Source organism: Centropristis striata, chromosome 14 (assembly GCF_030273125.1).
Source record: "Centropristis striata isolate RG_2023a ecotype Rhode Island chromosome 14, C.striata_1.0, whole genome shotgun sequence".
Taxonomy (NCBI): domain Eukaryota; kingdom Metazoa; phylum Chordata; class Actinopteri; order Perciformes; family Serranidae; genus Centropristis; species Centropristis striata.
The window spans coordinates 5,103,759-5,175,847 of NC_081530.1; the positions used below are offsets into that span (position 1 = coordinate 5,103,759).

The window sequence follows — 72,089 nt, forward strand, 5'->3', positions numbered from 1 at the left end:
TGAGATATTTTTTCTGTGTCCAGCCTCATTTGCATTTGGATCTTTCTCAATTTGAGAAAAACATATAAATAAATGCTCCTTATGATCTATTAGTAATGTTGCTAGGCTAATTTAGACTCAGTTTTAGTCTGTTTTATCTTTCTTGTCAGGCTCAAAGTAAGGTTTGTGGCTTCATTCCAAAAATTTTCGGAAATTTGGCCGACAATGGCTCTTTTGTTAGTAAAGGTTGCCGACCCCTGGTCTGAGATAACTGACATTTTGAAATTCCTAATCGTCCCCAAATGCAGCACTCAACATTAATGCTTTTCTGCTTGCTCGGGGAAAGTAAACTTACTTCAAGCAAGTGGAACGTCTCATGCAGTTGTCCAACTGGGCAAATAAAAAATAAATGTATATTCTGTATTTATAATCTGAATAATAATAATGATAATAAATAATAAAAAAATAGAATAATAATTTAAAAAAATGACTGGTACCTTAATGTAGTGGCATTAAAAGTAAAATATTTCCCTGTGAGATGTAGTGGAGTAGATGCATAAAGTAGCAGAAAAGTAAGGAAGTACTCAAGTAAAGTACAACTACCTCAAAATTATACTTAAGTACAGTACTTGAACAAATGTACTGTACATACATTCCACCACTGCTAATCAGAGATCACGTTTCTGATCTGGAACAATGTGCGCAATTGCCTACATTTTCTATTTTGGACAAGTAAGTTTGGCTTCGAGGCAGTAAAACATCTGACTGAAAACGCTTCATGTGGAACCCTGATAACAAAGCTGCTGACAGACAAATGTTCAAAAGTGCCGCCTCACTTTACCTTAACTGTTGAATCTTTTTACATCTTTATTTTCGCAAAAAATCGTGGAGAGTATCAATAACAGTATCAATATGTACACTACTGGTCAAAAGTTTTAGAACACACCAACTTTTCCAGAATTTAATTGAAAATTATGCAGTTTAATGTCTCAGTGTACTCTGAAATGAATGCACATTTGCAACATTTAAAATTCTTGATTGAGCATGATAGTGTTTTGAAAGTAAAAAAAAGATTCAAAATCACATTTTATGTTGGACTAAAGGACTAAAAAAAGACACAAAATGACCAAAAAAATGACACAAAATGACTAAAAAAGACACCAAAAGACAAAAAATGACTAAAAAAAGACACAAAATTACCAAAAAAAGACACAAAATGACTTACAAAGACATGAAAAGAATTCAAAAATGGACAAAATAGCCCAAGACTCCATAGAGTTAAGTTGTTAACCCATTTCTTGTTCCCTGAAAAAGGCCTACTTGTATAATTCTGAAATGTACATGATTTTTCAGTTTTGGTTAAGCTTACCTTTTTTATTTACCTCTGGCAGTTCACCACTTACCTTCGTACCCTTTCAAGCTGTTCATTGGACTTGAACTGCTCGAATTTCAATAAAAAACTGCAAAAATTGGGGTGTTCTAAAACTTTTGACCGGTAGTGTATGTTATTGATAAGCAGCATCAGTATCAATAACACCCTGACGATACCCATCTCAAGTCGCCGCACATTTGAACAAGTAACATAAAACAGGCAAGTCAAAGCTCATTGTCCACTTTAAAGAGTTCGGTGTAAACTTCAGCATAATACTGGACTTCTTAATGAATGACTTGTTGCTGACAGGATTGTTGGCATTAAATATCCATGGAGCAAAACTAATCCCACTGTCCTGTTGGAGCCAGACCCTCACCGACCTGAACAAACAGGGTCCAACTCAGCCAGTCAGACTTCATTAGAGCCAAATGACTGTTCAGATTGTATGCAGCTCACACTAGTTCCTAAGTAGCTTTAGTCCCAGCTCAAATTTGCTTTTCCTGTAAGCACATCATCTCTTTTTCTTCTGTTGCCAAAGCATCTTTCTCCTCTTCATGATCATGGTGTGCAGCTTCTCCAGACCTTCCTGTAATCCCTCACCAATGATAGCACAAGCAGGCTGGAGGTGCCAGGGAGTGGGGGTGCTGAGCTCCCCTAGAGCCAACATGCTCTCCATCTCAGCCAGGCTGACGGAGTTCCTCAGGTCCTGTTTGTTAGCCACCACCAGAACCGGCACTCCCTGGTTCTCCGCCAGCCGCGTGATCTTGTGCAGTTCCGTCTTGGCCTCCTCGATCCGCTCCACGTCCACCGAGTCCACCACGAACACGATGCCGTCGGCGCATCGAGTGTAAGAACGCCACAGAGGGCGGAGCTTCTCCTGACCGCCCACGTCCCAGAAGTGGAAGGACACTGTCCGTCTGCTACCTGCCAGTGACACTTTGATCTTCTCGTTGTTAAAACCCTTCGTCGGGACGGTGTTCACAAACTCATTGAAGCGCAGGCGGTACAAAACGGTGGTCTTTCCTGCGCTGTCCAGTCCTAGAATGACGATGTGGAGAGCCTGGAAGGACGGCAGGCAGGAGAAGAGGGAGTGATGGTCTGATAATCTGTTCCCCATCTTGGTAGAGCGGGAGAAGTCGGCGCCAAATATTCACCAGGCTGCTATATTCACATGGACTGCAGCAGGAGCCTGGGGGGTCAACACAGCATGCATATATTAAGTCAGAGCACACAAACAGCCAACAAGGGAATATAGCCCCTCTCCTCTCCATCAGAGTATTATACTGGCAGTGAGAGATGAATGAGGATGGATTAACAGTTCTACAATGTCATTTAGCAAACACTTTCATACAAAGCTAATACATACACACTAGGGCTGGGCGTTATGGACCAAAAGTCATATCCCAACATATTTAGGCCGATATACGATATATATCCTGATATTTTTATTGCAAAATGAGAGCAAATGTTCAGTCAAAGCCAAATATGACATGTCACAAGTAGTTTTATTATTATTATTATTAGGGCCTCGGGGCAATCGCACCGAGCACTGGTCCCATACAGCAATAGCTGTAGGGAAAAAGAAATTACATGCAGACCACTACAACGTCTGCAACTCCATAAAACACTTACTTTTCATAAGGTATGCACGCCATCGAGCACATACACATTGAACATTGATATTCACTGGAAACTATTCGAATATTTTTGGAAAGTTGAACCTTGTAGCACATTCCTAAAGATAGGTAGGCTAAATAGACTTACAGATGAGATGAGTCAGGGTGGAAATCCAGAGTGAATTGTGTTACTGACCAGGTGTAGGCCTATCACACAATGGGGCGGAGCTCCCCTAAAAGGGGGCGGAGCTCCCCTAAATGGCGTCCGATTGGAAACAGTGCAATGCTGCAACACGTCCTATGATGATATTTTGGAAAAATTTATTCAAAAATCTTCAAAATCGAGGAAGCACACCTTCGTGCCATGTGCAAGCCGTATACGAAATCTGAGGTCAGTGAGATATGCCCTAGACACACACACACACACACACACACACACACACACACACAGATAGATAGATAGATATATCGCCCAGCCCTGATACACACTAAATCATACACTCATTTCTTTTGAGTGTGTGAATCAGTAAACAAGGCAATGAAGGCTTTTGAATGTTAGTGATATCCCAGATTGAACTGTCCGTCCAGTCTTCAGTGATGGGGACAGACAGGAGGCTCTTTTAACCAAACAGCAGACGGACATGGAGGTATGGTCACCTAACATATATATTTAAAAAAAAAATGCTCTTATTCTTTTCTCTTCTTCTCCCTCTTTAACATATAGCACTCCTTTAGCGATGACAGTTAGCTCTTAAAGTTCTGTACTTACTTGATTCCTATGGTCTATGTCTAGTACCTTCAGGTTGAATGCACTTATTGTAAGTCGTTTTGGACAAAAGCGTCTGCTAAATGACATGTAATGTAATGTAATGTAATATATGGGTCAGTGACAAATAAGGGTTGGCAAGATGTGAAATGGTGTAACCACAAAAAAATGAAATAAATATGAAATACTTAATCCACCTACATTGTATTTAAGTGGACTTATACATATAACTACTTCATTCTAAAAAAAATAAAAATAACCATAAAATGATTTTTTAGTATTTCTATATTTACACATTTCATCAATATTGAGCAGAACATATTCTAAAACAACCTTTTTTTTCTAAAGTTTTGACAAATTATATACAATCTGTTACATACCATAGTGTTGCAATGTAAACGTGGATTGTATTTTTTCCTCATTTTATTTCACATTCATTCATTCATTGACCCATATATATAATATATATATATATATATATAATATATATAATATGCTTAGAGAGGTGTTGCTCGGCAACATATACTGACTCCTCTCATCAGCCGATGACAGGGAGGATTTCAATGTAAAAATCCTGTCAATTCTTAAAACACTGCTAATCAGAAAACACATGAATCGAAAGATATAATTCAACACCTGTAGCAACACACAACGAAGCTGTAATAAATTCGGCATGCATGTGGTCTGCATTACAACTGGTTACCAGCTACACCTTCCGCCTAACCCAATGCATACTGGTACAGTTAACTTATAGCAAGACTCAGTTGTTTCTCACAGAAAGTGGACATTTTATTATAATTCCCAGCTGATCGGTGCACTAGATTAGACCTGTGACCAGGATTCATTCTGCTCATGTAAAACACGACAGGTGAAGCTAGCTTTACAGCTGAAAAAAGTCAAATCCGCTTTAATTCGGGAGATTTTTGAACGGAGCCTGGTATGAAACATTACTTTTCTCTGTTGTGTGCTTTACCACAGCAGGCTCCACTTGACTGTGGCTATGATGCCAACAAGTTAGTGTTGAGAGAAATCATAAAAGTTAAATTGGCTTTATTGGGACTGGTGTGGCTAACATCCAGGCCTGCACATTTACATTTACATGTCACGTTAATGGGGTGTGCATCAACGTTAGATGACACATAACACACAGCATAGAGGAAGGCTAGCAGCATTGTTAAAATATTTGACTCATTTATGAAAAAATAACTGTAGTTGCCTGTGACGTTAAATGCGATTTTGACAGCAGTTATTACGGTGTGTTGTGAACTAAACAGCACAATTTATAGTGTTTCTACAGCCAACTTACCTCCACAACCAATGTAGCGTTAGTCCGACAGAAACTCAGAGTATGTCCTCATAATGTATGTTGTCGGGTCGTGTTCTCAGCACGTCCTCAGAGCCGCTGGAGCTCTCTCTGCCCAAAGACGGTCTCTCTGTTCATTCATCAGCGGCGCAAAGTCACACGCACGAAACAACACGGCTTCCGCAAAGGCTTTTCAAAATAAAGTCCCTCATGAGGAACCTGCTTTCTAATACCGTCTAATCCAGTAGTTCTCAACCTTTTTTGAGTCGCGACCTCCAATTTAACATGCATGTTGTCCGTGACCCACCGCTCACTGAACAGAATCTCACACGCACAGTTCAGATCACCCAAAAAAGAAACAAAATGACCAAAAAGAGGAAACAAAATGACCAAAAAAGACACAAATTGACCACAAAATGATCAAGAAAAGACACAAAATGACCTAAAAAGACTCAAAATGACCAAAAAAAGACACAAATTGACTACAAAATGATAAAAAAAAGACACAAAATGACCAAAAAAGACACAAAATGACCAAAAAAGACACACAATGACCAAAAAAAGAAACAAAATGATCAAAAAAAGACACAAAATGACCTAAAAAGACACAAAATGACCAAAAAAAGACATTAAGTGACCAAAAAGACTAAAACACATTAACACACGCTGACTTCCAAAATGATTTGGCGATCCCCAGAAATCATCTCGCGACCCCAAGGTTGAGAATAGCTGCTCTAACCCTTATTTGAACTTCAAACAGTGGTGGAATGTAACTAAGTACATTTACTCAAGTACTGTACTGAAGTACAATTCTGCCCTACAAAGCAAAAAGGCAGTAACTGCATTTTTGGTCAAAACTGAGTTATTAGCCTATCATTTTCATGACATTCAAGGCATCCTTTGTTATGTGACAAAACATCTTATCTCAAATGTGTGACGTTTTGGAGAAAAATGGTAGTCGTTTGTACAGTAACTGCAAAAAGATATCCAAAATAAAAATATTTCGAGAAAAAAGTTGCAAATTTACTAGATTAAATTAGCAGATCTGCACTTATTTGAAACTTTTATTGCGAAGGACTGATAGCAAGATTTCCGGTCTCATTCTGCCTGATACGAGACGACTTGATCTCCTGATCTGCTGTGAACAACGCCTGCTGCGCTCACACGCGCACGTAACAGCCAACTAAATACACGCTCGTGGTGTGCGTGAACGAGTATTTTCTGGCACTCAGACAGAGGAAACCTCCCCAAACACACCGGATGGATGGAGGCCATAAGCATGTTATTTTAGATGGATTGTTCCAATACCGTTTTCTGTTACACATATAGGCCAGACCTGGTCTGACATGTCTTGGTCATGACTACTTGACATTAACCAAGACAATATTGTCTTTGTTATGCCGATTGACATGATTGAAGACAACATAAACATGTCATAACAGGCCTAATTATTAACCTATTTAAATGAATGTATTATCAGCAGTGGTGGAAGAAGTATTGGTAACGCTTTATATTAAGGTCCGGTAACACTTTACAATAACCATCATGTATAAACGGTAAACAGATAGTTTATTAATGTTTAATCATCATTTATAAACTGTTTCTAGACCATTTAGAATGGTAAATACATAATTTATTAATGTTTATCAACTTAATCATGTATAAATGGCAAATAGATGTATATTTATTTATAAACATGTCTATTAATGTACGTTTATAGTTACTTTACCATTAACAAACAATTACATTATAATTAATTGTTTGTAAATAGTTTTAGTTGCACCCATTTTAATATTTTTAACTCCATATTAAGTATGTTAATGATTTTGAAATGATTCATATACCTTTAATAAATTGGTTGAAAACATTTAACGATTAAATATGTAAAGCACTTTGTAAATGGTTAATAATTGCTTTATAAACCATCTATAAACATTATTTAGTTGGTTATTGTAAAGTGTTACCTAAGGTCCTTGTAATAACCATTAATTAACAAGTAATAAGGCCCTTGTAAGTCCTTACAATATGCTTATTAACATTACTGTGTGTTTATAAGCCTATATAAGTGTTAATAATGGCATTATGATACAGCTAATAGCAGGCTATAAGAGATGTATAATAAGAATACGAATTAATAAAAGCCTCATGAGTATCTTATAATTCTTCATAATAGCATTACAAACACCCATAACCCACCCATTATGTCTTTGCCATGCCTTTATTAATCTTTTGTTTGCTTATTGATATTAAAATATACTTTTTTGCTCATCTTTTATAAGTTAACTATGCACTTGTTAACAGTTAACTATGACCCACTCAGGTTGTTTTATATATTCTAATATATAATATTATAATAATAATATAATTAAAAAATATATATTATTAGAATATATGTATGTATTCATGCATTTATGTAAGCAATGTTTTAATTTAGTAAAGATAGAGTTCATTTTAACTACTTAATATACTGTTATGTTGTTTAATAAAATAAAAAAAAGTTGAATCATTTTAAATTGATCATGTTTTTCATGTTAAATCTCGACCTGAAAAGTAATTAAAGCTGTCAGCTAAATGTAGTGGAGTAAAAAGTGCAATATTTTGTAGTGGAGTAGAAATATAAAGTTACATAAAATGGAAATACTCAAGTAAAGTACAAGTACCTCAACATTGTAATTAAGTACAATACTTTTTGTTATTTAAGTTTTTATTCAATTTCTTATAGGTCAAACATCATACTAAAGATTTCAAACTTTCACACAAACAAATCGACCATATTAAACAAAAATACATAAAATAATTTTAAAAAATGCATATACATGCAAATACACATACATACCCAAATCCCAGCCCATAAACAGTGCAGCAGCACATTTCCCAACACTAAACACTATGTTCGCAAAATTAGTATATGATAACATATATACACGCATATATACACACACACACACACACACACACATACATGCAAGTCGTCCTCCCCTTATATGTTGTAGGCACCTATTCCCCTTTTATATGATTCAGAAAATGACCCCAGACCTGGTTAAATTTCCCTTTGTTATCATTCAACCTTGCTATCATCAAGTACAATACTTGAGTAAATGTACTTAGTTACATTCCACTACTGACTATCAGTATTTTAAACTGTCATAAGTGGCTGGGGCCTGTTAGATAACAGGAAGTTAAACAGGTCCTTTTGTTGTGCTATGCTTGAAGTCACAGTGATAGATGATTTAACCTGTTAACTCCTCCTCAGCTGGGATTGGACCATAGATTGTATATAAATAGGATTGGACCTGTCCATTTGCACAAGCTAAATGTTAATGATAGTGCAGCGGTCCATGCTGCCCTCTGCTGGTTTAAACACTTCAAATCTCAGTCCGTCATTCACATTCATGAACAGGACAGCACACACAAAATCCTGCCAGTAAACACATCTGTGTTAAGTTTTTGTCATAATAAAAGTAGGCTAGCTACTTTCATGAAATCATTTGGTGACAATATGTATTCAAAATAACATATTTGTTTAACTTGATGAATGTATAACTAGGCTATTTTTTGTGTTTATTTTTTCTTTGAGAAATCTGAGACCTGTTCTGTGTCTTTTTTTTTTTTCTTCCAGAGAAAATAAAATAAAGAAAGAAAAGACTCGTATTGGACATGTCCCTCTTTAGGTTTTTCATGCGTTATCAGAAATCCTTCATCATCGAATTGAGCCCAATCCATTGTCTGGTATTTTTGGCCTTGCTCCAGATTTGAACGTAAAGCTATGCTCAACTTTCTGGCTCTTGCTTCTTTACTAGCTCGATGAGCTATTATACTGAAGAGAGAGACATGATATCCTGCATGAATCCAGAGGAGATTAGATACACTATTCAGGGATCGGATGACAAATTCTCCAAAATATGGCACCCCTACTTGAGAAACCCTAAACAATAGCCCCCCCTCCTTTCCCCCATATTTTAAAAATTGTATTACTATTATTATTATTATTATTATTATTATTATTATTATTATTTTATTATTTATTTATCTTTATTTCATTTATTTATTTATTCCATGTTTTCTTCCATGAATTTCATCCTTTGGGTTGTTACTCTTACAATTTGTTGCCAGTGGCTGTATATGTATGTGTATGTTCGGAGGTTTTGGCAGTTGGTTGTGTTGTGTCATGGGTGGATGTTGTACAAAAAAATTCTTCCTGTACAGTCATTGTCTTATACATGCTTTGTCATCAATAAAAAGACCATTAAAAGAAGAGAAAGAAGGCTTTCTTTCTTTCTTTCTTTCTTTCTTTCTTCAATAAGGCTTTATTGGCACAAAAGTTAAAAAAAACAAAAAAACAATATAGATACATTTCATAAAATATATGTGTGAGACAAATCAATGACATATACAATTCATTAAGTAAAAATAGTAAATAAAGACAACAACAATATATCAATGTGTCAGATGCAATATTGTGTAGTAGAGGAGTGAATGTCTACTTATATATATATATATATATATATATATAATAGAGATGCAACACAAAGTGTTTTACATAAAAAAAAAGGAGAAAGTAATAATAATAAAACATAGAAACAACAGCATGATAAAATAAAAAATAAAATAACAATAACACTAAGATGCATGAGCAGAAATATATATATATATATATATATATATAGACACACACACACACACACACACACACACACACACACACACACACAGAGTTGAGAAGGAGCCCGTGGTGGTGTTCACGCGCCTGTGCTCCTCTTTCCACTTCCTTACAGCAGCGGTCATGTGACATCTCTCCACTGATCCTGCTGCTGGACACTCACTGAGCCTGTGGAGCTGCTCTGACTCTAAGGTAAGACCACTCTGACTGTTCTGTCTCCTTACTGAAACACAACAGTAACATTTACCACTCTGCTGCTGCAGCCGAACTGTTCTCTCTCCTTCTAACGGACACAGGGACAACTTGTAGTCGGGTCATACTCTCAAAACCAATATAATACGGCTAACTCGCTTTTAATGGCGAACTAAATTAAATAAGATGACACATTTCTGGTTTGTCTGTTTAAGCCTTCAACATTAAAGGCGGTGGTAGGCTCATTTTCAGATTGATACGTTTATTCTAGGGCTCTAGTGTAGAATGTTTACATGCTTCAATGTTGCAAAACACGGATTTTGTCCATCGCTGCAGCACTTGCAGGCTTTATTTTCCTCCACTCTTCAGTTTGTGGTAAACTGTTTTATGGCGCATTCACGTGCTTCTCAGATGGTTCCCTTTTTCTGATTTAGGAGGTGTTTTTTTCCACTGAAATGTGTTCATGAGGTGTAAAGGGACAGTTCACCACACATCAAGAACATGTCATCCTTTTACTAGCAGTTAGTGGGGGAAGTAACTAAGTACATTTACTCAAGTACTGTATTTAAGTACAATTTTGAGATACTTGTACTTTACTTGAGTATTTCTTGATATTTTAATATCAATTTGATTTTTACATCAATTTAAATGATTAAAACTTTTATAAATTAAACCACATAAAAGTATGTGTATTGAGTATTGTTTAATTATTCTAGACGTTTGTTTATTTTGATAATATTTTGGGTTTGCTAGTTAATTGCTTTAGTTTAATCATCATTATTGTTTAGCATATTTAGTTTACATATTATATTTTGTGTTTTATGGAATTTGGGTTGGCAGCAGGAGCCATGTTTCTTTGTTCTTTTTGTTTGCTTGCTCGCAATGGATAAAATAATAAACCTTTTGGAACTAATAATCATGCATGGACATCACCTTCTTTGCTGCGTACACCACACGCTCATGGTGCATCAGTGGCATTTTGATTAAGTTTGTTTTAAGTTTAATTTTGTAATTTTTTTTTCGGACAACATTGCCACTACACAGTGTTTTCTGCTCAGAGTACTGTAAGCTTTGGAATGACTCAATGATGAGACAGATAAAAAGTTACACAATAGAAACAATAGTCTTTATTTCAGGTCCTTCACTCACACAAACGGTGACAGCTAAATGAGTAGAAATCAGATATCTAATGGTGAAAATCAGATTAGGGATTGGCCGATAGATGATGTCATCATCATCAGTGGATATAGCTCCTGTAGTGGGTTTTGGGCCCATATGATGTGAGTAGTTTCACTGTGGACATCAATTTGGCAGACATCGCCCAACCCTAAATCAGATATTGCAGCCTGTTTTTTTTTAAACAACTGAGGTTATTAGAATGTTGCTTTGAGTCATAATTTGGATACACCGATACTGTGTACACTTCCTCACCAAATGTAAAAAATATGAACTAATTAGAGAAACATATTTCCAAAAATTTTAATCCGTCAAAAAAGTTTTTTTTAAATGGTCAGATGAGGAAAAACACACACTGAGAGACAGCGAGTGACACACAGCTGTTGTTTGTTTTGTTTTTATTTTTATTTTTTCTTCTTCTTTGCTGGGACAGTTAGACAGTTAGATTGTATGAATGATATATTGATTGTAATTCAATGATTGTAAATATTGCTTTCTTTTATTGTTATTAGTTTTTCTTTTCTTTTAAAATGAATAATAGAATTATAATAATTTATTGTAAATATTGCTTTCAATATTCCTTACTGTTATCTTTTTTTCTGATGCTTGCTTTGGCAATATATACAATGTTACGTCATGCCAATAAAGCCAATTGAATTGAATTGAATTGAATTCAATCCAATACTGTGATGAGTACTCGCGATACTGACAAACTGTACTTAAGTACAATACTCTTACAGCCTACTCTTAATTTACAGCCTACCCCTGCCTACATATTGGAAAACTACACGGATCAACATACTTGTTACCTTCCGATATTGTTTCACCAGCCAAGCATCTGTGTGATCTTTGCATTTATTATTTAACAAGAGCACTGTTGTTGTAAATAATTTGCCAAATTTACCAGAAAACTTGGTTTAAAGTCTCATTTCATGTTTTGGGAGATGTTAAAGACGTAATATGCAGGAATTGTTTCTTATTGTTTGTAAACACAAAATGCAAACTTGGCCCATCCTCTCCTAAAAGCAATGAACTTTCTACACTTGTTTTTTTTTTTTGCCATGCCATGCAAAATGTAAGGAAAACAGACAATCCAGGCAGTGGGGGTCTCTGCAGATACCAATACTGGGCTTCAATTCTACTGGGTCAGAAGTGATGATTGATGTTGTTTTTAAGGAAAGTCCTGCATAGCTTACCATTAAGTATTCCTGTGATGAAGGCAGAAGTAAACAGGGGAATGTCATACATCATACCGTTTTATCACAAACTGATTTTCATGTTCTTTTGAAAGAAACAATGTCTGTGGCGAAGCTGGAGGAGTTTCGCGAACGGATTCATAAAGAACTGGACAACACAGTGGATTTCTGGCTCAAATATTCTCATGACACTCTACATGGGTACTGCAGTTACACTTGAATGCTTTTGATATGAAAATTTTGCCTGCTAATGGCTTTTTAAAGTACTTCTAGGGCTGGGCAATTAAACGCTAATTAGTGTGACATAATAAAAATATAGAAAATATGTTCAGTAAATATTTAATGTAATGAAACCACCCATTCACCTAAAGAGGGAAGTTTCAGAATCAAGCTACAGTCAACACAGTCGAATAATAATAAATTCCAAGTAGGGGTGCACCCATTGCGATTTTCTGGCCGATCACCGATTTTTAAAAAGCCTGACCTGCCGATTCCGATTTTGGCCGATACCGATTTTTTTATAAGTCACAATATACACCTTCAATGTTTGAATCTTATTATATTGAAAAACAATAACACAGCAGTATTTTTCTTTAACAAATATAGGAAATCACAATGTTTGAGGTAGTTAATGAAATATTGAACTTAAAATGAATAGCAACAATTTACAGGACAAACTAACAAAATAACTGCAGCCATAAATAAAGTGGTTTTTGTTCTGTACAACATACAGACAACTAGGGAGGGCATCGATTTTCGAATATTCGAATAGTCAATAATCGGCCGATCGCCGATCCCGCAAAATTAAGGAAATCGGCGCCGATCGATCGGTGCACCCCTAATTACAAGTATTTGTTGAGAATAATTGGTTTGAATCTAGCTGAGATTTGTGAAATATTCCTATATTTGGGAAATGTTATCGTTTGATAATCAAGAAGAGTCTAAACCACAAATAGCCATCTGGTTTCTTTAAATATCACTCCAGAGAAAAAATCCTTTTAACTTGAAAGAAATAATGATTTGACATTTATCGTGATGATTATCAATATTGATGGACATAAACATTCCCACCATGATAACATATTTGGTCGTATCGCCCAGCCCTAAAGTGTGCCAAGCAGTAGTGTACAACAGTTTATATCAGTTTGTGCTCTTGTGATGAACTTGACCCTCTGCTTCACGTTTCAGAGGCTTCTTCACTTGTATTGGGAGGGATGGGAAGGTTTATGATGAGCTGAAGTACGTCTGGCTGCAGGGCAGACAGGTAAGTCTGTGTAATTATATGAAACGTGCACATGGGATGTTATGTTGATGTTTTTCATTGTTTTTTCAGGTATGGATGTATTGCCGCCTGTATCGTACTATGGATCGCTTCCGCAAGCCTGAAATCCTCGAAGCAGCAAAAGCAGGTGTGTGAATGTAAAGCTTGGTTCAGCTAGTTAACATGTTCTTGCTAAAATGTCCAGAGCATAGACTGTATAGGAGAAGTGGATGTAACCACGGTGATTCACATTAACTGTGATATTAATTAGGATGATAATTCTGGCTGGCCAAAAAAGAGGCTTAACCCTTTTATCAGGCAAAGAACCGTATTTGGTAACTTCAGCGGATATCCAAAATAAAAATATTTCGAGAAAAAAGTTACAAATTTACTAGATTAAAGTGGCAGATCTACAAGAAAAAAAGTGGCAGATTTAAGAGATTTAGTGGAAAATCTGCGTGGAAAAAAGTCACCCATTTACGAGAAAGAAGTGGGAAAAAAGCAACTTTTTTCTCAGATTCACCACTTTAAATCTCATAAATCTGCAACGTTTTTCGTACAAATTTGTCACTTTAAAATGCTTTACAGTAAGAAGTTTTTTTCCCTAACAAGGAAACTTCAAAAATAAAATATGTCCTAGTTTTCACCTTTTAAACTATTATCACAATTTAAATAAATGGGGAAAATCAGAACATCCTAAATCTTCACCAAAGCTATATTTAGCAACATTTGTAACTCTCATTTTTTTATACAGCAAGGAAAAATTCTAGGTGTGAATCAACTATGCTAATACTGCACAGTGTCAAAATTTGGTTATAAGAAATTTAGAACCAAAATTATTTATTTAAATGAAAGATGTCATGTAAAGAGCTTTATAGTCATGACTCATATTTAAGTCACATTGCAGCGTACTCTTAACTTTAACACTTATCTGCTCTACTCTCCTGCCCTTACTTTTTCACTACGCAATGTTTGACTTGTGCTTTTTACTATTTTATCTATTTTCTTATCCTGCTGTATCTTATTTGTATTTTCATTTCTATTTCCCTGTTTTAATTTACTGTTTTTACTGTTTTCAATTGTGTCTTGCTGTTTTTAATGTGTATGTAAAGCACTTTGAATGACCTTATGTTGAATTGTGCTATACAAATAAACTTGCCTTGCCTTAAGTCTTAGTCTAATCATAAGTGGATTGTTGTATTGTTTTGTTTGCATCTCAGGAGGAGCGTTCCTGAGAAAGTTCGCTCGTGTCTCCAGCGGCAGCAGTGGACAGAAGAAGTGTGCCTTCTGCTTAACAAGAGATGGTAAAGCAGTGAAAATCCAGAGGACTGTATTCAGCGAGTGTTTCTACATCATGGCCATGGACGAACTGAGCAGGGTCACTGGTGACAAGGACATGCAGGTACAAAAAAACAACAATTAAAACTAGATTGTATATTAGACACAGGATGGAAATTGCTAGTTTTAGGATGACAGCGATGCAAAGGTTGATATTCTGACAGCTGGTCAGACTGCTATGAAATATGGTATTAATATTCCTGCTCCCTTTCACCAACTCTTGGTTGATGACAATATTTCTGGAGAATGAGTCACAATCCCCAACTCTGTCTGAGAGAGACATGTATTGGATTTGTGCAATTTTTTTTTGCAAACTACCTGTAACTGCTGACATCAGCACCAGAAACCTTAATAATCACAACTTTATGAAATACAGCAAAAAGTACAGCTAAAAAGTTAATAATAAATAAGAAACCCTAATGGAAGCTAGTATGTAAAACTGGCAAAGTTACAAGGTTCAAAGCGTGAATGAAGTCTGTAGATACAAGTATGCAGAAGTAGAATTTCAAAGTAGAGTAGGTTAAAGATGAGATGGTGAGAGATGCATTAGATAGATAGATAGAGAGATAGAGAGATAGATAGATAGATAGATAGATAGATAGATAGATAGATAGATAGATAGATAGATAGATTACTTTATTCATCCCCGAAGGGAAATTCGGTTGTCACAGCAGTCCGGTATTCAAGTACAATAAAATACAATAGAATAAAATACTGAGGTAGCATAAATAAAAACAACAAACGAAAAAAACACAGAATAGAACAAGAACACTTAAGAAGTTAAAAAAAGCAGATCAGTTGGTAGGTTGACAAGATGATGGTAATTATACTGATGATATGATGGCAACAACGCTATAGTGACTAGACGGTATATAATTGTAATAATAGTACGGTATATAATATATAATATAATATGTAATAATAAATAGTAACAATATAAAATAAAATAAAAATAAATAAAATAATTATAAATAAAATAATATGATATATAATATATAATATATAATAATTGTAATAATAATAATAATAAATAAGGCCGTTATAATAATAATAGTAGTATATTACAGTACATAGTAATAATAATAGTAACTTAAGAAAAGGCTTGAGCCGCATTGTGGTATTACTGTATACCAAGTATACAAAAATCCTGATGCGAATTTTCAATACCATCAAAAATAAAGACATGCGAGAAAATAAAAACTGTGAGTCGCGTTGTTTTTTATGTGTAATGCACAGCAGCCTCCACCAGAGGTCAGTCTCTAGGCAGCTAACATGTGAAACATGGTGCCGTACAGGACTTGTAAAACTAAAATAACTGTCCCTGTTTATACATCAAAATCTGTATTTTTGGTTAAACCCACCTGCTGAGGTGAAATGATACTGCTTCACAGGCAGAGACAATATCCAGTAACGCTTTATATTAAGGTCCTTGTAATAACCATTAATTAACAAGTAATAAGGCCCTTGTAAGTCCTTACAAGATGCTTATTAACATTACTGTGTGTTTATAAGCCTATATAAGTGTTAATAATGGCATTATAATACAGCTAATAGCAGGCTATAAGAGATTTATAATAAGAACATGAATAAAAGCCTCATGAGTATCTTATAATTCTTCATAATAGCATTACAAACACCCATAACCCACCCATTATGTCTTTGCCATGCCTTTATTAATCTTTTGTTTGCTTATTGATATTGAAATATACTTTTTTGCTCATCTATTAGAATAGCCTTTATTGTCATTGTATATATACAACGAAATTGGAGTGCAACTCCCATTGGTGCAAAATAAGAAACTCCAAATATATATATACATACATGGAAAAAAATAGAAAATAAAAATAGAATAAATAAATAAAATTAAACAAAATAGACTTTTTACATGGGCTGTGCTTAAAAATGTGTCCTCAGATATTGTTCAGTAAATTGTCCTTTTTTTATTATAAGTTAACTTTGCACATGTTAACAGTTAACTATGCTTTTTGCAGCTAAAGAGTTCTAAAGCGAGAACAATGCCTTATTACTTGTTAATTAATGGTTATTACAAGGACCATATTATAAAGCGTTACCCAATATCCTACTGAGCGTGTGCAGAGTCACTTTAGCATGTTTCTGATTGTGCTAATTGAGTTAATGTTACTATGGTCCCATATTGCACTGTTGTCTTTGACCGATCTATCCCTAGTTTCATGTTAAAAATGAAATCCTCTTGATATTTCTGTTATATCAAAGACATCTGGGATACTAGGTTAAATGCTGCCCCTTATTTTTTAAAGCTGTAAATGGCTAGGAATTACACGTTACCCATCTAGTGCCTCATGGTGGGTGTTTGGAGCATATGTGTTGCATTAGCTACCAATGCACTGTGTTCACATACAGGGTTTGACTCTTTTCATTGCAACAACATTATCACAGCATCACTCTGATTGACTGTTCTGTTGCCTTGCTAGCTGGAGGCGGAACAGATGATGGAGCAGTTGATCTACTGGGTTCGGGTGGACTCATCAGGCCTGGGCCGGCCCCAGCTTCCTGGAGACGTTCCCACCAATAGCATGGCAGTTCCCATGATGCTGTTGTGTCTGGTGCAACAGCTAACTGAAGGCCGGGGTCAGGAGGTCGTTCAGAAGTACAAAGAGCTGAGCACCTGGTGTGTACAGCAGATTCTTCAACATATCCAGGTATGGACACTGAGAACACGACTGATGCTTTGTGGTTAAAATGACTTCATAAAGGGGTGAGGTTCACTGCATTTGTTTATGGCGTACACCCTGAAAAAGCATGGCAAGGTCATGTCACACTGTTGCATCAAGGCAAGGCAACCACAAAGTTATCAACACATAGCTTAAAAGAATATTCCAGAGAAAATATTCCTTTCGAGTATCAAATACTGTGTCTGATAGCTTGTATCTTATTTAAACTGGAGTCAGCTTGGATTCACAGCAGTGATGCCACCGTGACATAAGAGTGTCAGAGAGCCTGGCAATCCTATGTTTGAGTGCAATGCAGGATACTGCCATGAAAGCAAGTGGCAATTATAAAAAATCATCACTGTAGTTGCAAAAAACTAAAAAAAATCTTATGAAAAACATGAATCTCTCTGCATTTCCTGCTTGTGGTAATAATCAGAAAAACATTTCAACTTTAAAAGCAACCTTATCGATCTTCCACCAGTATTATGTCACATGATGCTTTGTTGTCCATTCAAGATGACATTTAAATTGATGTCAGTTGTCCATTCAAGGACTTTGTTCCCTACTCAAGTATTTCAATATTCTTAAAAGATTACTTTTATTGTTTACAAGAAACACTATATGGGGCTAAGTAATGTATTACATCACATAACAGGTTATAAGTAAACAACCAGGTTAGCCAAACATACTGTTGAGTAAGGCAGTAGTTCTCAACCTTTTTGAGTCGCGACCCCCAATTTAACATGCATGTTGTCCGCGACCCCCTCTCACTGAACAGAATCTCACACGCACAGTTCAGATCACCCAAAAAAGAAACAAAATGACCAAAAAAAGGAAACAAAATGACCAAAAAAGACACAAATTGACCACAAAATGACCCAAAAAAGAAACAAAATTACCAAAAAGACACAAAATGACTAAAAAAAGACACAAAATTACCAAAAAAGGAAACAAAATGACCAAAAAAGACACAAATTGACCACAAAATAATCAAAGAAGACACAAAATGACCAAAAAAGACACAAATTGTCCACAAAATGATTAAAAAAAAGAAATTAAATGACCAAAAAGACTAAAACACATGAACACATGAACACTTTAACACAGTGGAGACAGAGCTGACTTCCAAAATGATTTGGAGACCCCCAGAAATCATCTCGCGACCCCAAGGTTGAGAATAGCTGGAGTAAGGTTATGTAATGTTAGAGCTGGATTTTTACTGATGTCAGTCTGCTTTTGAACGGGGTTTCCTTCCTCCGGAACTGAAGCTGAAAGTTACAGTTTGACTCCCTCCATTACTGCAAGTTGGTTTCATTTTACTTCCTTTTTTCTTCTCTTGTAACTTGGTACAGAGAGATGGCACAGCTATTCTGGAGAACGTGTCACTGGAGGGAACAGAGCTGCCTGGTTGCCAGGGCCGACTGCAGAACCCAGGTAAACAGCACTCAGCCTGCTGACCACTCAGCTGTGGGGGAGCTTCGACCTTTGAGCTCTTTTCCTGTTTTTTTTATTTTTTTTTGTCTGCCTCAACATTTTCCATCTTTCTTTGTCCTTCCCCACATGCTAACATGTGCTGACTCAGGCCATGCTCTGGAAGCAGGCTGGTTCCTGCTTCAGGTCAGTGCAGAGCAGGGGGACAAGGAGCTCCAGAGGACTGCCATCAACAAGTTTGTGGAGCTCCCTTATCAGTACGGCTGGGATAAACAACATGGTGGTCTCTTCTACTTTATGGATGTGGATGGTCACTGCCCCACACAGGTTCATCAATCATCTATACACATGATTATGTTTGCATAATTGCATTTCCCTTGCTTTTTTATTATAAAATGTGATGAAATGCATTAACCTCCTGAGACCCAAGGTTTTTGGTATGTATTTCTAGTTTCTCCTAAATATTTAGGATTAGTAGGACCTGATAAGTACAAAAAGCAAAAAGCAGAAGTAATTTTTTAAAGAAAAAAATGGGTTTATTTTACTGTATAACACAATTCATTCTCCAGTGTATAAAACTCTCTTTGGAAGAATGATAGTAAAGCTTGATCATTCTCAAATGAGTACTTCTTGATTAGCAGTGTCGTAGCTTGTTGCTATTGCTAAAAATAGTCAAATTTGTACAGAAAATCAAACTACAAACATTATTAAGCACAAATAAACAAGTTTCAACCATACAATCTGATCAGGTTTTGTACCTGGTCCATTGTTGTCTGGGATCAGCTGTTGAGAAGTGTAATGTCCACATATGAAGATGCAGGGTCACAGGAGGTTAAACCAGGCTGTCTGATGCTGCTTGTGTATTTGCCCAGTTGGAGTGGAGTATGAAGCTGTGGTGGCCCCACTGTGAGGCTCTCATCGCCTTTCTGATGGCCTACAGTCAAACCAAGGAGCCAGAGCTGCTGGAGAGATTCACTGAAGTTTATGAATACACCTTTAACCATGTGAGTTTACACTGCAGTGCCAGCAAGGCACAATAAACTGTATCACAGTGTGGTTATTGCCTGTGCTGCAGTAATTTTCCATATTATGGTAAGACATTAGACTCTGTTCAGTCATGAACGTAAGAAACCAGTGCAATAAACGGAGCATACTGGCACTTGCTACAATAACGTGTTCCTTTGGCGCCACCCAGTGGAAATGTGACCACAGTACTGCCAGCGACAAGCCGTACTCCAGTGATGAGCTGGGGGACGGTGCAGAACTTTAACCCATAAGAACCCACGGTGACACAGGTGTAACAAACACTTTAAATCTTCTAGAATCTCCCATATTCAGCTTTATGCTTCACCTTAACTCATTAAATCCCTAAGTGACTGGAAACAGAAATGTGAAAAAGTAGCTAATTTCAAAAAGCTTATTTTTTGTTATAATTATAACCAATTTACCAATTCTATTCTGTTAATATGGTGCACTTTATTGCATTTAACCCATTTAACAGCACTATTAATGTCACAATTTTAATATATGTTGTGGAGATGCAGAGAAAAAGGCAAATTTGTGTCTCTGTAAGCAGAAAAGGTGTTGAGTTTATTTATATTAAAATAAGAAATATCATAAACATAAATACCATAAATGCCCAATGTGACATATATGTCACATCACAGATTTTTGACATTTAACAGTAGTATTTTAAAAAAACATCATAAATGTTTTCTATGTGGTCCACTTGGTCTGTGGCAGATCTCCCATAATTTTCTTTCAAGGATAAATGGGTTATAAACTGGGCTCTTATGGGTTAATTTTCTGTGGTAAATGGACTGCAATATTTGTGTCAGACTTACTGTGAAAGTTTTGAACTTAATAATCGTCATGGAATATTCCCCATTTTAATTTTTTTTTTTTTTTTTTTGTTTGTTTAATTCTCAGTGTGGAAAGGCCCTATCTTAAATCTTTTAGTAGCCTAAACTTTTAAGAACCTTTTTTTTTTTTTTTTTTTACACTTTAGAGGTCTTGGTTCTCTGTTTTACTGTGTGTTTCCAGTGTGCTGGATTCATTAACCTCCTGAGCAGGCCCAAACTGAGGTTGGTCCCCCTGACCATTTTACTGGCATTACATGTACTGCCTAATATTATCTTAAATAGGATAGCCAGCCAAGGGATATATGTTTGATAGATCACAATTAAATGCTATATTTCCATTGGTAACGTGACACAACACTGTCAAATTACGCTATTCATGCAGAAGCTGCAGCTGGAAAATAACTTTGTCAAAAAGGAGAAAAGAGGAGACAGAGTGCTGGAATTATCAAAGAAACAGGAACAAAGGAAGGAACAGTTCCCATTCTTCACAACAGTAAATGAGAAACTACTGCGCTCAGCAATATGTAATCATTTGTTATAATGCAGGGAAATTGATCACATATTGTGTTCAGGCTGTTAATTAGAAAACCTGGCAGATTATTACAAAACATGAATGTTATTACATAATGTGTTGTTCAGTAATTAATTCATTATCTGTAACCGCTTTTCCTAACTAGGGATCCAGAGGGGTTCAGAATCAGTCCCACTGGGCTGGATGTGGGGTACAAATGTTGATCTGTTCTGTACAAATGACATCTGCTGCTCCCCCTCTGTTGCTCTCTGTTGTTGTTTTGTTTTTGTTTTTTTACCTGATGTGAGGGTCAAAGAACAGAGTGTGTTGTATGCTGTACACACACTGTAAAGCCCTTCAAGACAAATTTTTGATTTGGGGCTATATGAATAAAACTGAGTTGAGTTGAAGTCAGAGACTATACTATATACTTTCTACTGTTTGAAGCTTGTTCAATGTATCTTTTGTAAATTTACAAAATACATATCTATAATGATATACTGTATGTGTGCCTGATTCTGAATAGTTCCCAGATGCTAAGAGCAGCGAGTGGTTTGGCTATTTAACACAAGAAGGGAAAGTGGCACTGGATTTTAAAGGAGGCCCGTTTAAAGGTAAGAACATAACTGCTTCAGAGAATTGACTGAATGCCACAACAACAGAAATTGCTAAAACATATAGACACTGTGGTTTTTGGTCTGTCTTTCTTGACCAATAAAAAAACAGTTAGGTACAGAGTAGGCCTGTGCATGAAACCAAGACTTGCTCTTAGATCCGTTGATGTGACAGCCAGAGTGTGCACCCTCAGTTGTACTTGTGAATCAGTCTGACCATTAAATAAATCAGAATTGTTACTTTTTAAACACTTCATAAATGCCACTGCAAACACATGCCCAGGTTTAGGTGTGGAGGGGGGGCGGGGCTGACAGCACTGGATGGACAATGGCACTGTCCTGGGGCCTTGGACTTTCCTGCTTTACCTGGTTAACCCTTTATCGGGCAAATAACTATATTTGGTAAATTCAGTTAACTTCGTATTTCGAGAAAAAAGTTGCAAATTTACTAGAATCAAGTGGAAAATCTACAAGAAAAAAAGTCGCACATTTAAGAGATTTAAAATGGCAAATCTGTGCGAAAAAAGTCACAGATTTACGAGAAAAAAGTGGGAATAAAGCAACTTTTTTCTTGCAGTTTCACCACTTTAAATCTCATAAATCTGCACATTTTTTTCTCCTAGATTTGCCGCTTTAATCTCGTAAAAAATTTTGTCAAAATATTACCCCCTCCCCCGAGTACGTATGTTTTTTTATTTTTTTTTTACACATTCTGGCATTATATAATATCCTCCAATATTCTGAAATTTGGAATTTGCAAGTATTTCAATGAGTGGCCTATTAAGGGTTAATATGATGATTGTGTTTCTCTTGTCTTCTTTAGGGTTCTTCCACGTGCCTCGCTGCCTGTACATGTGTGAGCGTATTCTGGATGATCTGCTGGCAAAAAAGGACTGAGCATTCTGACATGAATGTTGTAATAATGTGGAAAACAATAATCAGTTCATACAGCAAATTGCACTAATTTTCAAATATGCATTGCTGTGAAGTAAATTGTTTCCTCTCATCATAGACAACCAGTTACAGAGCAGCTCATCATCTTTATATAGCATCTCACCACCAGTGTGTTGACATTAATCTTAATTAACATGAATTACTTTGCATTTATCTGATGGTTTTCTTCCTATGAGTCGCTGACATTTCCAATCATTGAGTCCATATTGTTAACATGCTTTACATTATTAATCCAGGATACCTAATATGACAATCCTGCGTTAGGCTAATACTCATTCACACTCATGCTGACATCTATATGTGATTCACCTGTTCACCACCTTACTATCATACATACTAAAACATTACAATCAAAGAAACAAACATAAAAATGTGCCTTCTATTGTGCTATGGCATGCTTTGCTTCTGATCTATACAGGCCAATACATGCATTATTGAAATATAATAATACATAATAAATGTGCAATGTGATGTATTCAAACCATTTATCTGAATTAATTTGTTAGACACTTAATGATATTGAAATTTCAGATATGACAGGTTATGGAAGACACACTTTACATGTACATGTGTGCATAAAAAAGTTTTTTTCCCGGAAGACACAGGATCAAATGTCATCATATCGTTAGGATGCAGCACATGTGCAACTAAGTCTGGCCTGCACCTGTTGAAAGGCTCAACAGGTGGAGCACAATTATAGAACACCTTGGTTTTGTTAGGTCAAGCACACTATGAGGTCCACTGCATAACAGCTGTTCATGAGTACTGCCTCATTGTTTTTTTCTAGATCATAAACTATATATAGCCCTAGTTTATTATCATTGGACTGTTCTTTATTGAAGTATTAAGCAACGCAAAAAGTTGCTGTAATTAATGTGGGGATTCTTAAAGTAACATCTGCACAGATGTGAAGCCGTGACAGTGAATATCTGACTGATCAACAGCTATTAGCTTGTCTTTATTTCATCTGTGTTTTACCAATATTTTTTTCTATGTATTTCTCTAGTTTGATAGAGGTAGGTCTGCTCAGCTGATAAATAGCCTGTTCAGCGGCAAACCGATATGATGCTGAGGTACATGAGAATTCATGTAAAATCAGGCGGCAACCTCCAGGTCTGAGCAGGGAGGCAAACCAGGAAGTGCCTTAAGCTGCATTCTACCAACAATACCAGCAGGGGGTGCTAAGTTTGGCTGCAAAAACATTTCTGTCCATTAATTTCAATGCAAAATGAGAAAACTTCTCACTTGATTTGATACCTCAGATTTTTTTTAAGGACAGCACTATGGTCTCAATCACTAGTAAAAAATCTTCAAGACAATTTGATGTTAATAGTTCATACAACTGCCCCAATTTAGAAGAAAATAGAAAATAAAGAATTGTACTAAATTATATGTAACTTAAACGCTGAACTCGATGGCTTATACACCATTTTATAAGGACATTTTTCTTATCTTAATATAAGTTGAGACTGCATGCAAACTTATGGGTCTGATAACATTTTCAAAAAATTTAAATCAGATATAATAGGATGTGAGTTTTTCTGTCACTTCCTGTATAGACTAAAGACTGCTGAAAACAGCTGGAAACTTGCTCTGGTCCAGTCTACAGGCGAGGTGCAGCTCATGTGGAATGAACCTAGTGATGGAGCCCTGCCCAGCTCTGAGTCACACAACGCAGCCTCATAATTTTGGTTTTAGCACACTCTGCTGATTTCAAATGGTCTACACCAGCGGTTCCCAAACTTTTTTAGCCGCGTACCCACTTCTATGTCCCAAGAAGACGCACCCCCAATCCCCCACACCTTCAAAAAAAACAGAATGCAATAAGCTTTTTTATTACCATATTAAAGGCGGCATGTTTAATCATGCTCAAATGACCAGAACACACATATAATAAAATAATCACGATTACAACAATGAGCTCTCACATTTGAATTAATCTGAAACACAGTTTCAATATAATGCAACAAAGTTATGAACCAGTTTCCACTTTTAAGAGCAAAGAGAATGGATGACAAGCAGATAAGTTAAGGAAAATGTTATGATATTTTGAACAAAAATTGCAGCAAGTTTAAATGACCGTGGAGGTTACACAACCCCGTCATCTTTACACAGGTTGGAAAAAATGGCCTGCATTTATTTATTTATTAATATTACAGTTTATGATTTTACATTTCACAAAATAAATGTTTATTTACATGTCTTTATAGTGTGGGGGAAAAAAAATGTAATTCTGTAATTATCAGACCGCCATTAAATTTTTCATCTCGCGATTTGGGAATCCCTGGTCTGCACCTACAGAGCTGCAGCCCCAGAAGGGTCTTTGCCGGTCTTTAATGTGTTCATAGATTGATTTACTTTCCAGGGACTGATTTTAAAATACAATGGTCAAAATTGATGCTGCAGAGGCCAAAGTATCCTGATCTGGGCAAGTTCCAAAACCACCTCCTAAATTTTCCAACCAATTACAGCTGAAGTCATGATGTCAAGTTAGAGCTAGCCTCTGTTCCTGAGCTCTACTCACCATATTCAAGACAAATCTGCTTCATTACAGCAGCTGCAATTAGAAATTAAAAGCTTTTTGATTTAATAAAGTTGAAAAGTTTCTTTGTAAGTAGAGAAAAAGACTGCAGCTTCCTTGAACAAAACAAGATTGACAAAGCAGGCACTTAAGCTTCAACTTGGTTTTAACCACATCTATAAAACTCAGCAGGTCTCCAATGTCATTTTTCATTAGTTTTATTAAATTCTGTAATCACTGTTGTATAAAAACCTTTACGGTGTTCACACCTTGCTTTCCTGTTATTACAGACATGTCTCAGCGAGCTGTGACCATTTTACTTGTTCATGGAAGTCTTCCAAACTGCTGCAACGTAGCGTTTCTGTTACAAATATTTAGTCTCCAAGCCAATCTGAGATAACCCTAAGGGTCTTTTTCGACTCAGGATAATTTCTTCAGAGCTACAGAAGACATTATGCAACTGCCAAGCAGTAGTTCCCATCAGCCCATGACTGATAGTTTCTGTTTAAAATCACTTCCTCTCAATTACTATTGATTCATCGTCAAATCAATAATGATAATTTATCCAAATGGGATCTGATTCAGTCAGTATTTTCTGTATGATGAAACCGTCAATTTGATATAATTCCAGGAAATCAAACTATCTTCTACTGGGACCCATATGTATGTAGATCCTTTAGACCGGTGATTCTCAGCTTTGGAGTCATAAGGTTATTGTGAAAGGTTATGAGATGATAGAAAATATCATGTTTCTTCCACGCTTGTGTTTATTTTTAATAACCTTTGTCTAATATTTATTTTTTAATCCCCCCGTTTTAGATGTTATTTGACGATTGATGGGCGTTATCAGTGGTAATCAGCCAATGAGAAGGTTGTTATCAGCCCATTCAATTGGCTGCTCACTGAAAACAAGGCAATCATTTTCTTCCTGGTTAGTCATCATAAAAGATAGTTTTGTAAAGTAAAACCAGAAGTGACATACTTAAGTAGGTCGCATAAAAATGTAACGCAAGGACATTAACTGACGTTACTTGAAACAGAATGAATCCTGGGTGAACGTCCTGGTTTGTTTGATTACGGTGGCCCTGAAGTCCAAACCACACCAGCAATTCACACAACACGTGTGAACTGCTGGTGTGGTTTGCACTTCAGGGCCACCGTATTTGATACATCTACCCTCCCTCCCATTGCACTGTTTCCGATCAGACGTCTTTTAGGGGAGCTCCGCCCCATTGTGTGATAAACCTACACCTGGTCAGTAACACAATTCACTCTGGATTTCCACGTCTGACTCATCTCATCTGTCATCTAAAACCCTTTCTTCCGCATCCATTGAAAACAGTGAAAACAAGCTACTACTAAGCTAATACGGGCAGAAAGATGGCGTTTCTGTGTTATTTAACATTACACTAGCAAGAGGCATTAGCCAACACTATCGCTGCGTGGATTTGTTTGGCCAAATGGCAATGTGCACCACAAACTGAATACATAATCCCAACGGGCACTGAACTAGTGTCTACTACTAATGACAGTTTATTTGAACGTTTTGTTCAGTAAAAATGTTGTTTGGTTGGACTAACAGACACTCCAAGGAGTCGCTGTTCAGTTTTCTGAGGTCAGTAACGTACATTTTGTTTTTGTTTTTTGCTAGCCAAAACTAACATCCCAGTTAATGCTAACATGAATTAGCAGCAGCTTCTCTCAGTCAGGTTGAGGTGTAGAGAGGCTGACGGACCACAGACCAACGGGTGACGTCACGGTGACTATTCTCTATTATCAAATTTAAATGCGCAAGATTTTGCAATACTGACAACAGAAAAAATTGCATTTATTAGGTCTGATATTATATATCTTCTTACCTCATATTAAAACATTTCCATTTATTTTTTTTTACCCTTCATGTCGTTGAGACACTTGCTAGGCCTTTGCAATCTCAATCTCAATATGTAATGTATTCGCCTTAACAAGTTGTTGAACAGGAAATCTTACAGAATTATTAGATTAGTTTTTATTAGAGCTTGTAATGAATTATTATGTAACATGATACATTTTTTCCAGAGCCCTAAAGGTTCTAGTGCACGTTGACAGAATTTTAATTTGTAAGCCTCATCCTTCAACAGAATGATAAGTACCAACTAGAATTATGCCAAAAATGTGATCAAGGAGGAAATGATCACTGTGAAATATAGCTTTATGGCAAACCAATGTTTGGATGTATATCACTACCAAAGAGGCGGGGTGATACAGTCAACCATTGTAAAGAGCTATATCCTGGCCACAGTCAGTCTGTTGATGGGTGGGAGAGCAGTAGCCTGGAGGAAGGCAGCTGCCATGTTCCGGCAAGTTGAGACACTGCTGTTAATGTTGCAGCATCTGCTCCATCTGCTTCCATCCACACACACTATCGCTTCCATCTCACACACTTTGTCATGGAAACGTCTTCATTTTCTGCCACATCCCCTGTCAAATCCTGCACACACATCATCCATTCCTCTCACCCTCTCTCTCTTTTTTTTTTACTTTGGCTCATAAAATGATTTAGGTCATGATCACAAGCTTTTGGTTGTGACCTAAATCTTTTTATAATGTTTAAGGCAGCATTTTAACTAATACAAAGCTACACTCTGGTCACATGTTTCAACCTTAGTTCTGACACATTTGGTTGGTTAGTAGTTTAGTCCAGTAGTTCTCAACCTTTTTGAGTCGCGACCCCGAATTTACCATGCATGTTGTCCGTGACCCCGCTCACTGATCTCACACGCACAGTCCAGATCACCCAAAAAAGACACAAAATGACCAAAGAAAAGACACAAATTGATCAAAAAAGACACAAAATGACCAAAAAAAGACACAAAATGACCCAAAAGAGAAACAAAATGACCAAAAAAGACACAAAATGACAAAAAAAGACACAAAATGTCAAAAAAAGGAAACAAAATTACCAAAAAAGACACAAATTGACCAAAAAAGACACTAATTGACCAAAAAAAGACACAAAATGACCAAAAAATGACCAAAAAAGACACAAAATGACCAAAAAAGACACAAAATGACAAAAAAAGGACATTAAATGACCAAAAAGACTAAAACACTTTAACACTTTAACACAGTGGAGACAGAGCTGACTTCCAAAATGATTTGGCGACCCCCAGAAATCATCTCGCGACCCCAATTGGGGTCCCGACCCCAAGGTTGAGAATAGCTGGTTAAGTCAATCAATATCAAGTATTTAACTGACAGTGATTTGATAATCACTTTATCTTTTGTATCAATTAGCAAGAAAAGTGCCAAACATTCACTGGGCTCAGCAACTTAAATGTCGGGGAAAGTTTTTTTGTGGATTTCTGGTCTGACAAAACAAGCTATATAAGGAGAGCACAACCAGTAAAGAGGCATATTCATATAAGTCATCCATCTATATATGTTACATCTGTAACAACTTATCCTTGGATGGTTGCAGGGGACAGATCCCAGCTGACTTTTAGCAAGAGGTTACCAGTTAATCACAGGCAGACACAAAGAGGCAAGTTTTCACTCCTTCACACCTACACTGTAAGTGTAACATGCAGTTGTTCATTCAAACTAATAACTGCCATTTAAAAGAGGATACAATTATTGATTTGATTGTAAAACTCATTCTTTTTGCATTTAGAGACATCAAGTTTGATTTATACTGAACTAAATATGCGTCCTAAGGACCCAAAACAGAGTTTTTGATTTCTCTCAAGTTTTTATTTTCTTCTTCATGACCTGCAGGAAATATTTTTAGTTTGAGTCGAAAGCACTACACAGTCAGACCGTGTATGTAATATGTTGCATATAGTTCATATGTTAAAGATTTATAAATACATTTAATATAATCTGTTGGCCAAGTGCCTTTTTTTTTATAGAGTTTATTAGGTGGGAAACAAAAATTAGTTAAATCAAATAAAATGTGAAAAATATAGTTTAGGTATATGTAAATAAATTAACTGGTGTCAATGCAAACATTAAACATTAATTAAAAAAAGACACAAATTGACCACAAAATGATCAAAAAAGACACAAAATGACAAAAAAAACACACACAAAAAAAAAGAAATTAAGTGACCAAAAAAGACTTAAACACATTAACACATGAACACTTTAACACAGTGGAGACAGAGCTGACTTCCAAAATGATTTGGCGACCCCCAGAAATCATCTCGCGACCCCAATTGGGGTCCCGATCCCAAGGTTGAGAATAGCTGCTTTAGTGTTGACCTGTTTAGGGAACAAAGCTACTTGGGTTAATATAAGTTTATTATGTAGTGTATTAGCAGTCTCCTGCGTGAAAATCGTGTGTTAATTTGTTTGATCCATCCATCCACCCCAACCTCCTTCGGTTAGCTTCCTTTCAGCGCCCATGTCAACTAACTGGGTTGTTTACACTGGGCACACTGGAGCACCGAGCTCCGTTGCTGGCTCAGGATCTGCAGCTGGACTATTTTGTACTTCACCACCAAATCAGGCAAGAAAACACACTGATAATCTATTATAAGTGACATCAAAGTTATATATGATATATGTGTTCTGATTCTGATACATGCCTCTTTATAAACAGTCCATTGTTTTGGCTCTCTGCCTTACTCTCCTGGAGAAAGAGAGGAGACGTCTACCGCTCATACAGTATGTGACTGCTGTGAACACACACACATACACACAAGCAGTCAGACAGACAGATAGACCATAAAGATTAGCTCTGTCTATGTAATTAGAAAAGAGAGGAGGAGCAGATTTGCTTGTTAACCAGCACTTCTGATGTGTACATCAGACTACTGCTCATGCAATAATTGACATATATTGGCGCTTCACGTCATCTCAGCAAGGAAGTGTGAAACTGCTGATCCGACGTCTTTGGCACTCTTTATAGTATGTCACCTGACTTCCTACTCAGAGGAGACCTGTGTGTGCTGGCTCATGGCTTACAATTATGTGGTTTGTAACAAATCATAGTGCATTGTAAGTTGAATATGAATGAGAACAGCGTATGCTGTCGCCCTCATTGAATCCAATGTTATATGAAAATATTGGTGCTGCTTAATTGAAATAGACCATAGTATAAGTCTAAGTATTCCTTGTTTTATTCAGACATTTGGACAAACTTTTGATTTAGTTTTTAGTGGTGAACTAAAGCTGTGAAGTGAAATTCTTTGAGTGAGTTAATAGCTCCATAGGCATGCAGACACCACTGAAACTGTCAAATAAAATGACCCTCTTGATCTAGTTGGTGGGTCCATGCTGACTGGTTTCCTTAAAAAGCACTTTTCTACCCAATTCATCATGGCACCCATATATCAGTGTACTGTCTCCTTTTGTCACACTGTGTAAGTCATTATCAGTCATACATGTAAATTCCCCTCTTAAGATTAACTCCTTAGAAGCCTTTTTTTGGGATGGGGTTACGATGCCATTCTGGTCTGCTTGTTAACCGAGACATGACCACAATAACTGCTAGACTGAGCTGTGGACCTTGTAAAAGTCACTGTTTTTAACCTATAATCATACCTCCAAAGGTTATAAGTTCATCTTCTACATACCAAGGTGGACACTGATTTTTTTATTCAGTAGTTGCCTGTGAATGCAGTAAATTTTCATGATGCAATGTGAGCCAACATGTCTAAAACAACTTCTGCACATCTATCACATGCCTATCAGGGCCCCTGAGCGGGGCTTTTGGACCCAAGCGTAAGAGGCTGTCAGGCCTGACAAAGTGCCACAGGGGGCTTTAACAAATGAACCAGTTCAAGAAACCTGCAACCTCCTCATGGAAGCACTCACAGGCTCTAAAACTGTCTCTGAAGCCAGCTATGCTGTAGATATATAGCGATATGTGGCACTTTGAAGCTACATTTAAACAATGCTTCTCTTTCAAAAGAATAACAACGAGTTCAGCTAAACCAAAGTCTGTTTGAAATTTTGCCTCAAGCTAAGTTGCTTGAACAAGTCTGAGAACTATGCTGGCATTTGCCACATCGGAAACATTTTGCATATCAAAAAAACAGTTTGGCATTTTATTATTTTTTGTTTTCGGAGAACTTTTCATGTTCCCACAAAGGTTAAATAAACTTAGATGGGTGTGGTGGACAAACCAGAGTGCTACTGTTTAGCTTGTTGAGACACATTACATTGAGACACATAAGATAAAACTTTGATGCTCCAAGTAGTACTTGGACTGCAAAAAAGCCAACTTGTATTTTTTGGCCTAAAACAGCGATTTAAGTTGGTAAAACTTGAAAATATAAATTATTGACATTTAGGGCAATAATGTAAGTTAGCACAACAAAGGAAGCCAGTTGTATGATCAAAAACAACTTTGTGAGTTGTTGTTACTTATATCTTTAAGTTGGAGTTCAAAACAAGGGACAATAGTTCTGCTAACTCTTATTTCTTTGTTGTGAAATGCGGGAAAACGGTGAAATTCGGTCATTAGCTAAAGCTAGCGGCTAACTGATGCTAGCGGCTAACTGATGCTAGCGGCTAACTGATGCTAGCGGCTCTGCTTGTTACAGCTATAAGAGTAGCCATTAGCATATCAATGCTAACTCAAAATTGTGGTCGCAACATTAGCTGACATTTCAAAGCAGCGTTACAATCGCGCCAATTCAGCACATTGCAGAAGTTAGCAGAAGAAAGGATTAAAAGTTATTACAATGTAAAATTATAAGTTAGTACAACTTACAGTTGAGTTGACAAAAATCTGAATTCAGATTTGAGCAAACTCAAAAACAAAACTTAAAATATTTAGTTTAATTGTCCAACTTAAAATTTTATCGAAGTTTGTTGCCTTGAAATTTTGAGTTCACCCAACTTTTCTTTTTTTGCAGTGTATACACTAAATGTACTGGACAAATCTCAGTCAGAGGGGGGACTAACTGACTACCACTCAGTATAATATGGGAACCAGCAGTGAGAAGCTACTGTCAGACTGTTAGAGTCTCTGTTGGAAGTTTGGTGACGCTTTGACAGCCTCAAGAAGCACTTTACTGTGTTACTGTGTGAGTGCCTGTGTTGTTGATAGCAGTGGTGGAAGAAGTATTCAGATCCCGTACTTAAGTAAAAGTACCAATACCACAATTACTCCACCAGAAGTAAAAGTCCTGCATTCAAAACTTACTGAAGTAAAAGTACAAAAGTAGGAGCAAAATGTCCTCAAAGTATCAAAAGTAAAAGTACTCATTATGCAGAATGGCCCCACTCAGATTGTTATAAATATTCTAAATATCTGATTATATTATTGATCGGTAGGCTGATGGGACTGATGAATGATGAGCTGATGAATATGTAAGACTCAGTGGTGATGAGGAGGTGGAGGGACATGCATAACAGCAACATAAACTACTAAGGGAGAGAGAGAATCTTATTTTCATAAGAAGAAGCAGCAAGATGATAGGCCACCAAAGTAGATGTGCACAGCTGATAACATGATTGACAGCCCCAGACAATGACAGCAAGGATTTATGAGTGAGCATGCATGGGGAGTAAATATAATAAAACCATGCCTAATCATACAAAGACATAATTCTTCCTGTCTGAACTCATGTTCTGCTGGATTCCTCACAGTTGGGGTCAATTTAGACCTTGCCTCCTTTTTCACTGTTAAGGAGGGTCAAGAGGATTAAACAAAATCAAACTTTCAAATCCAAATAGACTGACACAAGGTAATTTATAGAGGAAAAAGCTGTTTTTCATTTTATATGTTTTGTTGGACTAATCACCCACATCTACTTTGTGAAAAAAGTAATAGATAATGTTCTTTAAAGCTTGTCAAACACTAAAAATCAATTTAAAACACAGTAAAAACTCTTAAACTTAGTTTCTGTTAGAAAGTAAATATTGTGAAGGTGTGTATGCATTGATTGGTCAGCACAGTGTTGCCAGATGATGCATTGCACCAAAAGTTGAACCACAAATACATTATCATAATCATTGCCACAACCCTCAGCAGAAAGAAACAAGCATAACCAATTACATCTTTAAACCAGATGATTGTTTAGGACCTGATATGATATGGATATTGTTTTAAATAGTCAAAGTATCTTGTTTCCCCACACTCTTTTCTTTCATTTGGAATAATCACAACCTGTAAGGTCCAGTTCGTCTCACGGCCCCCACCAGGCTGTGGAATGCAGCTGAAAAGCTACTGCTCCCAAGGTCAGTTTCTCTCCAACAGTATATGAATGAATTCCTTGATTGATTTAGTTTTTTCTTATTACTCATGTAGAAACTGTTAGCCTGTGATATATATTTCCTGTGGCAATATTCCCAGCGTTCCACATGGCCGGCTGGTGTCCACAAAGTGTCTGGGCGTGCAGCAGTGTGCTGTAAAAAGCCTGTTGGTCTTATCAAAATATGTTGAACTGAAGCAGGAAGCACCCTCTCAACTCCCAGTCTGGTATTGGTGTTGTTGCCGCCTGGCTGTGTTGTCTTAACGCAGAGCTGTCTGCAGACAGTGTGCCACAGCCAACATTACCACCCGTCTCTTCCCGTACAGTGAGCAGCATCAGGCACCCGGGCCAGGTTTCTTCACACTCATCCTGTCCACTGCCTCTTTTAAAACGTATTTATTGCTGTGTGATATCTAAAATAATTTATTTGTTAAAATAATTTTATGTTTGTCATAGTGATGTTTCAGGGCAAGAGGAGCCCTATGCAATTGGAGCGCGGTGTCACTGCCAAATGGTCAGATACAGACGCTTTGTCACAGCCATGGTGTGTGATTAGACACACGAGTCACTCTTGTATGAATGTCATGCACCAGGCTTCCTGTTGATTGTAATGTATAGCTATAGATCCCAAATCTGACACATCTGCAATGCTGCATTTTCTGGTGTTTTCACGGTCATTTCGAATAAGATCGCCACCACCAGTGTAGGTATAATTGATTTATATTTAACAATCTACATGTGAAATTTAATTTATGTACATGGAGATTTCCATGTCTAATTACAATATGAAAATAACTCTGATGAGAGAAAGCAGTAAGAACACTTGGTGACGATCTTAAAGTACATCTGTGTTTTTACTGCACTGTATTTTATTGTGAAGGACGAAGTATGGTCTGGGTGTGTTGATAACGATGGATGATAACGGTGTTATTTATTTGGCTTATCCAGAAACATCCAGTTTCCCCAGAAAAACTCAGCACCCCCCATTGTTTTACAGGGAGGAGATCCAAGTGTGTGATTTGGGATACAGGTAGCGCACGGCTAATTCACCAGCGCTAGCATCCTTTTGACGACTCTGGTAAACTTGGTTAAGGAAAAGCAGAAAAACGGTAAGAATTGTGAGTCTAGGACAGCACACTCAGCAATCACACTGCAGGATGTCAGCACATTCATACATACTTTGAATATGTGTGTGGTCCTCTTACTACTGTGTTGTTAATTGGCTTCCAATAACAAATCAACATACATGTACATAAAGCAAGCATGCATGCAAGTAATCTATTAATGCAGCTTTAAAAGAGACATTTGTATTGGTTGCAGAGGAAGCCTTATTGAACAGCTGCATCTTGATTACATGATTCATGTCATTATATTTTATATAGTGAGACGTGAGCAGTGAGAGGGAAAAAAATGTAATTAAAAAAACAAACAAAAAACATCTCTGTTTACTTCTAGTTCCAGTACTTTCTCTTATCCAAAATGTGTTATAATTTTATTGTGAAGGTTTTGACTAGACAACCTGTTGTTTTATTGTGTCTTTAAGGTCACAATAAACCAATCAGGAATGTAAACACACAGCATACTTCCAACCTTTTAGTAAGCAAAAAAAGACATTTACCATGTATTATGCAAATAAGTTTTTAAATGTCCATGAGGTCAATTCAGAGCACAGTGTATTGCATAGCAGCAATGCAATTAAAAGGAGAGGTTCTGTGGAGGAATGTTTTCTCTGAGGTTGCAGGTGAATTATTGGTAATTTTTTGCAGTGAGAAGAAGCGGCAGGTTTCAGACATATCAATGATTTATGTTAGGAATTGGGCATGAGGCCTTATCTGAGCCTGTCTGTATGACTTATGAGAGCAGCTCATTGAACTTTCTCAATCTGACATCCTCCAGGTACAGTTTCTCACAGCCGCTTCTCAGGTTGCCACTCAGCATACGACTCCATAAAGATTAGGTTTGAGACATACGAAACATTCCGTTTTTATCTGCCCCAATCTTCATGAACCACATGTCAGTTTAACTCCAGACTCCATGTTCTCTCTTTTTTACCCTGTGAGTCATTTTTTAGTATATACTTGTATCATATTTGAATCAGTGGCTCATGAGCAGACTTGCTATTGTGATTTTCTCTCCAGTGGTAGATGGTTGTTGCATTAACAGTACTCTCAGTTTTACAGAGTACAGGTGAAGAGTATTATGAAGTAGGAGACGAGTTCTGATACCCTTTAATATATTTTTTTTAAAGTTTTACTTATCAAAACAAGTATTATTTTGAAAGTGTTGGAAAATAACATAGTGCATACCTACAGGGGCTTCATAAGAAATACCTGAAGACAAATTGATTCCACAGGTAGAATAACAGGGAGCCAGTGAAGGTAGGTGAGAATGGGAGTGATATGCTATGGGTCAAAAATGACCTGCATTAATTTCCCATGTTATTTAATGCTGCTGTGTGCTCTATCTTTTGATATTAACTTATTTTATAATTGAATATTTCAAGTATTATTTAAATATCTTGTTTTTGATAACAACAGATCACTATTTCCATTTTGCCTCTCATACTTTATGAAGGAAAAACAGTTTTTGTATTATTACACAGCTAACTACTTGGCTAAGTAGCTTGCTAAGCTAACTACTTAGCTAAGAAGTTAGCTAAGTAGCTTGCTAATCTAACTACTTAGCCAAGAAGTTAGCTAAGTAGTTAGCTTAGCAAGCTACTTAGCCAATAAGTTAGCTTAGCAAGCTACTTATCCCATAAGTTAGCTAAGTAATTAGCTTAGCAATCTACTTAGCTAAAAAATGGATATGGGTCATTTTTGACCCATGTTGTGCATTAGAAGGGTAGTGACACAAAAAGGGATTTTATTAAAAAAATTAAGGAAAACTGGAATAAAATACTGAATGAAATACTGGAATGATGAAAATAATTTGTTGCAAAGATATAGAACATAAAAACTCTATCAGGTCACTTTAGTAGTAGTAAACTGAACATTGAGGTCTAGACTAAAATAATTTCAACCAGCCTGTAGTATATGGCTGATAGTTTAGACTAAATAGCTGACATTTTTACAGTTAGCTGATAATTATTCTGTGCTTTTCCTGCATTATCATATCAGGGATATTACTTATATTATTATTAAAATGTCATGTTCTTACAGTAAGTTTAAGTTTGTAGTATTACTTTTCCAGTCGTTTCATTAAAATCAGTAACTGAACAAAGCGCCGTCAGTTTGCCTTCAAAATACAAGTAGTTGGCGCTATGCAGAAATACAGTATTCACATTTCCAAATATAGGCTACTCCTAATTAATTAATGAAGTCATGACGTTAACCATGGAATACATCTTTTATTTTAAAAGACTTTCAAAAAGAACAGTAGGGTGCTGTGTTTCTCTTGTAAAGTTTTGTTGTGAAGGGACTAACAGGAAGTGTTAGTTGTCATAATGCGGGTGGCTTGTCACCGGTGTGTCTGCTGCAGGTTTGGATCAAGGGCAGAGACTCTCCCTGAAGCAGTCTGAGGCAGTCTGCAGCGCGTTCATCTCGCTGATGGATTAACCTGGAGCTCTGACTTTACCAACACACAGGTACGTGGAGAAACTTCTGTTAAACGGCTGTTGTCATACTAATGTGGACACTGACTGTTGTTTTTGTTGTTGAAAATACCATTGGACTTGTTTTAATTTATCTTTAAATAGTTCATATGCTGTAGTTGTGATACCAGCGACAGCAGCAATTCAGGGCCAACTGACTTGGGTAGCACATTTCACAGTATAAATTAAAATATAAGTATGACTACTACACTGGTATAAGTATAATCCAATATCTGTCTTAGTTGCAGGAGCAGTTGGAATATTACAGTACAATTATCAACAGTAACAGCACTAATACTGCATCAATACAAGTAATTAATAGTAGCTGATATTAGTAATAGGCCTATTTTAGAGTAGGTGATAGAAATAAGGTAGGCCTATATGCAATTTTATGAAATGATCAATATATATATATTTAGCATAAACTTAATTAAGATATTGTCAGTGTCTGGATAAAATAACCACACATGAATATATGTATATATATATATATATATATATATATATATATATATATATATATATATATATATTATATTATATTACTTTAATCACAGGGAAGGGTGGTGCTACATAAAGGGGTTGCAGCAACTTCTCCACTGTTTTGTACTGATATTGTAGAAATGTAATAATGCACAACATAAATAAATAAAAAAGCAAAAATAAATAAAAAATAACCACACAGGAATGTGTATTCTTACCTGACAAATGTAAAGTACTTTGGTTTTATCCACATTGACTTCACACAAAAGCACAATTTTCAAAGGAATAGTTACAGTACACAGTATTAACAGATTTCTGAAATGTCTGATGGTGGATAAATGTTGTCTGTGAGTGCGTATTATAATATTGTCCAACTTTACTAGCTGCTACTATATACATGGTCGCCCATAAAGTTGGAATAGTTTTGTTTTCAGACACAATCCTCTATTAATTGTGGTTTCATTTTCACTGTGATATGTCTGGAAGAGATTGATTATTAAAGTTTTGAGAAGATATACAATTTATCTGTCAAGAATAAATCACATTGTCACAATAATTCCATGAAAAGAGGGAAACAATTTTTATTCCAACTTTATGGGCGACCGTGTATAATAGCAACAACAGTAAAAGTATCATCATAAGCAGCATTGGAATGTAGAGGAGTGACAGTGGTAGTATTAGATAGATAGATAGATAGATAGATAGATAGATAGATAGACAGTTAGATAGACAGTTAGATTTTATAAATTATATGTTTATTGTAATTCAATGATTGTAAATATTGCTTTCTTTTATTGTTATTAGTTTTTCTTTTAAAATTAATAACATAATTATAATTATTTATTGTAAATATTGCTTTCCTTATCTTGTTATCTTTTTTCTGATGCTTGCTTTGGCAATATATACATTGTTACGTCATGCCAATAAAGCCAATTGAATTGAAAAAATTGAATTGAAAATTGAATAGATATACTTTATTTATCCCAAGCTGGGAAATTACAGTGTAGCAGCAGCATTACACACAGAGACAATAACAACACAATTAAATAAGAACAACCTAGGCATACTTCAAGCAATAAAATATAAAAATACAATAAAAAATAAAGTGTCTAAAGAAGGAGTATGTATTAAGGAGTAGAATTCCAGTACAGAATAAAAATGAATATACAGCATAAAAATGTTTGGTTAGCAGCAGAAACTGCAGTATTTGTAGTAGTTGCAACATTATACCAACACTAGTATTAGCAGTACAAGAGCAGAAACTGTAGTGGTTGGTGCTGCAGATGAAGCCACAGAGGCAGATGTAATAGTGATAATGTGGCTATAAAGTGTGATCTCAGGGATGGGGATGCCGAGGATGCTGAGGGAAGGATTCAACTTTGAGTTGCCGTTGCAGTCTTGTCTCCCTCTTCTGTCCATGTGAAACTACTGCTACCTGTAACTGAGTGTGGATATAAGTCAGGGGTGTCAAACTGAAATACACAATGGGCCAAAATTTAAAACTTGAATAAAATCGCGGGCCAACATTGAACAAATAAACCTTTTAATATATACCAAACATGTTTTGCTTTAACATTAAATATGGAACCAGCAACGCTTATAAACATACAATATATAACTAAATAGTGCAGACATGCAAAATCAAATTTAAAATAAAAAACACATCAATGTCATTAATTTACATTAATAATATAATAATTTGGTATTGCCTCGTGGGCCAAATAAAATTACACTGGGGGCCAAATTTGGCCTGCGGGCCAGAGTTTGACACCCCTGATATAAGTGATGCTGCATGGCTGATGTCAATGGACAGATGTCTTCTGTTATTACGTCTGATATAAAACTAATTTATCCTTTATATTATTCTTTGTATGTTATTTGTGTGTACATTGTCTAATTTGTAAATATGTCTTTGTTGTCTAGAATTGTGTTTTAGTGTTTTGTTTTCATATTGTGGCTCCTAATAAGTAATCCACTGTTTTTTTCATTGTTTCTTCATTAATAAAAAAAATAAAATAAATAAATAAATAAAACTAAGAAACCCCTAAAACCCTAATGCTGTTATATAATCTTTTTCTACATTTTTTCAGGTGAACAACTGGAACAATGAATATGTGGTGGCTCCCAAAGGTTTTGGTCCTTATTGTGGTCTTATCAAGCCCAACCAGATGCCAAAACAGAAGGAGGAAAGGACAGAGAGATGATAGCCGCATCATCATTAATGAGGCCAAAAGTAAGTTGCCATGTAATATAGCAATGCTGTATCATCACCTTGTCCAAAGATTCAGTTCTCATGTATAGGTTATCCTAGAGTGACTGATGATGTTTGATTATTGCACATCTTGCAATAAATGAACTCAATGCCATGTCTTTTAAGAACTAAGCCTTTATTAAATGTTATATGACTAACCATCTGAACCCCAGGCCGTTTCCCGGTGTTTTTTCCTTTTTATATTTTACTGTGGCCTTGTTTTTCACTGTCCTGCAGCTCTATGGAATCAGCACAATCATAGCTAGTGTGAACATCTCCAAAATGTGCAGAATAACACAGTTAAAATTACATAAATCATAAAAAAGAACACAGGATGTATTTCTCTGATAAATAATATATTCTTTTAAATGAATAAAAATGGATATGCCCACAAGTATTATACATTTTGGAAAACACATTGGGTCTCCACATGCTATACTTATTGAAACATTTGCACTTTTAGATTCTCTACCTACAACCTCTCCTGTACTCTCCTCTCTGCTCTGTGTAAACAGCCTGCTGTAATTAGCAGGTGTGAACAAAATAATCATATTTGAAAACTCTGGCTTTCTTGAAAAATAGAGCTAGAGATGTTGGCTTTTTAAGGCATATATCCATGAGAAACAGTTTGATCAAGGATGATGATTTGTACTGGAAGTTCTTATTACTCATCTTAAGTATACAAGATGATTAATAATAAGTTAACAGGATTCAATAATATTGACCAATTTATTGGTCAAGTTCTATTGAAAATCCACCCATTTGTTTCCAAGTTGTCCTGTCATTGACTAAAATGGTGTGTCCAGGAAAAAGTTCAATCAAGTGTTAGCTCAGATCAGGTTTTCAAAAATAATTTGTAACCATGCTCTGTTCACCATGATAATTCATACCAAATGGTCAGTAGAGGCCAAGAATGGAACAATGGAGGCTACTGCTTTCTGAAATACACAGATGCTCAGATAGATGTTAGAAGCTTTAATTTATCACTGTACCAATTGTTTAACCCTTTATTAGGCGAAGAACCGTATTTGGTAACTTCAGCGGATATCCAAAATAAAAAAAAAGGTTGCAAATTTACTATTAAATTAAAGTGGCAGATCTACAAGAAAAAAAGTCGCAGATTTAAGAGATTTAAAGTGGCAAATCTGCGTGGAAAAAAGTCACAGATTTACGAGAAATAAGTGGGAAAAAAGCAACTTTTTTCTCGCAGATTCACCACTTTAAATCTCGTAAATCTGCAACTTTTTTTCTTGTAGATTTGCCACTTTAAATCTTGTAAATCTGCGACTTTTTTCGCGCAGATTCACCGCTTCAAATCTTGTAAATCTGCGATTTTTTTCGCACAGATTCACCGCTTCAAATCTCGTAAATCTGCGACTTTTTTCGCGCAGATTCACCACTTCAAATCTCGTAAATCTGCGACTTTTTTTCTTGTAGATTTGCCACTTTAATCTAGTAAATTTGCAACTTTTTTCTCGACCCCAATTTCGATATCCACTAAAGTTAGCAAATATAGTTCTTCGCCTGATAAAGGGTTAAACATCTCTAAATGGTTGCTGTTAGATTGTAAGCATGCTGTGTTTTGGCTCCTGCCTAGCCCTGATCTGCCCGGTGGAGATCATGTTCATCGTGGACAGTTCAGAGAAAGCCAAATCTCTGATGTTTGAGCAGCAGAAAGACTTCATCCTGCGCTTCAGCACTAAGCTCATGCAGCTCCAGTCAGCCGGCTGGCGTCTGCGTCTGCGCCTGGCCGCCCTGCAGTACAGCAGCACTGTCCTCGTGGAGCACAACTTCAGAGACTGGCAGGACCTGGACGTCTTCCAGAGCCGGGTGGCCTCCATGACTTTCATTGGCCACGGCACCTACTCCGCCTACGCCATCACTAACGCCACACAGGTGTTCAGCCGCGAGACGTCCTCCAGCAGCCTGAGGGTGGCGCTGTTGATGACGGATGGAACGGACCACCCACGCAGCCCCAGTGCTGTGACGGCTGCTGCTGAGGCCAAACAGCACAACATCAGGGTGTTCACCATCAGGCTGTCAGGCCTGCTGAGGGACAGTCCCATGGGGACAAAACTAAGATCCATAGCCAGCGCCCCCCCACAGCAGCACGTCCTCAGCCTCACTGACAGCCAGCTGGATGACAGACTCTTCAATGAACTGGTCAGTCATGTCTGTGTTACAATAAAATCAGTGGGTTTTTTTTGTAACTTATTTTTTATTCATTTTTTCCTTTCAACAATTACAGTGTCAGGGCACATCATACATACATGGTCATACACTCATTCTTATATCAATGTCCTTATTGTTCAGTGACAATGGTGGCGTCCTCTTCTCATCTTCTGTAATCAGTCCATTTTTCACATTTATCCTCAAATTGTGACTCTAGAATCAGTGTTTTAAGTGTGAAGCTTCACTGATGATGCACTCACAAATATACTGGAATGTAACTATTAAACTGCTACTAAATAAGCAATTAAATCAGATATATGTTATAGATAAAGAAAACAAATAGATACTGTAGGATAATATACACACAGTATGCAGTTTGTGGTGTGAACATGAGGGAGAAAGAGAACAAGATATGGGAAACAGTTTGGATTAGAGTTAGAAGGCCCCATTCATTCCAATGAGAGCACAGCAGGTGCCACTGAGGTAGAAGGCTGTGGCAAAACCATAAAACATACAATGCAAGTTTCAAAACATGAAATAAGACTGGAAATGTTAAAAAAAAAAAAAAAAAAAAAAAAAAAAAAAAAATATATATATATATATATATATATATATATATATATATATATATGCCTCAAGGATTCACACAGTGTTTTTATAAACCGTTAAAAAACACTTTCTGTTTACAATGAAAACTTAGGATGTCTTTTATAATAAATGACGTACCTCTAATGTGTGTTATGTTGGTCTTGGTATGTTTATGATATCTGCAGGATTGAACTATGAGTAACTGGCTAACTTTCCCTCTTTTTTTTTCAGAACACAATTGTCAAAACTGGGGTAAGTACTATAAAGTGTTTGAAAAATCTTGCTGTGCTTATTTACTCACTTCATTGTTTTATTTATTACAGTTTCTCAGTTGATTTGGTACATTTCTCAGAACAGAATTGAAATTCTCAACCTTGACATCATCTTCATGTTATAAAAGCAATTTCTCACTCTTGCGAAAATACGAAAATGCGAAAAATTGCAAATACGTTGGCAAAATGACAGCAGCGGCAAGGAACTCAGCAATAAGTATGTGGCAGTACAGTCTAAAACAATGAGGCAAGTTAAAGACTCTGTGGGTTAAGGGGAGGACTCAGAAAACCCAGAAGAGGAGAATCGAGCCGGGTACATAGGCACGCAAACAGAAGAGTTCACAGAAGGGTTGCCGTACTGTGAAAAGCAGGGCTGGGAGCGTAGCCAATGAAGCAGATGAGTAGACAGGAGCCCGATGTGGTACACAGGTGGACTCACTCAGTGCAGTTGAGGCAGGGAAACGCCACACCGCCACAGGAACAGGCAGAAACCAGGAGGAGCAGAGGCAAAACTTGTCGAGGACAGAAGGCTGAGGCAATTACTGGTAATTGATGAAGCAGGAGAGTCAGAGACAGGCAGGGTCGGCAACAGGAAATCTGTCCAAAAGCAAACGCTGGAAAGTCAGGCATGAATGCAATGAACAATTTTTTAAATGTGTGTGAGTCATAAGTCTTTATACTGGCTTGATTAATGATCTGAGTGAACAGGTGAGTGGAGTTGGGCTTATCAGGCGAAGAACCGTATTTGGTAACTTCAGCGGATATCCAAAATAAAAAAAAAGGTTGCAAATTTACTAGATTAAAATGGCAGATCTACAAGAAAAAAAGTCGCAGATTTAAGAGATTTAAAGTGGCAAATCTGCGTGGAAAAAAGTCACAGATTTACGAGAAAGAAGTGGGAAAGAAAGCAACTTTTTTCTTGCAGATTCACCACTTTAAATCTCGTAAATCTGCGACTTTTTTCGCGCAGATTCACCCCTTCAAATCTTGTAAATCTGCGACTTTTTCTCTTGAGTGAACAGGTGAGAGTGTGAGAGTGTGGAGCTGAACTGTGACATATGAACTGAATAGTTTAATCCCTCAAAACATCTATAGGTATAAGGTGATTGCACTAGTCACTCAAACTGCAAAATAGTTCAACCAGCTGCTGTAATCTGTAAATCTTATTTTATTAACATTTCTTTTAGACTCTTTTTGTAAATGTGACCTGAATTGCTCTCAGGTGAATCTTTACTTTCACTAATCAAGGGGAATGTGCAAAGTGTTATCAACCAATGTGTCTCCTATGTTTACATTTCTGATTTTCTATTTTTCCTTTGTGCAGTGCAATGTTTTCTGTCAACAAATTAGAGTACAAAAAGTAAAGGTATAAACATGAATCCTGTCCAATCTCTTGCAATCAATCTCCCACATATACTAATATGTAACTTTGTACTATTGACATTGAAATATGCCATATAGAAAATGTGCAGCTTTGTGCATTTTCATCAAAACCTCAGCCATAGTTTACATCAGCTTATACTTATGGACTACAAAGTTATATAACATAACAAAATATTTTGACAGTGACAGAAGGACTTTTCATTCTGATGGCTCTGACATGTTAATTTACCTTTGATCGATAAATGAAGGATTTTAAGCATTTTGCAGGTTCACACACAATCCATTATGAGGTGCTATGAGTGTGAATTGTTTAGATAAATGCACTTACTCTTTTGCAAATGTTAAGCATGATTTGAAAAATGTACCGAAGCGACTGAGAAAAACTGTATTACAATATAGAACAGTGTTGCCCTGCTATACTGTTCCTATAGGTGCAGGAATTAAACAGTACAAAACACAAAGTTACATTCATTTAAATCTAAAGCATACTGTTGATAATTTTGTTTATATTTTTGACTTTCCCCCCATGTCTTCATTTTAGTGCCCACAGCCAAAGACCTGTCTGTGTGAGACAGGGGAGAGGGGTCACCATGGAAGCCCTGTGAGTATATTATAGTATAATAAATAGCTCCTTTAAATCGTCCTGTACTACATCTTAATCAGTCTTTAGGTGCACATCTACTGTATAACACAATCTGTGTTTCATTTCTTCTAAATATTAAATTATAAATCACCACATTCTTTTGTATTTCATACAAAATGTATAACCTGGTGTGTTAATAATAGATAGATGGAGAGACAGAATTTCACTCAAGTAATAGAGTGGTGTATTTTGTCCATCACTGTCCATTTTTAAAACTCATCTTAAAACCTGTTTTTATTCCTTGGCTTTTTAACCACGCATGAGACTCTGCTCTTGTTTTTAGTATTTCATGGTTTGCTTTTATTTATTGTTTTTTAAATAGTTTTTTAAAAAGCAATGAATCTATTTATTTTAGTGTTTATTCCTGTTTTATTTATTTTATTGTCTCTTGTTCTGTTTGTTTATGTACACTGAAAAAAGAAAATAGTTGGACCAACTTAATTGAATTGTTTCATTTGGTAACACCTAAATGAATTAAGTTCTTTCAAATTAATTTAATAAGTTAGATTAACACAATTGATTTTAAATTAATTTAAAAGAACTTAATTCATTTAGGTGTTACCAAATGAAACAATTCAATTAAGTTGGTTCTTTTTTCAGTGTACAGCACCTTGTTGCGGCTGTGGTTGGTTTAAAGTGCTTTACAAATAAAGTTGAGTTGAGTTGAGGAAGTGGACTTTAGTTTGTATTGTTTTGTCAAACTATTTTGACATAGATTTAGGCCGTATTGCCCTAGTATTGACCTATATGGACCCTGAATGTCTGTACTTAATTGAATTTGAAGCTATTGCTTGTAGTTAGTTGATTTGCATTTGAGTGTTTTACAAATGTACTTTCTTTTCTCTCTTTTGTGACTGCTTATTTCTTTTGTTGATAAATAACAGATTGTACATTTCAAATTTTTAAATTTACTTGAGTTGTAACAGGGTAGGCGTAATAAGCTATGATTCAGCCTTTTCGGTCCAAAGGTCTATCATCAATTTTCTCTCTCTGTTTACATGTTGTTTACTTTGATCAATGTTTTTTTTTTTCTGGTTTGTTGCTTTTGTTTTGATGACATGTATTGACCGAAATAAACAGATACGAAACAGAAACGAAACAGAAACCTACTGGTCAGAAGAACCTGGTCTCACAGGAATCCGTGAAATAGCCACGGATTCGCTTAACTCAAAATCCGTGGAATAGCCACGGAATCACTCAAATTTCCGTGAAACTGACACGGATTTCGCTATAATGTAAGTTAATGACAGTCATATCCCGTGGCTATTGGTTTGTTCCAAGTCACGTTACTTTCAAGGTTCCAGCAGTCAGAACAGAAAACATGGCGGACAGTTCTCTCATTTTTAGTGAAAAAAATCAATATTTTGGCTTAGTTTCTGCATAAAAATGGATTTTGATCAAATTTCTAGCGAGAAATATATGTTTTATTTTCTAAATATTCACTCAGTGAATGTACATAATCACTTTGTATGTTGGAATAGCCACGGGATATGACTGTCATTAACTTGCATTGTAGCGAAATCCGTGTCAGTTTCACGGAAATTTGAGTGATTCCGTGGCTATTCCACGGATTTTGAGTTAAGCAAATCCGTGGCTATTTCACGGATTCCTGTGAGACCATGTTGGGTCAGAAACATGGCACGAGAGAAAGTCAACTTTCTCATGAGAGTAGAGGGAATAAGCTGCTGTACTGGCCTGATATCAAGCAAATACCGTATTTTCCGGACTATAAGTCGCAGTTTTTTTTAAAGTTTGGCCGGGGGTGCGACTTATACTCTTGAGCGACTTATGTGTGAAATTATTAACACATTATTACCGGTATATCATTTCACATGTTATTTTCACACTAAACCGCAAGAGGGCGATCTAGGCCGAGTATGAGGATGAGTCTGACGTAAGCGACGTAGAAGAAGAAGCGCCGCATCTTCTACCTGCGGAGTTAGCAGAGTTAGCGGAGAAGATTTTGGATTTTAGTTATTTGGAGTGACACGGATGGTTTGGTAAACTTCTTAGCATGTTATTTATGCTATAGTTATCTGAATAACTCTTAATATGTTATGTTAACATACCAGGCACGTTCTCAGTTGTGTCATGTAACGTAAGCATACCGTACAATTATTCAGCCTGTTGTTGCCTCTATTCTATTTTTATTTTAAATTGCCTTTCAAGATGACATGTCTGTTCTTGGTGTTGGATTTTATCAAATAAATTTCCCCCAAAAATGCGACTTATACTCCAGTGCAACTTATATATGTTTTTTCCTTCTTTATTATGCATTTTATGGCTGGTGCGACTTGTACTCCGGAGCGACTTATAGTCCGGAAAATACGGTATGTTTGGGCAATGTGACACTATTTCAGCACCATTATACAGCCTAGATGTGGTCGGGTCTGCTGTCTTCTGGTTGAAAGTCTCTCTCTTAGCCTCACAAAGCCCAGTAAGCCTTCCACAGTGGCTTGTTATTCATGGTATTCTCTCAGCCTCAGCACCCAGGCTGGCGGCCTCCACCAGCAGGTGCATCTGGCCTGCATTCAAAGCACCACAGAGAAAAGAAATTTTTCCCACAATGTAAGTGTAGCAGGTGGTACAGAGGCCAGATAAAAGGTCTGTTTTCATTGGTAGAGAGGCCGTTGGAAAGAAGCAAAGGTCAATGATGGAAGATTAAACACGAGCAAACACACCAGCTGAGATGATCTGAGAACCTGCCGCACTGACATGGAGGTTTTTGTTGGACAGGGGTTACAGACAGGTCACCCTGAGAATGACCTGTCTTACCTTTGCCTAAACACACATGGAGTCCAAACTAAAAGAGGGCCCAAATATTCTCTTTGGACATAATCTCTCCCTTTTCTTTCATCTAGGGGAAACCAGGCGAGCCGGGGTCTGATGGAGCTCCAGGTCCAAAGGGGTCTCGCGTAAGTCTCTATTGTCTCCGTAATCCAGCGCTAGCAACAGAAAGAATCCATGAAGTGTTGTTTGACGTGCTGTTTTGTCTGGGCTCGGTCACTGTAGGGGGAACCTGGCATTAATGGACGTCCAGGAATGGCGGGCCTTGAGGTAATCATCAAATATTTTTTCAAAGTTCTAATGCCTGGGTCACGCTGTCAATCTGAGCATGGTATTCTGTTTTATTCTAGATTGAAAAGCAAGAAGGCAGCAACAAAAGAATCATATTGACAATTCCCCATCATTATTTCACTACTAAAACACTGCATTGTTAAATAATGTTGTCTAGTAAGAAGCAACGGGCCAGTTTTGCAGGCTAAAGTAGTTGTATTTTAGTTATTCTAATCCAGACTTTCTTTATTGGTTTTTTCTTTCTTTACAAACAGTCAGGATCTCAGTTCTTACAAAAGACAATGGTTCCAAAACAAGCTTAAGATCCAGTTATTATGGACATATCAGCCCAGATGTAACCACCCACCCTGAACTACACACATTCAATCCATTCATACTCACGACATACATGTGCAAGGCACAGGTTACAAACAAGGGAACAGAAAGCGAAGAGACATAATACTTAGGAAAGATACAGATACATAGCCATTAATAATAAATAAATAAAAATAAATAAATAAAAACATACATATACATATACATATGAATATTGAAAATAAAGTAATAAGGAATAAATAATTAATAAGGAATAAATAAGTAAAAAAATAAATAAGTAAATAAAATAAAAAAATAAAATAAATAAATAGTAAAAAAAATAAAAAACAGGTTTCTGCTACAATATTCAGAGATTCATTGTATGTGGTAAAGGGCTGCCACATCTTATAGAAACTGCCTGAGGACCCTTTTAAGGAAAGCCTAATTTTCTCTAGTGTAATGCACTGCAGAACGTCCTGAATCCATTTATTATGAGTCGGGGGGGAAGAGTGAGACCATTTTAAAAGAATAAGTCTTCGAGCAAGTAATGTGGTGATTGCGATTATTTTTTGTGTACACTTAGGCACATTGCGTGGAGTATTTTAGTTATTCTGAGAAACTGCACCTCTTCTTAGGTTTCTGACTGTGTCTCTTTCCCACGGGACAAAAAACCCACTAACACTCACTAACATTCGTCTTTTGTCTTTGTCTCAGTTGGAAAGGTTACAATCAGCAATCATTCAAATGACAAATTATTCTACAGTAGTCAGGTATTGATCGACTCTAGCTCAGATCGGCAGTGATGTTAACATTACACCCAGGTGGACACGTTAGTTTTCGCCCTTTTTCTTCTAAACCTCTCTTAATGAACAGGTTTTCCATTGTGTTTGTGACAATGAAAAAAAAAACAAAACATAATTGTCTACTGGCAATGGAAAGGGAGTCTATCGCATATTTTAGCATTTTTTCCCGCTATTAAAAACCTGCACATATATATGTCACATATTTGCCCCAAAGGCGTTACACTCTGCATAGGATATGATACCCTCTATTCAATTCAACATTTTGGAAAATACACTTATTTGCTTGCTTTCCATGAATGAGAGATTAAGATGAATCGATTGAATGTGCACTAAGAACAGGAGCCAAGAGGCAAAAAGCTTAGTTTAGCATAAGGAGTGGAATGCTAGGTTTGCTCGTAACAAGGTTTAAAAATACATGCATTGGAACTATTTATTTGCCATGTTGCAAGTTTTAAAACCTGTGTATTTGTCATTTTAGAACACAGGATTGCACATTTAAATATAAATTGTAGTCCCTTCACGCTACACACATAGAGAACATACACAAATATTACAATTAGTAAAGAATAAAATTCAATATGAATATCTTTATATTTATAAATCTTTCTATCTGAGAACAATTGCACTTCCTAAAATGTTACTAACTGCATAGGTAAATAACTCATAATATTAGAAATTATTAAATAAAAATCACCTCTTTTATCAGACACAATCCTCTATTAATCGTGGTTTAATTTTTATTGTGATATGTTTGGAAGAAATTGATTAATAAAGTTTCGAGAAGATATACACATTATGTGTCAACAATAAATCACATTTTCCCAATCATTTCATAGAAATAAGTAAAAAATATTTTTTTTCCAACTTGATTGGTGACCATGTACATAGCTACGCCACAATTAGCAAATATTTTTGCCATCTATGAAATCCGCTGTGTGACAGCTGCTGGTTTTCTATGGCAGCAGTATGATGGCTAGTGGACAATCAACTGCCTGATTTGAAGTTTAATTTAAATTTCTCTTTCTGTAGGGTCGACATGGCAGCAAAGGGGGAAAGGTATGTATTGTTATTATTGTTACTGACAATAAATTGTAAAAATACAATTTTTATTCCTGATGAATCACAGCTGCCAAATCCAGGTAAAAAAAGCACATCTTAACTATTCTATGCATTTTTAAAGGACTCTGTGACTCTGCCAGTTGTCTCTTACCTGTATCTTTACTGGTTGCAATTTGTAGGGAGAGGAGGGTGAATGTGGTGCCCCTGGTAAAAAGGGAGAACAGGTAGGTTTCATTATTTATTTATCTGTTTTTTTATGGCCTAGAGATGTAAATATAATGATACTACTACACTGATGTGTTTTTTTTCCCCTCAGGGTGCAGTTGGACCTCAGGGACCCAGGGGCCCAAGAGGAGAGCAGGTGAAGTTTTTAAAAATTGTATCCCATTAACCAATACTGTTTTTGTATAGAGCATACTAATATATAAAAGACTGGGGACATTATTATACACAGAAACTCAGTTAAAAGTTGTTGTGTCATAGCTCAGATGTCTCCCCTCACATTGGACAAAAATAAACAGGAAGTCTATTTGGTGTTGAGTTACATTCAAATCACAAGTTTAAATGATTTATATTTGACAACATGTGAATCTTTATAAGTCATTATAGAGTTATGACACACGTCTGAGAATCCATACAGGCACATTGAAGGCAGTTCAGTTAAAAGTCAGAGAATATGCACTGTAACCACCATGTTGTGACTTAAACATCAAATAAATAGATGTAATAATTCATTGGAAAAAAAGGACTGAGCATAAATTAAAGGATTCAGTAAAATTAGTTGAAAACAATTTCATGTCTGTGTTTGAAGTAGACAGCTGAAGTCAAGATGGGGTTAGTTTAGCTTAGGATAAGGACTGAAATCATGTGTTGAAAGTTTATAAAAACACTGACCAACACGCTCATCAACACCATATATAATGTCCGTTTAATCAATTCCATACACAGATAGAAATGTAGAAAAGGCCCAAAACACCAGCACAATGTGTGTGTGTGTGTGTGTGTGTGTGTGTGTGTGTGTGTGTGTGCATGCGCACCGCATCACATTGTGTGCAGATACCAAACCCAAAAACCTGTGCATCCTGATTAGGGGTGTGCCATATCGTATCTTTCACGATTATACCAGGTTTGTTTTTTTTATAAGTAAAAAAAAATGCATATAATGATATTGACAACATTCCTCTTTCTTGACGTAGTGGCGTAAGGGTTACAATATTTCTTTAAAATATGCAATGATTAAGATCAGTGTATATGATCATAGTGGCATTAGAATGTGTGAGAGGTCACCAAGTTTGGGCTTTTATGCCCCCGGACCCCCTAGCCAGCTATTTTTCAACACTGTCTGGCTGCTCCATGTCCTAGAGGAAAGCCCTGTTGACTGTGAATAATGTTATGTGAGGTGATTGCTCACATTTAGCTCTCAAAGTGCATGAGATTAATGCATTTTACTTAAAAATGTACAAAATGTACATTTGGTATTATTTGCTAATTCTCAAGAGTATTTTTTTTTGTATTTTGAAACTGTTAAGCTTCTACACTTTTAAATTCATGGTTGATTTATATTTTGTTGAACATTTTTTGTTTATTTATCATATTTTCTATATATTTTTCAGTATTTTGTAATATCGTCAAGAATATTGTTATCGCAAAAATGCCCTGAAATGTCTTGATAATCTTTTAGGGCCATATCGCCCACCCCTAATCCTGATCATATCTGGCAATGAGTGCTAGAAGATGTGTATCAGAAGCACTGGACAGACAGTGCTTACTGAATTAGTTGAAGCTGTAGAGGTGCTGATAAATGTTTTGCTGAAACTTTGAGCCAGGCTAGCTGTTTCCCCCTGCTTCCAGTCTTTATGCTAAGCTAGGCTAACCACATCCTGACTCTTGCTCAGTACTTAACACACATCAATGAGACTGATATTTATTTATTACTATTCTATAGCACCTTTCAAAACCAGGGTTATAAGGTGCTTTACAAGGTACATTATCATGGATGCAATACAACAGTTAAAACAAAAATAACAGAACATCATCAAAAACAGTGAACAAGCAAAAATAATAGGATACAAAATTAAAATATGTGTAAGAACGTTAGAAATCATTGCACAAATGCCACTCTGTACAAGTGGGTTTTTAAAAGTTTTTCAAAATGATACACAGACTCAGCTGCTCTGATACTGAGGGGGAGCTTGTTCCACAGTGTTGGAGCTAAGACAGTAAATGCGTGATCTCCCTTTGTCTTGAGCCTAGACCGTGGGACGCTTAACAGTATCTGATTTTGAGATCTGAGGGATCTTGGTGCAGAGTAGGGGGTTAAGAGTTCTGAAATATAAAGTGGAGCTAGACCATGGAGAGATTTATAGGTAATAAAGAGGATTTTAAACTGAATTCTGTAACGGATGGGGAGCCAATGTAATGCTGCGAGGACTGGAGTGATGTGTTCTCTGCGTCGGGTGTTTGTGAGAAGTCTTGCTGCTGCAAATATATATAAGAGATATGGCTCTTCTCCTAACTCTCAGAAAGAAAGTGCATTTCCCAAAATGTCACCTATTCTTTTAGGAAATTACCAGCAAAGTGTGTGGTTAATATTCTTTCAAAGTAGAAGTTTAAATTGAGGAGAACTCTGTGGATGATTCTTCATACCTGAATGGGTGTGTGGTCAAATTGAAAGATTCCTGTGTTCTCCCACATCCGCGCTGAAACAATCAGGGCCGCGGTGGAAGCCACACACTCTGAGTCCATCTCCTGCTCTGCACTTGTGGAATGTGAGCTGTGGATTAGGTCTTATCCCTCTCCTAATGTAGCCTTTCCAAAGCTGGGAATCCAAGCCTGCAATGTTTGGTTGTAGTCTTTGAGCAGACGTTGTCCCAGAGGATTAGGATTTGGGCACATGTTATCAATTCCCTCTCTTCTTAAATGCTTATTGCCCCCTTCAGCACTGGTAGAACAACAGCAGCCATCGTCTGAGTGCCATAAGGTTTTATGTCCTCCAGATCTGTCTCCAGTTCCCATGAAATGTCCCTACACACACACTGTCCAAAGTCTATTCATAAAACTGGAATACCAAAGTATACACCATCGCGGTATCAGTATCCACAAGTCCGTGAACAGCTTGAAAAAGACCCCAAATTATGAGATTATCTCAATTTAAAGGAACAGCTTTGCCTATTGACATTTTTCTTTCTTTTAGATTTGATTTTCTAAAGCAGGGGTGTCAAACTTAAATACACAGTGGGCCAAAATTTAAAACTTTGCGGGCCAACATTGATATTTATTGAAAAAATTGACCTAAACAAGTTCAAACGAAATGGAACAAGCAAAGCTTGGTATAACTTAATATTGCAAACATGCAAAATCGAATATCAAATAAAACAAACAAACAAACACATCAATGGCATTCATTTCTTAAATAAAATTTAAATAAAAATCGTATGTCCCTTTATTTTATATGCGGCCTTCTTTAAATTTAAATTTAACAGTAATCTTTTTCCACAGGCTAAAAATAAATGTAAGAATTAAATAACAATAATAAACCAAATGACTAATAATAATATCCTTCAATGAATGTGCAACCATTCAAGCCCATGCCTTGGACTAGCAAGAAAAAGTGCATAAAGACAACTTTAATTGTTGCTCAGTTTGCTACACACTGATCTACTGTGTTCAAGCCAAAACACGAGCAGAGCATTCTGGGATTTGTAGTATTATTTGCGCTGTATAATACCGGCGGGCCAGCTCTGGTTGTCATTTGGTATTTCCTCGCGGGCCAAATATAATTATACTGCGGGCCAAATTTGGCCCACGGGCCAGAGTTTGACACCCCTGTTCTAAAGCATGCTTTTTCCTGGAGCTACACTACAAAAGCCCAGTTCAGCCCCTCCATACAGCCAGCATTATAATAGAAATGGTCTAGTTTGAAGAGTCCAGTGGCCAACTGTCTACTTCACAACCACCCTGTAGCTGGTGGCCTATAATTTGTGTTGGTTATTAATGCTGATATTGTGACATAAGGATCTCTTTGTGTTGATCTAAAAAAAATAAATTAAAAATAATAAATCCTGGACAGGTCTCCAGACTATCACAGGGCAGATACATGAAGACAGACAACCATTCACACTCTCATTCACTCCTACGGATAATTTAGAGTCACCAGTTAAACCTAAGCGGCATGTTTTCAAAGCCAGATTCAAACCTGTACATCTTCTATAATCTCCCATATTCAGCTTTATGCTTTACATTAACTCATTAAATCCCTAAGCGACGTATACTGGTGGTCATGTGACGGTGGTCATGTGACTGTGACAGGAAGTAACTTCTCCAAAATATGTGTGTGACTGGAAACAGAAATGGGGAAAAGTAGCTAATTTCAAAAAGCTTATTTTTTGTTACGAGGCTTAAAGTTTAAACCCATTTAACAATTCTAATCACTTAATAGTTTGTCCTGTATTGCATTTATCTTGTTCTGACCATATTTTCTGAACAAATTAAAGTCACACAATGTATATATATATATTATGGAGATGAAAACAAAAAGGCAAATGGTTATTTGATTTTATTTATTATTAGTACTTATTTTTTTACTTAAAAACAAATCAGAAAAATAATTTATTGTTAAACAGCACTACTAATGTCACCATGTTGATATATGTTGTGGAGATGCAAAGAAAAAGTAAAATTTGTATTCTTGTAAGCAGAAAAGGTGTCTAGTTTTTTTTATTTTACAATAAGAAATATTATAAACATAAATTCCATAAACGCTCATTGTAACATATAAGTCACATCACAGATCTTTGACATTTAGGGGTAGAATTATTTTTAAAACATCATAAATGTGTTCTATGTGGTCCACTTGGTCTGTTGTATATCCCCCATCATTTTCCTTTAAGGATAACTGGGTCTGGGTTCTTTTGGGTTAATAGGACATCTATCTCAACTAATCACAATAAATGTATAAAATACAATGACAGTTCATTTTGGGGTACCAAAAATATTAAGTCCAGGTCTTGCATACCACCACTCCCATAGGTTTGGTTCTCCAAAAGACTAACAATAACAGTAAACACACAGATACTAATTCAGTGTTGACGTGTATTTTTTCCATCACTGCCCATGAAAAATTACAATTTTAAAATAAATGTTGTGTGAAAATTGTTCCAGAGTTAGGGTTACGAGTAAACCATAAAAAGGAAACATTTCATCATTGAAAACCCTCAAAGACATAAAAGGTGAAAAACTATGATCTTTAATTGTAGTGAATATAAAGTGGTCTCTCAAAAACACATGAAGCAGTATAGATTGTACTACATAACTAATATTTAGCATAATAATCAATGGCAGATATGCAATACTTGCTTGAGTCAGGTAATCTATCCTAGTCATCATCACGCCCGCTAGTGTGGGAAGAACAAGAATTAAAGCCAAAATTATCAGAAAAATATTCACAAAGGATGATTAATCTCTCCTGCTTGGCTTAAAGCATTGATAAATTAGCCAACTTATTAAAGTCCTGTTACTTATGACAATTTAATATTACAGTTACATATATCTTAAGCATGCCTGGTTGATTTTGGTTACTTTTTCATGACATCTAACATTTGAGGATAGAATCTGTGAGTCAGAGAGTCTCCAGTCACACTCTTGTTATATTCCAGCAGAGGGCGACACAGCTCAGCAGCCAGTGCCACAAACTTTGATCAACAGTCACATTTCTCCTGGCAAGAATGGAAATTTATTCTGTCTAAAAAGTAGAGTCAACAATATCTTATCCTTTATAGGGGTTATACTGATTTTATACATCAGACTCCAGGTTACTTTCCCTGCAATGCTTGTTGCATTGTGGGTAATGTAGCTGCCATGTTTTCAAAATGAAGGAGAATGTGTGGAGTAAAGAAGACAATATCTCTGTTTTTTTACAGTCTCATGTTTAATATCCCTTATGCTACCTATACATCAGAAGACTTTGAAAAGATTTGGAAAAGACTCCTGGAAAACTATCAGCTCACATCTAAAGACAAGTGTTTAGAGTTTTTAGTTTTTGCATTTTTTCCCATCATGCTCTTAGTAAAAACTTAATAAATGGAGGTGAAGCAGCTTTTGGCTCCAGCTGCTCTAGTGTGTGCAGTGGTTTGTGTTGAAAAAAAAAAAAGAAGAGGAGAAGACGCCACAAAATGCTCCCTCACAAAGCTGAAAAAGGGTTTCTGTTTTTCTGACATGAAAAGTTGACTATTTTACAGTAAAAATAGATTTAAGGAAGAATAAAGGGACTTGGGTTCAGTCCCCTCTGTGTTTGTGGGAAGCCGGATAGGGACCCGTGTATTGACAACACCCACACTTGGCAGTAACAAGAATGGAGAACTGGATTTATTTTAACTGTCCAATAAAGGCAAAGATTGTCAAATAGGAGTTTATGGTTATCATATTAAATTCCTTTTATGTTATTTATGGAACATGTATTTAATTGTCCATTCCCTTTTCATGTCATGTCTCAGGGAACTGGGGGAGGACCTGGAGACCAGGGTCCAGAGGGGACACCTGGATCTAAAGTAAGAACACTGGCAGTCAAATTTCAAATATATCCAGTAAATCAGTTTGTTCACAAGGTGAAGCTATAGGGATGGTGGTAAGTATCTTTTCCTTCTCCTTAAAGGGCGATCGAGGACCGAGGGGTGTACCTGGACCTCCAGGAGATAATGGCATTGGGTTTCCAGGTTCCAAGGTAAGGTTGGGTTTGATATACTAAAGCAGTAGTTCTCAACTTTTTTGAGTCGCGACCCCCAATTTAACATGCATGTTGTCCGCGACCCCCGCTCACTGAACAGAATCTCACAGTTCAGATCACACAAAAAATAAACAAAATGACCACAAAAAGACACAAAATTACTAAAAAAAATTACACAAAATGACCAAAAAAGGAAACAAAATTACCAAAAAAGACACAAATTGCCCACAAAATGATCAAAAAAAGACACAAAATGACCAAAAAAAGACACAAAATTACCAGAAAAGACACAAAATTACCAAAAAAGACACAAAATGACAAAAAATGACCAAAAAAGACACAAAATGACTAAAAAAAGACACAAAATGACCAAAATAGGAAACAAAATGACCAAAAAAAGACACAAAATGACCAGAAAAGACACAAAATGACCAAAAAAAGACACAAAATTACAAAAAAAAAGAGACATTAAATGACCAAAAAGACTAAAACACATGAACGCATTAACACAGTGGAGACAGAGCTGACTTCCAAAATGATTTGGTGACCACCAGAAATCATCTCGCGACCCCAAGGTTGAGAATAGCTGTACTAGAGGAACATTTTCCTACTTGCCTAGTTAAGGGGAAGCCAATGTGTGTTTCGTGAATCTTTCAGTTTATCTTTAATATGTATACTTTGTCTTTCAGGGTGACAAGGGAAACCAAGGAAGACCAGGTCCTCTTGGACCGATGGGTATAGGTGAACCAGGGACACCAGTGAGTTCTCAAATCTAAGTGAAACTACAATAACTGCGTTTCTAGCCAATATATTGTCACTAATACCATCACCTCGTTGTCTTGCCTTATGTCATACCTAAAGAAAAGTTTAGACCTGAATTCGAGTAACTCTATTTGAGCAACTTGGATGCTTGCATTTGTCTTGGAATCAGATTTTTTTTTTTTAAATCTGATATATTAAAATTGTAGGGTTCAAGCCATATGTTTTTTAAAGTAAAATATTTAATTGCTATATAAATAAAATCTATAATCTAATAAAAATCTGATTTAAAAAAAAAATCAGATATATTCAAATTGTAGGATTCAAGCCATATGTTTTTTAAAGTAAAATATTGAATTGCTATATAAATAAAATCTATAATTGTAGGTTTCACATTTAAGTATTCAGTGGCTTATAAAGTTATGGGAGACCGGGCCTTCTGCTCCGCCGCCCCCCACATCTGGAACTCCCTCCCTGAACATCTACGTAAACCCCAGTCTGTGGACACCTTTAAAAAAGGGCTTAAAACTTTTCTGTTCAGGGAGGCATTTTTAGGTTGCCCCTAGATGTTTTTATTTTGTCTCTGCATAATGTACTTTATTACCCGTGTCTTTTTTTTTATCTACTGCTGATTTTAATGAGTTTTCTCTTTCTTGTTTCTGTAGCACTTTGAGATTTCTGTATGAAAAGTGCTTTACAAATAAAATGTATTATTATTATTATTTTTATGGCCTTCTTTAAATCTTGAACACATTTTGTCACTAACACAATGTGATTCTTCCTCACATATAGTTTACTGAGATCAACTCTAATATTTTGAGGAATACATCAAAAATTATTCAACGAAATGAAGGAATCCATATATGTCCTAAAGACTTAGAATAACATCTCTTAATGCTTTGAGTAGCACAAACACACCTCCATTTATCTTCATTATATTTGGCTGTGTGGAAGCAGTTATACTGTCTCTACCTCAGTATGTAAAATATAAGCTTTATGCTAAGCTAGGTCTGGGGCTTTAGGTTTGAATTGATACTTTAAACTGCACAAGTTAATGTTGGCAGTGCTGCAGTTTTTCCAACAACTTGCCATGTGGTATTGTTGTCTAAATATTGTAGTGCTTTCACGATTTAATAACTGATGCAATGTGTTTAAATTCAGTATTTGCTATTTACTATCTTCATGTTGATGTGTTCAGGGCCCAGCAGGGCCACCGGGGATGCAAGGATCACCAGGGTTTCCTGGTGAGGGTCTTCCAGGGTCCAAAGTAAGTTCCAGGAGAAGCTCTTTCACTCCAAACTGCATACAGGGTAAAGAGTCTGTGCCTCTGAAGCTTGAGTCCTGAGATGCCATTATGTGTCATGTGTCTAGGCCAGAGGTGTCAAACTCTGGCCCGTGGGCCAAATTTGGCCCGCAGTATATTATACTTGGCCCGCGAGGAAATACCAAATGACAACCAGAGCTGGCCCGCCGGTATTATACAGCGCAAATAATACTACAAATCCCAGAATGCTCTGCTCGTGTTTTGGCTTAAACACAGTAGATCAGTGTGTAGCAAACTGAGCAACAATTAAAGTTGTCTTTATGCACTTTTTCTTGCTATAGTCCAAGGCATGGGCTTGAATGGTTGCACATTCATTGAAGGATATTATTATTAGTCATTTGGTTTATTATTGTTATTTTATTCTTACATTTATTTTTAGCCTGTGGAAAAAAAAGATTACTGTTAAATTTAAATTTAAAGAAGGCTGCATATAAAATAAAGGGACATTTTTGTTTAAATTTTATTTAAGAAATGAATGCCATTAATTTGTTTGTTTGTTTTATTAGATATTCGATTTTGCATGTTTGCAATATTAAGTTATATCAAGCTTTGCTTGTTCCATTTCGTTTGAACTTGTTTAGGTCAATTTTTTCAATAAATATCAATGTTGGCCCGCGACTTTGTTCAAGTTTTAAATTTTGGCCCACTGTGTATTTGAGTTTGACACCCCTGGTCTAGGCCTTCCTGTTCTCTTAACGCTCCCAGTGTGTTTCTGCAGGGTGACAGGGGTTACGAGGGTCCCAAGGGCAGCCGTGGACCTCCAGGAGTCGGGTACAAAGGTGATAAGGTATTGTTAACTGTTAAATGTTTGGAATGCAGACACACGGATAGTGAGAACTGCTGTAAAGGATGACCTGTCTCACTCCTCACCTGTCTGACCCCCAGGGAAACACAGGATCCCCTGGGCTGCCAGGCATAGTGGGGTTTCCTGGGGCAGGCATACAAGGAGAAAAGGCAAGCCCCGCCCCCTCCCCATTCCAATATATTCTTTTATTTGTGTAGCTTTATTTTAAATGATGGTGTACCCCTCTGGCTTTAGGGGGACCACGGGCCAGTTGGGCCTTCTGGTCCCAGAGGACCTCCTGGACTGGGGATAGTTGGACCAAAGGTTAGTAGTAGAGAGTTGACACGTTAAAATGATTTAAAGGAATGAGTGATACAATCCTACACTGAAAAAAGAACCAACTTAATTGAATTGTTTCATTTGGTAACACCTAAATGAATTAAGTTTTTTCAAATTAATTTAATAAGTTAGATTAACACAATTTATTTTAATTTGAAAGAACTTAATTCATTTAGGTGTTACCAACAATTCAATTAAGTTGGTTCAACTATTTTCTTTTTTCAGTGTACAGTAATTTGTAATTTGTAACATGTAACTATCTGACATTTATGAGAGAGTTAGGATATATAATGCATGAGTAAAGCAAGACTATAACATTTGAAAGAAGAAATAAGATGTTACCCTCTTACAAATGAAAAGTGGAATTCATAACCACTCAAATAAACTCACATTCAGTAGAGTCTTTTTTAGTTTAGTTAATAGTGGCTATTGTTGCTGCAATTGGCTAACTTTAGATTGATAAATGTGTGGCCATGAAGTTGGAATAAAATATTTTTTTCCCTCTTTCCATAAAATGATTGTGATAACGTGATTTATTCTTGACAGATAAAGTGTATATCTTCTCAAAACTATATTAATCATCTCTTCCAGACATATCACATTGAAAATGAAACCACAATTAACAGAGGATTGTGTCTGAAAACAAAATTATTCCAACTTTATGGGCAACCGTGTATAACAAGAAAAAGGTACTAAAGTAAAAATACTATTTATGCAAAATTAAATACCCCAATGTGCTGGAAAGGTTGTTATATATTTATTTATTTTAGTTGCACCAGATAAAAAACATGAACTTTTAGGGACACTAGTACACTGTATACACTATATACTTATCAGCCTCATGACTCAAAACATGTGTGGGTATGCACAGCCTTTAATGTATTGTGTATGTTTTCTGATCATATGTTTTGTATATGAAATCAAAGTATTTCATATAAAGTACTCAAGTAAAGTACAAGTACTTTGATATGGTACTACTATATTCATGTATTGTCACTTTTGGCCACAGTGGCTGCAGTTCAGCAAAATGCATGGAGGAAAAAATACTGAGGTAGCAATATTTCCCTGTCACAAAGCAATGGTGTTGTTCCAATACCTGTACTAACATAATATTTAGTATGCTAGGAAAATATTTAGTACTGTATGTCCCAGTACATAGTCACTAAATGCAGTATGCCATACCAGGATGTCCTACTTAAACAGTGGAACTGGCAGTATTCAAGCCTGCATGCTTTTCTGGCTCTTATCCACAATCCTCTGCAAAGCATAATGAGTGAGAGGGTCAAAAGCCAAGGCACCACGTTATGAAGTAGTACGTCACTGTTGTATGCATACTTAATGCATCAGTACATACTTCATAAGGGGAGCTAGAGTACACACCAAAAGTAAAAAGAAAGTATATGATCTGGAACGCAGTCAATTAGACTGTACAGGACAGGTTGGGAGGCCTTTACAGGAACTGCAAACAGATATGTGACAGATATATAGACATGGCTCATGTCTCACTATAAAACACTCAGTTTATTTTATTATGATTAGTACATTTGGATTTCAGTGACTTATGGATCATAACAAAGAGAGTAAGATGGTCTGTTATTGTAGATACAATATGGCTATAATAACATTGAACTTACCAGTGTCCAATGTGGCAGGAAACAAGCAGTCATATGACCAACCAGCAGAAATTAAACTGAAATCATTAGTGCACTCAAAATGTCTGTAATTTCACATTGCACGTAAAACTATGAGATCTCTTCTCAGCTTCTGAGAGTCTTCGTGGTAGGTCAAACCAGGGAATCTGCAAACTGATCCAGGAATATTAGGGTTGTAGTTTTAAAGTAGTATCTTACACCAGTTTCATATACCAACTCATAAACTCCTGAAATATGAGATTTACCTGAGCACTAAAACACTTTTTGCATCTTTCAGTTTTTGGTCATCTGATGTGAACAGTCAATGATTTGCTTCATAGGGTGACCAGGGTTTCCCTGGAGAACCTGGACCTCAAGGAGAGAGGGGTGTTGGTGAACCAGGACCAAAGGTAAGCCAACAAAACTCCCCTTGAATAAAGAATGTCCAACTGAATGCACAGTGGGACTAAAAGGTTTGAGTTTGTTTGGTTCCCTAGGGGGAACCAGGGCCTGATGGGGCTGCTGGGATACCTGGCATTCCTGGTGAGGACGGAGCTGTTGGGCCTAAGGTGAGTCAGTGACTGGAGGTCAAAGGTCCTATTTTGTAAAATGATGTAGTCCAATCTCTACTGAATCCAGTTCAAATGCTGAACATACCCAATTACCAAACAGTCATCTACTTTCTATATTTTTAAATAGGTTAGTCATAAAATCACATAACAAAACTGTTTCTGCAAGACAGTGAGTCAATGGCAATTATTGTGTAACACAGTCATAATTTGATGTAAAATTTAGCTGTTATGAACTATTTATTGTTTAAAAGAATGTTCTGTAAACTTGAATGAATGAATGAATGAATCAGCTTCCAAACAAACAAGAGTTACAGATTTAGTGACCATAAAAAAATGATAACCTGCATCATCAGAGCTCTTGAATTTGTTCACCATAGAAACACTGAGATAATGTGCTGCTCCAACACACAGTAAGATAGTTGAGCAAGTTGCAAGCTAGCTAACCCCTAAATCAAATCAAATCAACTTTATTTATAGAGCCCTTTAAGACAGCGTTAGCTGATACAAAGGGCTGTACATGGCAGGACAGACCAACAATAAAAACAATAAAAACAAAGAACAAGCAAAAACAACTAAAACAAAGCGAGTCTCATGCTGGGTAAAACAAAAAACAGTAAATAAAAGTGGGTTTTAAAATTAATCTCAAAAACCACAAAGAACAAATAAAAACAAAAAATAAAACAGAGCAAAGGCTCATGTTGAGTTAAAAGCCAGTGAATAAAAATGGGCCCTAAGGTAATTTTGCTCCAAAGATGGTATGTTTAATCCAATATCTCTGATGGAGAGGATAGTATTAGGCCACAAGACCTGCGCAAAAATGTGGACATTGGTTTCCCAACTCTGGTTCACACAGCCTGTTGTACATTCATCAACCAGGACCAAGGATCTAACTTGTGTTTACTGTAGACAAATACAGGTGAAAGATGGGGGGCGAAACAGGAAATGGAAACTCAACAGACTTGTTAAGTTGTTTATCTCAGTATGGACTTTAAGGAGTGAACGTTAAATCATCCTCTTTACAATATGTCCAATAAATCATTCCTCCTTACAATCCATTTTGTCTTTAAAGAGCACACTAAAACGAAAATCCTGCTTATTTAGTTTCCGTCCGGATGTTGCTGCCTGCTCTGCCCAACATCACAAGCATCACAAACGAGCTTCTGATCCACTTGAATGTTATTTTAATGCTGTGATGCATCTTGAACTGCTGTTTGATCTAGGGAGAGATGGGGTTGGCAGGCCTGCGAGGCATAGAGGGAGCACCGGGTAAAGGCATCCCTGGAGAAAAGGTAAACCTTTAGTCATTCAGATGTTGTCCTAACTGCTGTTTGTCTGACATTTGTTGACGTTTACATACCTGTATTGACAATGCATTCATTGGCTTACAAAGTTGACTTACCTGGATAACTTTATTTATCTGCATGTGCCTTTAACAACAAAGTGGCTTCTTTGTATGAAAACACTACAATGATCAAACTGATCCACGCCTTGTGAACATGTTCTTCCACAGGGGGATAGAGGGGACCGTGGACCAAGGGGACTTGCGGGCTCTCCAGGCCCTGTGGGTCCTTCTGGAGCGAAGGTATGTTAAATACAGGTCATCTCCAGTACTATCATACGAATAATTACTTTATTAATCCCTGGGGGGATCAGTTCCTGAATTGTAAGTAAGTAAGTAAGTAAACTTTATTTATATTGCACCTTTCACAGACAGAAGTCACAAAGTGCTTCACATAAAAATCATACACATAACATAAAAATGTACATACAAGTTTTAAAAGACCAAAACAACAGCAATTTAAACAACCATAGCAGTCCCGAAACAATTAATCAAAAGCCTGAACAAATAAAAATGTCTTCAGTTGGCTTGAAATGAATGTTATTGAATCAATTACAATTACAATTACACTATAACAAAGAGTAGAGGGAGGGAGTTATAGCCAGTGGTGGAAGAAGTATTCAGATCTCTTACTTCAGTAAAAGTACTAATACCACACTGTAAAATTACGACACAGTAAAAGTCCTGCATTCAAAACTTACTGAAGCAAAAGTACAAAAGTATCAGCATTACCATGTCCCAAACAGACGTGTGTGTGTGTGTGTGTGTGTGTGTGTGTGTGTGTGTGTGTGTATTTTTTATGCATTTATGTAAGCAGGTCGTCAAGGTAGGGTAGATTTTAACTACTTAATATTCCACCACTGGTTATAGCGGCCTGTTCTTGGATTATTTCGGAAGTTCACTGTTATCATGGAAGGAAAGGATATTGTGTTTATGTGATTTGGGCCACACGTTAACCTGGACTCAGCTCGTGCTAGCATTCACACAATTCATACCTTTATTTACTGTGGTAATCCATGTCACTGAATTTTATTAACAGCTGTGGGCAAAATATTACTGAAGGGCCTGAAATGATGACATCCTCAACAAAGCTCTTGAGACAAAAGCTTTTTTTCTATGTTTAAGAGTTAAGACATGACAAATACGTATATGGTTTGCTTGGATGTTCTTTTCACACATTTATTTGGTGGTAGCTTATTATTATCTTACTGACTTTTCTTCTTTTAGGGAGAGCCTGGAAGTCCAGGGATGCTGGGCCTACCTGGACCTGCTGGGCGTGGCTTACCAGGGTCAAAGGTGATGACACACAGTAACTAAAAAAGACACGCAAACACTCACACACACACACACACACTCACTCACTCACTCAGACTATATTTAACAGACATCCAGACTGACAAGCTTAGTCCTGTGGCAAAAAAAAATCAGACAGGTCACAAAAACAAAAGTTTAACCATATGTCTTTGGAAAAGAAACTGTACAGAATGTTAAAATGATTCCTGTCTTGACTCTGAACAATCTTTCACAATCAAAGTTTGTGAGAAAACAGTAACCACTACCGATAGAAACGATGGGTACAGCTACTATATAAAGACCTAGGTGTTACAGTTCGGTTTATAACTGGACTCAAATGCAGGACAAAAAGAAATCTGGTGCAAGTGTAGGATAAATCCATAGATAAATCTACATTGAAAATATATGTAACCTAGGTACACAGGTGAAATATCAGATCATGGGAAAGGAAAACTTCTTGGACAAAAGTCAGCATAGCGTATCCTAAGTGGATGCTCTGGTTGATACGATAACATTAGAATAGGAACACAATCTCCCAAGTGTACTCACATATCAAATGATTGTCATAACAGGAAAGTACAGGACATTAAAACCTTAGTTACAAAGAAACAATGACGCACGAACAGAAGTGAAATAGCCAAGACAAAGGCGTTGTCAGGTCAGAGTTGTTCTGAACGTTGGATGTGTTGCCATTTGTTTTTAATATCTGCCAATTAAAATCCCGCACAAGGCTGTTATTCGAATTCATCTGGTCGTCAAATGTTTTTCTTTAAAGATTTTCTACAACATAAGCAAAAAACAATTTACACAACGAAAAGGTACAACAAAAATACTCAGGCCCAATGGTGGCAGGTGGCACCTTTCAGGTAGACTCTGCCACCAGTATGAATGGGGGAATGAGTGCAGTCTGTGGTACAGAGCACTTTGAGTGGTAGACAAGCGACTAGAAAAGCGCTTGAAAGTGCAGATCCATTTACATTAATTGTAATGTTTTGGTTACCTAAAAATGTTTCAGTATTCAGTTGTACTAAAAGACGATTGGAATTGTCTGTTCATTTCACATTGTTGTTCAAATACGAACAAAAAAACCCAGGATGGTGCCAGCCGAAATGCTAAACCAAAACCATGTTTAGAGTCTTCTGATATAAAACATTATATAGATTTATATAAAAATTGCTTAAATTATGAGCTGTAATTAGTGGGTTAACTGTTGACTTGTCCATTTGATAGGGTGATCCTGGACCTGTAGGACCAACTGGACCTGTTGGAGAACCTGGTGTAGGAATCATTGGGCCGAAGGTAGCATGAACACAGAATATCATCACAAGAATTATAGCATATAACAGTATATTTGCAATGTATCCACATGTACGTGCCATTCAGTATTTTGACTATTGTTGTGTTCCTCCTCCAGGGTAACAAAGGGAATATCGGACCCTCAGGGCCACCAGGAATGAAGGGGGATGGCATCCCAGGACCCCAGGTGAGAGAAATCAGTCATCCAAAAGGGAGTTCAGACAGACAATAATCTTTATATTCAATGCCTAAAACAGGTTTGTTAACATGTTTATTAATTTGTAAATGAACATATTTCCTTGATCATTAGGGGCTCCCTGGTTTACCAGGAGTACAAGGAGAGATGGGACCTGAAGGGAAAGGAATACCTGGACCTAAGGTGAGACACAAGTGTTACTTATGAATTCATGAAGGGAGGGTAACCCCTCAGATTATAGACTGTACACTGAAAAAAGAACCAACTTAACCAACTTAAAACTTCATTTGGTAACACCTAAATAAATTAAGTTCTTTCAAATTAATTTAAAATAAATTGTGTTAATCTAACTTATTAAATTAATTTGAAAGAACTTAATTCATTTAGGTGTTACCAAATGAAACAATTCAATTAAGTTGGTTCAACTATTTTCTTTTTTCAGTGTATAAAAGTGTATGTTGCCACTGGACATCACCCATTTGTTTTTGGGCTAACATGAAACCAAGAGTTTAGCACAGAGATGCCCAACCTTTTTTGAACCAAAATTTACTTGTAAAGTTACCAGTCTGCTGAGATCTCCCAGTCCACATAGGGAGCTGTCACCATTTCTGACAATCTACATACAGATTTAATATGCACACATTAAACAGAAAAGTATCCCAGATGTCATAAAAGACAGTTCTGTGATTTGCAAAAAAAAAGTACAATAAATATTTGGAGTACTGGTACTGCTGTGAGATCTGTAAGGAAGGCTAAATCCAAAAGCTGCTGGTTGTCCTCTAGCTGTGCATATTCTGCATGATAGCTTCCTGCACCTGCCTCTCGACCCCCCGAACCGCGAGTAGCTAACACAGCGACACATATTCATGTGTTTTGGTGCAATGTCATATTTTGTTTTTATCAATGCACTGACCTAATTAACATGATCTCAGTTCCCACACTGAAAAGTCTGAGTCTGCAGAGAAAGTGAAGTCTCTGAGTCAGCCTACCACAGATAACTAACGTGGGCACTCCAATTTAGTTTATTGTCCATTTTTATGTCCAACTAATAATAGGAGCACCCCTGTTAAAAAGTGTAGAAGTTGCTTTATTAGATGGATAAGTAGTGACACATATTTTTCTATGTTTGTCAGGGTAACAGAGGCTCGCCAGGTGTCCAGGGGCCATCAGGTCCACCTGGAATTGGACTTTATGGACCGAAGGTCAGTGTGTGTGTGTGTGTGTGTGTGTGTGGTGTGTGTGTGTGTGTGTGTGTGTGTGTGTGTGTGTTAAACAATTTCTATTGTTCTTGATTATAAATAATTTCCTCTGCATATCATAAAAGTATTTGCCATATAACTTGACGATTGCTAACATGTATGGTATTCCCAGGGCTCTACAGGGCAGCCTGGTCCTCCAGGCCTGCTAGGGCCTCCAGGAGAGGGCATCCAGGGACCAAAGGTAGGCAGCAAAAACACTTGACGAGGCTAGTATGTTGTCATTCAAGAAAACTGAATCACAAACTGTATAATGTCGTTTACCAAGGTTGTGTTAGGTACTTGTTTTTGAGGATTCAGCACCCAGCTAAGCTGAGCCATTGTACCCACTTGGGTCATTAGCCTGTGCTGTTATATTGAATCAGTCTATCTGTGTTGTTTTACTCAATTGACAGATCTTCAACATAAATGTAAATCTATATGCTGATGATGCCACACTTACCAAATTATCATTTTTTATTATTAGGGAGAGCCTGGGTTTCAGGGCCCAATGGGCCCTCGGGGGGCACCAGGGGATGGCCTTCCAGGGGAGAAGGTACCAATAATAATTCAGCGACTGCCAGTGTTTGCATGGCCTGTGACATATCACCTCAGCTGACCTGTGCTTCAAAGTTGCTGTAATAAAAAGTGCTTTCACAAACATACAGGGTGACAGAGGCGTTTCTGGAGACCGGGGAAAGAAAGGAGACAAGGGAGACTATGGAGAGCCTGGAACTACTGGAACAATGGTAATAATTAATAATCAATACCAGTTATGATAGCCTGTGTAAACCCTGCATAACTACCTGCATTATAACTTGGCAAAACCCAAATTCACACCTTGAAGCTGGCAGCAAACACGCAGTCTGTTGTTTCTGCACTGCATGCACCCCTGTGCATTCAAACTAGATCAGGCATTGTAGCAAAAAAACTAGTCCTCCCCATTCATTTTGAGTTGGGGTAGTGCATTCAGACTGTGGCAATGGGGACCAAAGGGCATGCTGACAATATGCGCAGTCTGGCAAAAAGTTTAAACAGAATCAACTATTGGAGAAATGTCCTAATTCCTGTCACAAAGCAGTGGCAAATCACATAACCAGCAGGTTGGTGAGAGAGTAAACAGAGAGGGGCCAAAATCAACCTTGGTATAAGAAAGTAAAAAGAAGTTTAAAAAACGGAAGCACTTAACCCCGATTGGTCAGGAGTTTGTGTAACAGCTGACTACATGGATGGTTGTTGGAGCAATTTTGTTGAGAATTTTTCCAGCACATTTTACTGCAAAAACCTCCAGTGCAAGGCATAGTCCTCCCGTATTTTCTTGTCTTGCTGCTGTGCTTCCTTGAAGTGCAGAAATAAATGACACCACAAAAATGGGCCATAAGTGACACTTCCGCACTTCTGTACAACCCTTCGGCTACTCAAAACATTGCCTGATTTGTTATCATTCATCATTCTCCATCCTTACCTAAGTTTAATTTTACAGGGGAGACCTGGAGAGAAGGGAGAACCAGGACTGACGGTAAGGAAAGTGACCGGCAGAAATTACACAAAGCTTTATATCTGAACATTAAGATTGAAAAACTTTTTGTCTTTTTTTCCGTACCCAGAGAGAAGAGGTCATCAGGATTATCAGGGAAATCTGTGGTAAAGTACACATTTTATCATGTTTTCCCGCAGTTTAATACTCAATCAAAAGTAAAAAGCAAATGTGTCTAACGTATGTCTCTAAGTATTTCCATTTAATATAGCTTTATACTTCTACTCCACTACATTTAGAGGCAAACATTGTACTTTTTACTCCACTACATTTAGTTGACAGCTTTAGTTACTTTTCAGGTCGAGATTTAACATAATGTAACATAAATGTACACATCTTACACATCTTGAAGCTGATACTTAGACATTTAGACATTTAGTCATTTAGCAGATGCTTTTATCCAAAGCGACTTACAGGAAGAATAAAAACAAACAATCAAGGTATAGTGCAATAAGAGCTATTAGTGCATCAATAAGTGCTAGTGAGGATTCTTTAGGGAGTAGAATTATCGGTAACACTTTACAATAACCAACTAAATAATGTTTATAGATGGTTTATAAACCAATTATTAACCATTTTCAAAGTGCTATACATATTTAATCTTTAAATATTTTCAACCAATTTCTTAAAGGTTTATGAATAGGGTTATTTCAGAATCATTAACATACTTAATATGGTGTTAAAAATGTTATAATGAGTGCAACTAAAACTATTGATAAACTATAAATTATAATTCAATTGTCTGTTAATGGTAAAGTAAGTATAAACTTACATTAATATACCATCTATTTGTCATTTATAAATGATTTAGTTAGTTTAACATTAATAAATTATGTATTTACCATTCTAAATGGCCTATATACGGTTTATAAATGATGATTAAACATTATTAAACTATCTGTTTACCATTTATAAATGATGGTTATTGTAAAGTGTTACCGAATTATCGTGTGGTGCTAGGGGAGAAGATGCTCTCTGAAGAGCTGGGTCTTCAGGAGGTTTTTAAAGGTACTTTTGTACTTTTACTTAAGTTAGTTTTGATTGCAGGACTTTTACTTGTAGTGGAGTAATTTCACAGTGTGGTATTAGTACTTTTACTGAAGTAAAGGATCTGAATACTTCTGAACAGAAGTTTTGAAGCGATGTAATATTCATAATCTAACTTGTTTTCCAGGCTGTGGTCTCAAGTGCAGAGAGAGCCCTCTGGAACTGGTGTTTGTGATAGACAGCTCTGAGAGTGTGGGACCAGAAAACTTTGAGTTGGTGAAGGACTTCGTGAATGCTCTAATCGAACGGGTGTCGGTGAGCCGGGAAGCTACTCGCATCGGCGTCGTGCTCTTCAGCCACGTGGACTTGGTGGTCGTCAGTCTGCAGCAGGAGTCCAGCCAGGAAGAAGTCCAGTCCGCCGTCAGGAGGATGCCTTACCTGGGCGAGGGCACCTTCACGGGCAGCGCTATCCACCGGGCCAACCAGTTGTTCCAGGCGGCGAGGCTCGGCGTGAGGAAAGTGGCTGTGGTTTTAACAGACGGGCAGGCCGACCCCCGTGATGCCATGCAGTTTGAAGAAACGGCAATAGCGGCCCACGCACAGGGGATCGAGATGTTTGTCATAGGAGTGGTAAACAGGACTGACCCTCTCTATGAAGACTTCCAGGCTCAGATGGATGTTATCGCTTCTGATCCTGATGAAGAGCATGTCTACCTCACAGATGACTTCAGGACACTTTCCAGTAAGCGACCACTGTTGTCTCACCACTCAGATAATCAACCATTTTCTGTGAGAAGTACAACCTGTAATAATAACTTTTCTAATTGTGTTGTTGTTGGTTTTGATACAGCTCTGGAAAGCAATATACTGAGTCGGATTTGTGAGCAGGATGAGACAATGGCATTTCTACCAAAATCTGTGTTTCCACCTATTGACATCTACCCAAAGGCTCCAGAAGACGGCCTCTCCAAAGAGTTCCCAGTAGAGGAAAACATACAAGTAAAGCTGTTTCTATTTATCTCATTTAAAAAAAGATAGACGTAGAACTTAAAAATACTGCACACCTCAGTCTTCAGGTGATGAACATAACAAAGCACAATTCACCTTGTTATGAAAAAACAGTTGACCTAATGTTGTGAAATGCAAAATGCACTTTTGGTAGCCATAGGTTGGCATAGTAGAGGCTGTGACTTTGTTTGTATAGCACTTTTCATACAAGAAATGTAACACAAAGTGCTTCACATAAAAAAGGCGAAAATAATAATAATAATAATAATTAAAAAAAGAAACAAGCTAGTTTTCAAAATCATATTAATAAATGCCCAATATGACTATTAATAATGTTGGTAGGCTAATTTAGACTTATTAGGCTGTTTCATTTTCATTTTAGGCTCAATTTAAGGTTTGCCGCTCCATTCCGTGATTTTCCCTTTTTTTTTGTCCAACAGTGGCTCTTTAGTTAGTAAAGGTTGCCCCCCCCCGAAATAGACTGTATTGAAACAACAAAACTACACTGTAAAAAAGATAAACAATAGCTACTCAATAAAATTGAGGCAACAATTTGCACGCAATATTATTAATTAAATCTAACTGTGTTACAAGTTGAGTTAATAACAACTTAACAGGAAGTGCCTGTCAATTAAAAACGGACTGATTCTATTGTGTTGGATTTATTCAAAATCCTCTTGATTTAGAATTACATACACATAAAGATTATATTGAATGTGATCAAAATAAGTAGATTCTATCTCAAAAATGTTTATATTAAAGTAACTTAAACAACTGCCTCAAAATCAACGACACATTTATATTTAATACATTTTATCA

General features: G+C 36.7%; 3 protein-coding genes across 3 annotated transcripts; 2 read left to right on the forward strand and 1 right to left on the reverse strand.

The window, feature by feature from the left end:
• Positions 1-1,191: 1,191 nt before the first annotated feature.
• Positions 1,192-5,156, reverse strand: LOC131985055 (ADP-ribosylation factor-like protein 4A). The gene is made up of 2 exons (XM_059350083.1): positions 5,040-5,156; positions 1,192-2,540 (listed from the first exon to the last, which is right to left on the reverse strand). The coding sequence occupies exon 2, from the start codon at positions 2,466-2,468 to the stop codon at positions 1,863-1,865; it is 606 nt and encodes a 201-aa protein (XP_059206066.1). The 5' UTR covers positions 2,469-2,540; positions 5,040-5,156; the 3' UTR covers positions 1,192-1,862.
• Positions 5,157-9,751: 4,595 nt separating this feature from the next.
• On the forward strand, positions 9,752-23,556 carry renbp (renin binding protein). Its single transcript, XM_059350123.1, has 11 exons — positions 9,752-9,888; positions 12,356-12,461; positions 13,449-13,524; positions 13,594-13,669; positions 14,742-14,923; positions 17,313-17,540; positions 18,905-18,986; positions 19,135-19,310; positions 19,856-19,987; positions 21,883-21,970; positions 22,794-23,556. Exons 2-11 carry the CDS (start codon positions 12,361-12,363, stop codon positions 22,865-22,867), a joined length of 1,215 nt encoding a protein of 404 aa, XP_059206106.1. The 5' UTR covers positions 9,752-9,888; positions 12,356-12,360; the 3' UTR covers positions 22,868-23,556.
• A 13,582-nt stretch (positions 23,557-37,138) lies between these two features.
• Positions 37,139-71,456, forward strand: LOC131985253 (collagen alpha-1(XXVIII) chain-like). Its single transcript, XM_059350293.1, has 33 exons — positions 37,139-37,217; positions 39,797-39,939; positions 41,555-42,120; positions 42,949-42,969; positions 44,914-44,973; positions 47,877-47,930; positions 48,028-48,072; positions 50,220-50,246; positions 50,429-50,473; positions 50,566-50,610; positions 56,741-56,794; positions 56,899-56,967; positions 57,660-57,728; positions 58,928-58,996; positions 59,772-59,840; positions 59,939-60,007; positions 60,093-60,161; positions 62,149-62,217; positions 62,305-62,376; positions 63,600-63,668; positions 63,890-63,961; positions 64,946-65,014; positions 66,242-66,310; positions 66,426-66,494; positions 66,618-66,686; positions 67,637-67,705; positions 67,875-67,943; positions 68,226-68,294; positions 68,407-68,487; positions 69,222-69,257; positions 69,346-69,382; positions 70,450-71,004; positions 71,113-71,456. Exons 2-33 carry the CDS (start codon positions 39,813-39,815, stop codon positions 71,298-71,300), a joined length of 3,120 nt encoding a protein of 1,039 aa, XP_059206276.1. The 5' UTR covers positions 37,139-37,217; positions 39,797-39,812; the 3' UTR covers positions 71,301-71,456.
• The last annotated feature ends 633 nt before the right edge of the window (positions 71,457-72,089 follow it).

Excerpts from the sequence above, each read along its gene's own strand:
- LOC131985055 (XM_059350083.1), bottom strand. The coding sequence starts at position 2,468 with ATGGGGAACAGATTATCAGACCATCACTCCCTCTTCTCCTGCCTGCCG.
- renbp (XM_059350123.1), top strand. The coding sequence starts at position 12,361 with ATGTCTGTGGCGAAGCTGGAGGAGTTTCGCGAACGGATTCATAAAGAA. Across the intron at positions 12,462-13,448 it reads TCTCATGACACTCTACATGG|AGGCTTCTTCACTTGTATTG; the intron begins GTACTGCAGTTA and ends TTCACGTTTCAG. Across the intron at positions 13,525-13,593 it reads TCTGGCTGCAGGGCAGACAG|GTATGGATGTATTGCCGCCT; the intron begins GTAAGTCTGTGT and ends TTGTTTTTTCAG.
- LOC131985253 (XM_059350293.1), top strand. The coding sequence starts at position 39,813 with ATGAATATGTGGTGGCTCCCAAAGGTTTTGGTCCTTATTGTGGTCTTA. Across the intron at positions 48,073-50,219 it reads CAGGAATGGCGGGCCTTGAG|GGTCGACATGGCAGCAAAGG; the intron begins GTAATCATCAAA and ends CTCTTTCTGTAG. Across the intron at positions 50,611-56,740 it reads GGGGCCCAAGAGGAGAGCAG|GGAACTGGGGGAGGACCTGG; the intron begins GTGAAGTTTTTA and ends GTCATGTCTCAG.